At 43.0% G+C, this 72,089-nt stretch overlaps 5 non-coding genes across 5 annotated transcripts; 3 read left to right on the top strand and 2 right to left on the bottom strand.

The window, feature by feature from the left end:
• Positions 1-224: 224 nt before the first annotated feature.
• On the bottom strand, positions 225-296 carry TRNAQ-CUG (transfer RNA glutamine (anticodon CUG)). The gene has a single exon. It is a non-coding gene; the product is annotated as a tRNA-Gln (tRNA).
• Positions 297-26,295: 25,999 nt separating this feature from the next.
• On the bottom strand, positions 26,296-26,369 carry TRNAN-GUU (transfer RNA asparagine (anticodon GUU)). The gene has a single exon. It is a non-coding gene; the product is annotated as a tRNA-Asn (tRNA).
• Positions 26,370-27,107: 738 nt separating this feature from the next.
• Positions 27,108-27,179, top strand: TRNAH-GUG (transfer RNA histidin (anticodon GUG)). Its single transcript has one exon. It is a non-coding gene; the product is annotated as a tRNA-His (tRNA).
• Positions 27,180-30,806: 3,627 nt separating this feature from the next.
• Positions 30,807-30,878, top strand: TRNAE-UUC (transfer RNA glutamic acid (anticodon UUC)). The gene has a single exon. It is a non-coding gene; the product is annotated as a tRNA-Glu (tRNA).
• Positions 30,879-36,958: 6,080 nt separating this feature from the next.
• Positions 36,959-37,029, top strand: TRNAG-CCC (transfer RNA glycine (anticodon CCC)). The gene has a single exon. It is a non-coding gene; the product is annotated as a tRNA-Gly (tRNA).
• The last annotated feature ends 35,060 nt before the right edge of the window (positions 37,030-72,089 follow it).

Below are 72,089 nucleotides of genomic sequence, written 5' to 3'. Positions count from 1 at the left end.
AGAGCTGCGCGGGGCCAGCGGGGGCACCGCAGGCTGGGAGGGACCCCGCCACGCCGGCCCTGTCCGTGTGGACGCGCCCGCACAGAACCCGGTGTCCGGGACCCCGACTCCCGCGGAGGAGGCGGGAGAGAGCGGGGGACGCGGCGGCAGGAGCGGGAGGGGGGAGGGACCGGGAGCAGCCGTTTGAAGAGTAAAAAGTGGCCGTCATCCTGAAGGGAAGGGCAAGGTCCCACCGAGATTTGAACTCGGATCGCTGGATTCAGAGTCCAGAGTGCTCACCATTACACCATGGAACCCCCGCGGGAGCCGCGCCTTCCGCGCTCGCCAGAGCGGGCGGGTGAGTCCTCCCCGGGCGCCCGCGGCTCCCGCGCACACTCCCAAGGCTTCCCTTCCCGGGACAGTGGAGCTGCGTGCGTGGCCGACCGCCTCGCTTTCTCTCTGCGCCCCCCTCCTTTGATTGACTTCTCCTCACTTCACTCGCACCTCGGAAAAGGAGGTGAGATCCACTCTTGGGCTTCGGGCCCGGGAAGAGGAGCCCTTGACGCCTCCCTCCTAAGCCGCCTATTCCGCCTCAGTTTACCAGAGTCTCCTGTCCTGAGGTGACATTTCTGCAAACAGTAGCCTTGCTTTCCTCTTCGTTGCCTTCTCACTTTTCCCATGGCCCAGAGAGGGCAGACGGTTGTCAGGGCGGGACTTGGGACTTCCTGGGTCCCTTGGCCGCGCAGCACCCAGCACGTCCCAAAGCCGCCACCGCCTCCTCCACGTCATATATACGACGGTGTGTCCGCAGTGGAGCGGGGTGGGGAGGCGGGGGAGCTTTCCTTTTCTTCTTCATGCACCTCTGGGGGTTTTGTTGTGGTCGTTGTAATTCTTTCTTACAACAAACGCATAGTTGTTACATTCACGATACAAAGTTATCAACCGTGTTTAACGTTTATATCAAACACTCCGACCAACCAGACCATACTCGCCTGCGGTGTCTCAAAATCAACCGCCCACCGTGGAGGCCACGAGGCAGGGCCCTGACAATTATACAGCCACAGACTCTCTTCTGAGAGCTTGGCCAAGTCAATTCCATTCCACCTTCTCAATATATCACGACCCGGAAACTGCACGGATTTAAAACATGTACACTAACAGGGCACCCAAGAGCACTCCTCACTGGGTCATAGGGGATGTGGACCCAAGTTGTCTTAACAGTACATACAGTATTTATGTACACAAAATACCACCACACTACATATTTACATGTGTAAGAAATGTAAATTCATATTATATCTCAAAATCATAATCTGTGTATTCCATTTTCCCCTTTATTTCTTCATTGTGTCCCAAAGCCGTCTCTTCCCTGATCCAATACACGGAACAGAAAAATTAGCATTAACAGGAAAAGAAAGAAAAGAAGCTGCTGGCCCAGTGTTGCTGGAAGGTGTATTTTGTCCCAAGCGACTGGGTGAGAGTTGAATCAAGGAGAAAGGAGGCAAAGGAGCTACTCTTCTTATGGAGAGGAAGTTGTTCTTCTCCTCAAAGTGTGAGGGGATGCCAAAATGTCCTCCTGGAAAACCAAGAAGTTGAGCAGCAACAAAAAACACAGAGCACTCCTCCAGGAGAACTTGAAGGTCAGTCAAGGTTTATGACTGCAAGGAACAGAAATGGACTCTGGCCGACGGTAAGCAGAAAAAGAATCTGTTTTCTGTTTGAAAGGATGTTCAGAGATCACACAGAATGAAGGGCCAGGAAACCCAGAGAACCGAGAACCGGGCTCAGACAAGGGGCAGGGAGAGAATCAAATGAGGGTAGAACCATGACGGGTGGAGAGACTGTCCTTGAGGGGCGAAAGCATCTCTCCTAAGTTTACATCAAGTCCTCCAGCTTCACTTTTTAAGGCTTCAGGAAAAGGGCAGGTTTAGTTTTCAATGATTGCAAATGGAAATGATGGAAAAAAATGGAAAACATTATTTTGGAGATTTGTTATTTCAGATATTTCAGGAGACTAGACGAATTCAGGATCCAGTCCAGATTACAGCTATAAAACAACAATTTCAAAGATGATTAATGGAGCCAGAATCTAATATTCATGAATGTGTATTTTAGTCTGTATTGAAACATAATTTTTCTCTCTAAAATTACCCTCCATTTTACCAAGCTCAGCCAAATGAAGAATAACTGGGTTGTAAAATAAGTTTAGTTTTAATAAATTTGGCCCAATTATTTACATAAGTACAGCAAGAATAGCAATTGATCCTATCGGCTCTTTTAAATCTGTTTGGCTGGAACTTCTTATAAGGAATCTCAGATTGAAGTTTAAAGGCTTCTCAAGGCTAAGAAAGCCAGACCAAGCACTTGTCATCAGATTCCGTGTGCAGTACTTACAGGTTTGGGTGAATTCCCCTCTTCACATGGTCCCCAAAATATTGAGGTTCCTTGTACCTGCCAGAGGGAGTGACATTCTTTACTTGACCTTCCCAGGTTTCTGGGAACCCATAAGCAAGGGACCAGGCCAATATTTCCAAGTGTCTTTATGCCAGGAAGTCAATCTTTGTTTCTCAAAAGCTGTTTGGTCATATCTGAGCCCCTATGTTTTCTCAAATATGACGTTCCAGTCAAAGCCTTGGAATTATAACCAGTGTTTCCAATTGTGTCCTGTTATAAGAAGGACAGGTTCTTATTGAACTTATGCAAATAATTATAAAGCCACGAAAAGAAGAATACTTAGTCATCAGGAGTTTTTAAATTCTGGAGGGATCAGATAGGGAGAAAAAGACAAACATTTCAGTTTTGCTTACAAATGTATAATCTCATCAAATTGCTATAAGTTTTACTTAGCATAAGAGAAAAGACGAAAAGATTTCCTTAAAGCTGAGAAAACAAAATGCAAATCATTTTTAAAAATTAGCACGATTTTAAACACAAAGTCATAAAGTTATAATTATCCCTATCAGTTTACTTAGTTTTATGTAACCAATGCTTGATTTTCTGGCGGCAGTTTCATAAGGCCATCAGTTTTCCCATTAGAGTTCTGCAATGTTTTACCCAGTTTAGTTTTATTATCTGAAACTTTATCAGAAACCTGTGTTCTAGAGTAAGCCCCAGAATCCTTTCCGTGAATTTCTTTAAAGATGAAACGTATTTGTAAAAACATCAGAGTAAAATAACAACTGTCTGTAAATAATAAAAGACTTAAAAATGGCAATTGACAAAGAAACTTGGCTATTTTTGGTGACACATGACATTCCGAGACAACAACCAGAATTATGGCTGACAGTCAGGACAGGTCAGAATTTTAGTAACTTTATACAATTTTTAAAACATTTGCATCAATGACATTTACCCATGTAATATCATAGGTCCCTATGAAACGATGTTTACTTATCCCTTTAACCACAGTGACAGTTAAAGAATTTTAGGTGAATGCAGAGAATGAAATATTTGTAAGAACAACCCTAGTGTCTGTGATTAAGGACCCGACAAAAGCAACATAGGAAATTTATTTTGATGAAACATAAAATCTTTATCCTTTTGCATCTATTTAGTTTACCCGTTCTCAACAGTTATATTTACATCGTCTACAAAAACCTCATGAGACATTAAACAAAGTCAGCTGTTACTCTAAGTTATTACTCTTGTTGACAAATTTTGTAACAGAGAGAACATGAGCTCATTTGATGAGTAAACCCAGGCTGTATGTCTGCATTACATCCACGGCTGATAACTCTGAGAACATGTCTATTTTAAATCAAACCAGCAAACTTAAACAGGCTTTTATTTACCAAAGTTCACTTTATATCCTGTTAAATAGCTTTGTCTTTTAGAAGGTTCTGTATGTTAATTAAAGACCGTGTTCCGTTATAAGAGATTTTGAATCCTCTCTTTGAAGGGTGACCCCTCAGGTGGACTCATCTGAAGCAGAGGTTCCCCAGAGTGGCCATTATAATTCCAAATTATCTCAAAAGTTTACCTATTTTCAGTTGTTTAGTTTCAGATCGGCATTTTGGGGGAGTTGAAGTGGCAAATCTCAGTGAGAGAAGAGAAAGAAGCAGCAGGCTTGGCTTCTGCCCTGGCATGTTTAATCATTTAATTATTTTTCTCTTAAAGAGGCAGTAAAATATTTCTTATTTTCTCCAGAAGCATCAAAAGATTAAAATAGGCTTCCTGTTGTAGCTGGCTTGTTCCGATTGCATGTATCTGTTTGAGTAAACTGAAAGTGCCTCATTTTGGCCATTGTAAAGTGAGATCTCCTCTACATGTTCGATTCGCAGAGCCTGAAGGGTGGGTTTATGAGCTCTTGCAATATCAGGCAAGGGACACGTTCCCCAGCGACACATAATGTTTATTCCCACAACAGAATCTATAATACAATCCAGCAAAACAGATGTAATTGTTTTACAGAAGGTCTATTTACATATACCAACTTTGACAAACCTTTATCTTAAATTTTTCAACTCTTGTACCCCTAATTATAACTTATATTAGAATTTCATTCACCAGTTTTGGTATGACAATATTATGTAGGGAATGCATTCTCAGCTAGGCATAATATTTATTCCCTAAAAACATCCAGGCAAAGTTGACATAACCTCCTCATATCATATTAGGGTAAACACTTTAATCTTTATACTTGTACCAACCTGAGCAGCCTAATTGTTGCCCCAAACAAGTGTTGATAGGTTTCTCGCTGTGATTTCTGCCTACTGACTTTTAAAAATTTTTTCAAACTGGAATAAATAGAACAGGTTTGTCTGATATTCTTTAAGGTTGGGGGCCAATAGGGGGTCCCTTTAGCCCATCCAACCTTAGGCAGTGTTTTAGTAAAAGCTTCCTTTTGACTGTATTTGTGTCTCTTCTATTCACCCTACTCTTTCTTTTTAATGACTAAAGATTGCCATCCTGTTGGAGTGAGTTCTGTCACTCTTCCCTTCTTCACTTCTCTTTGTTAACTTGATGTTCCCATCTGCATCTGTGAGACCACAAGAAGAAGCTGAGACCCCAAGTTTGATTACGTTTTTAGAGATTAGTCGTTGTATTTTCCTTTTAATTTGGCCTTTCCATAGGTACCAATAAAACAGCGCTTTATGAAGAGAGCTCTCTAAAAGTTTTCTAACTTAAGGATCCATTGTTTGGCCATTTTCTCTCCAGAATTTAAAGAATATTGTGGTCAAGCAGTGTCACGAAAGAATATCACTCCTTTCAGACATTGGCTTATAACTATAATTAGACCATCTACTCAGAATTAACCCCAATGAGCTCTGCTTGGCGACAGACAGCATGTTTCCCATTCCAATACACAGAGACGGACAAACACTCAGATCCAGACACAGGAAAACCAGACACCAGTGAACCAGTTCCCAGATGGAGGGTAGAAAGTCCTACAACTGTTCCCACTCCAAATGCGCGCCCAGACGGCCCCTCCGTGAATGGAAAGGACCCGAGATGGCCCTTCCATGAATGGAGGGGACCCCAAAAGAGGGGAAGGAAGTTCATGGGCATCTCTGAGGCAACTTACTCTACTTCAGAGTCCATCGACTTCCCACAAGGAAGAAGAAGCAAACAAACCAATCTAGAACCTGTTTCCTTGCCATAAGAAAATGGGCCTAGGGTCAGTGGCTCCGAGGCAGATGGAAAGTACTGGGGGCAGTCCCTAGGGCAAATGACCTAGGTGGCTGCAGGACTGCTTCCCAGGAAATCCCAGTTGGCCTGGGGCCATGGACCCATGGGCAAGAGCCTTCTGGTTGGCTCATCAGATTTTACCACCTACAAACATAGGTTCTTTACCCGCCACACAAGAGGGGCCCAATAAAAACTGGAGCACCAGGCTTATGGCAAGGAAAGGGTTTTTATTTCGGGTGACATGAGCCAGGAGATGAGAGCGAGCCCTCACATTTGTCTCATTTCATCTCATCTCACCGAAAGAGGGGAGGAGAGGGGCTTTTAAAGTTTTGTGAGGATTGTGGCTGCTTGTAGATGGTGGGGGGACTCAGTAGCCTTGCTGGTCGGAACTTTCCCACCAGCCTGCATTCGGCCTGGGGACACTGTTTGCAGGGAGGAGGAGGAGATGATAGGGAACCCAGGTGGTTTGTCTCCATGGTGGATAGAGTATTCTGGAGCCAGGGAGTAAGCGGGGAAAGAGTGCTTTGGTTTTAGCCCCACATATGCTGGGTTTAAGGTAGGGGAACTGATATCAGGCTGGCATCAGCAGGTCACCATACATGTGCCAGAATTCTGCTACAATAGCTCCTTGGGGATATTCTCACAGAAATCTCCATTAAAAATCTTATAATCTATGGTTCGACTCTTTGCATGTTTAAATGGTCTCTTCTGTGCCACCTTAGGAAATGTGATGTCCTAATCCAAGATCAGGCTCAAGAGCTGGCCCAGTTACGGCAAACGATAGAGAAAGGCAGAGAAGTCTCTGTGCTCCTCAAGCAGCACCTCAGGAACCTCCTCACCCACGCTGACCCTACCAACTTCCAGGGTCAGGGCTTTCAAGAGCAACTGGCTGAGGGATGCAGGCCCGTGGAGCGCCTTGCCCGAAAGCTCAGCCCAGGTAAGGCGGTCATAGGCCCTGACTGCACTGAGCTGCTCCAAGAGATTCCACTCACAAGGATTTTTTTTTTAACCGGTGGTTCTGGTTTCCACGTCCCATTTGGGGCCATCACAGGACCAGCACTGTCGGGGTGGCAACAGAGAGGAAAAATGCACTGGGTACAGGCCACAGTGATCCAACTAGATGTTTCTTTCCTGATGGACGGTGAATCACATTAATTGATTTTTGAGTGTTGAACCCCTTTTTCATAGCTGGAATCAATCTCACTTGGTTGTGGTGTATAATTCTTTTTATACTTTCTTGGATTCAATTTGTCAAATCTTGATGATTTTTGCACCTATGTTCGTGAGACTTATTGGCCTGTAGTTTTCCTTTTCATAACATCTTTGTCTGGTTTTTGTATTAGGAGAATGCTGACTTCATAGAATGTGTTAGGATGTATTCCCTCGGTTTCTATTTTCTGCAAGAGATTGTAGACAACTGGCCTAATTTCTTCCTTAAATATTTGATAGCATTCACCCATGAATTTATCTGGGCCTGGTGCTTTCTGTTTTGGAAGATTCTTTGTTGTTTCAATTTCTGTAGTAGATATAAGCCTATTCAGATGATCTGTTTCTCCTTGTGGGAATTTTGGTAGATTGTGTGTTTCAAGTAATGGATCCATTTCAAACTTCAGGGCACAGATTCGTTCCTAACATTCCTTGATTATCCATTTGATGTCCATGGGATCAGTAGTGCCAGTCCCTCTTCCACTTCTCATATGAGTAATCTGTATCTTCTGTCTTTTTTCTCATTTCTTCTCAGCATAGTGACTGCCCTAGAGAATGTTCCATGTGAGCTTGAGAAGAATCTGTGTTCTTCCCTTGTTTGATGAAGAATTGTAGAAGTGTCGATTCTATCGAGTTGATTGATGGTGCTGTTTATTTCAACTATATCCTTCCTGATTTTCTGCCTGCTGGATCTCTCTGTTTCTGACAGAGGGGTGTTGAAATCTCCAACTGTAATACTGGATTCATCTACTTCTCCTTGCAGGTCTCAGTTTTTGCCTCAGTTATTTTCGTACTCTTCTCCTAGGTATCATGGAATTACTCCAATTTTTAGCAGTGAGGGTCGTTCAAGGACCTCGTGTTGCTAAATTATTCCCTTTTGTTTCCCTCACCAGTAAGCATTGTTAATAGGTATAATTGCCTCTGTTTCCACCTTAAATAATGTTACTTACCACAATTAGTTCCTTTAGAATGCCCGGTAGATTGATGGAATTTTTCTCTTTTGTGAATATACTTTCTCAAAAACAAATCAGAATACTTTCTCTTCCTCTGGAGAGAATATACAAGTATTTCAATTGATAAAATTTTAAATTCATGTATTCAAGTGAATTAAATATACCAGACAATAGCTCTAAAAGTGGGTAAATTCTTGTAATTCTAGAAACCAGAGGGGCTTAATTGTTTCACTTACAATTTTTGGTAAATATTTTTAGATATGATCTATGATTCCATGTATACCAACATATGATTCCAACATTCCTATGTTCCAACTTGTGTCAGCTTACCTTATAGTTTCAAGATATATAGTTAACTTTAAACATTTGATTAATATTAAATTCATTTAATTAATGATCAATCTTTGCCTGCAAATTCTCTCTCTCTCTCTCTCTCCTCTTTGCACTAAAGTCCTGATATATTGACTGACAACAAAAGTATCATTTTACTTGGGGAGTGCTGCTGTTTGCTGAGTTCCCATAGATTTCCATACTTTGTGGGTATGTGGCTGGCACTGTGGATGTTCTTATGGGTTCTCTTGACTCTCTGCAAAAGTCCAATAGAGCGGTTTGTTGTTTTCAGTGTTCTGACATTTCAAAATCGTATACCTTGGTGTTGTGCACTACACAGCTTCTCCAATTACCACCTTCATTTCCTATTTGACATGGATTTTTTGCATGGTACTTTCTTTTTATCACAGCAACCACCAAAATCCGGCTTTGCAAAGAAATGATATCATTGAAAAATATGTAGTGTAATCTACTGTTGGTGAATTTTACTGTATGTAACTCTCACCTCAGTAAACCTGCCCCCCAAAAATGTCAGTCCAACATTTGGACTGACCATTCCAAATGTTGACAGGCTGGGGAGCCCTGGAAACTCTCATTCATTTCTGGTAAGAGTATAAATAAGTTCAACAATGTTGGAAAAATTTTTGGAAGTATCAACTAAGGGTCATACGTACACAGTTATGTGCTGTGGCCCAGAAATTCTACTTTTAGCTCTATACCTTAGTCCTGTGCCGTCCAATATGGTAGCTTGCCAGAGTCTAGCTCTAGTAGAGTCCAGGTTTCTTGAGGGATGGACGGTGTCAGCGAATGAGAGGCAGTGAGACTGGAAGTGACGTTTCCAAGTCTGATTTATTCGAAGCATTCAAGCACTTATATAGGGTCCAGGTCACGCGTTTATGATTTCATGGAATTGTCTCAGTACATAATTTTGGCAAACAAAATGGGTACATAAGCATATCTTGTTGTAATATTAGCACAGTATGTCCATGAGAAGCAAGCAAACTTTGTTAATTATAGATATTGACCTTTTCTATATGTCTACTAGGTGTCTAGATGTCTAAGACTGATTGCAAAATGGGGTGTAACATCTAGACTCAGTTCCCCACGGGTCGAATGGCCCTGAGCCTCTATCTTTATTCCTATAATAACGAAAGCAGGAGTATTGCAAAGTATAAGGGGACCAAGTATATACAGGCCCCCAGCTCCGTCTGATCGAAAACCACACAGGCACAGTGTTTGGGGTTTCTCTTTTACCATTAACTATTTTATAGGGTTCCCAATCCTCATCATAATCCCAGTTCCTCTGTGTCAATATATTATGACATTTTTCTGCAACTTTATCAGCATCATGAGTCGCCTTAGGAAGGGATAGTTTTTGTATGTCTCTGCTCCTGGGTGGGTGCCACCATTTACCTCCTGTCCTAACAGGCCTAGGATAATCTCTACCTCCTAGAAGGACCTGAGGAGGGAGGTTCTCTTTTGAGGCTGTTTACTGGAAGGCTTCCTCCTTGAGGGCTGTCCAAGCTCCCTTTTCCGCCTCTCCAGGAGGGGTCACAACGTTTTTTCCCTTCAGGCTGCTGTTCCCCTGAACCCTCCCTAGAAGGCCAGGTTACACCAGCTTCTTTCCCCTGCGTGGAGAGATTTTCCCCAAGATATCCCCATGTACAGAAAAAGAACAGCAGGAGCAATATTGCTAAGATTAGTAGCATGAGTAGGATCAGGAGCGGCCGACCGCCATCTTCTGAGGGTCCGCCGTGCGTTCCCTCATCTCTCTCCCGGACCGTTGCCCTTGGCTAGAGGCTTAGCAGACTGCTGGGAGGCTCCCGGCAGTAGCTGCATGTAGCCATTGAACAATTCAAATGTTGCTAGTGTCACATGTTGCAATGGTAATATTTTTGGCATATAGTAGGTCTCATGAAATATTAGTAAAATTGATTTCCCCTCTTTCAGTTTACTTTTTAAAATGTATCTACTAGAAATTTAAAATTCCGGTGACTGGTATATTTCCATTAGAATGGGCTGCCCTAGAGAAATGTGTATGTCCACCAAAAGACATATAAAAGAATGTTCATACCGATTCAAAATATCCTAAACTGGAAATAACCCATGTGCCCAACAACAGCAGAATAAATAAATATGTTGAGATATATTCATACAAGGAACACACACAGAAACAAAGAACTACATGAAAAGCACAGATAAATTTCAAAGATGTAACGTTGAATGAAAGAAGTCAGACTCGTGCCCCTCTCCCACAAAAAAGCCAGTACATACTTTATGATTCCATTTATATCAAAATAAAAGGGAGGAAAAACTAACATTTATTGATAGAAGTCAGCAGGTGGTGAGAGTGGAGATGACTCTGTGAGCTCTTGCGTGGAAAGAGTCATGAGGAAGCTTTCTGGGGTGTGGAAATGTTCTGCACCTCAGTCTGGGTGCTACATCAGTAGTTATTCAGGTTGATCTACATTGGTAAAGGTTTTTGAACTGTACATTTTTCTTCCTTTATATTTATTATTCCTCAGTAAAGAAAGTTGAAAGCTCCTTGGTTATTGCTAAAGTGATGTTGATACTTATTCTTCTGGTTTGGCCTAGGCTGGGATGCAAAGTAAGTTCAAAATATTTACTGTGACATTTTTGCTGTCCTCAGGTTTTTGACTTTCCTTGTTTACCAAAGAAAAGAAAAATACAATTCCCCATTCCCAAGCTGTCCCTGGTGTTTTCTTTCTCCTCACTTTTTGTCTCTTTTCTAAATCCTGTTTTATTCTTTGTTTAATGACATCATTCTAATAACTGTTTCCCATTTTTATGAGTAAATGTGTGAGATAAGTCATTCAAAGTCTCTCATTTACTACTACCATTTAAATATAATTTTCGTATTGACATCTGTATACACATCATAGCTAGCTTTGAAATATGTTCAGGAAATATGAAATATTTCCATGAAAAATTTAGCACTTGCATCATTGGAAGACGGGTCCTTCCTAGTCTTTAAGTAAAGCCAGTTAGCCATTGGTGTACACATAACGAACCCGTTGTAATTCCCTCTGTGTCTAAACCTCTTTCCTCCTCCATTCTGGTCCTTGTGTCTCACCCTCTGCTTCTGGTGGATCTGGGAAACCTGTTGTGCTTTTGCTTTGTTCCAGGATGCTCTGTTGCTCTCAGGAGGCACTTGGGAATTAAGGATAATGGCATCCGGATCCAAGCCCCTGAGTTGCCAAGTCTTCCCTGGGCTCGGCCGTTCGGCTCCCATTGAGGGTCAAGATCTCTCCATCATCGTTCAAGTCCTACCTCAAAACTTTTTCCTCACTTGTTCTCTAAGGCCATTGTTTCTCTGACTTCCATGCTTATTACTGCTGTTTTCTCTGTGCAATAGAGAAATCTGCCTTGTGAAAATTCATTAAAATGCTGTTCTTGAGAATCAAACACAATATCCTGGGCATGGGACAAAAGTTCTACCACTGTCGCACAATTGCTGACGTGACAGTCTTACTCCTACATCACTTAAATCACACAAAGTTTGCATAGCTCTTTGTGGTCTCCCAACAACCAGAGCCTGGATTCACTCACTTGCCCTGTGTCTTCAAAAACAGAAACTCCTCAGTGTACAACATTTGGGCCAACACAGTGCTACAGCAATATCAGTCAAACTTGAGAGGGAAGGCATGAAGCTACTATTTGGGTAGAGCTCTGCGACCAGCCAAAACAGCCGAGACCCCATCTGTGAGAGAACATGACTGGCTGAGGCTCTCAATCCCTTGGTGGAGGTGTGGGGATTTATTGAGGAGGCAAAGGCAGCGGGAGAGACGGCCCCAGGGCTGAGCTGACATTCAACTGTATCTAAGCAGGTGGAGAAAGCCATTCAGAATTGTTATTAAGTGTGAGATCTTATTAAATTTGTTTATTGCTACAAGGAAATAAAGCAGATGATTTTATGGCATAATGGATATTCTCTAACCTGTGCTGTCCTATACTGTAGCCACTAGCTACATTGGCTATTCAAATTCAGATTAGTTAAAATTAAGTGAAAAACAAATAAATAAAAAACTCAGGTTCTCAGCACTAGCCACATTTCAAGCACTCAGTTGCCACCTGTGTCTAGTGGACACCATCTTAGGCAATGCAGATCTAGCTCATTCATCTAGCCAGTTACACACGAGATATTTTGCTTCAAGTTCCTGACTTCTTGCTCAGCATGAGATTCATTTTAGTCTATTTATTTCATCCCCAGTGCCAGCAGCTCTTGGGTCTGTACTGATCTCTAGGTGGTCCCTGAGCTTTGATTGAGAGGAGGACTCTAGTGTGGGTAAAGAACCATTGCATGCCCTTGCTTTTTGGGGGCAGTGATAAACAGGGCATAACAAGGGTTTTCTGACATTGATTACTCCAGCCCCAGCATTGCTCTAGTCTACTCTAAAGGCTGCTAATGCCGACCCCTCAAGGGAATGCTTGTGGAAGCTTATGAGGTCTGCTTATTAACTCTGTTATTAACCATAACAACGCTGGGGCTTTTTTCCCCTTTGTCTAATTTTACAGTGGCATCCTACTAGTGGCAATTCATACTGGCATTTTTGTTGTGGTAAGGATATATAATTAATTTTAAAAATAAGTTTTCCACATAAAAGATATAAATCAATGCAAGGAAAATATTAGGTAATCAATGACACAGGCACATGGATATGGCTAAATGTGAAAGTGCTACGTTCATTAATTAACTTTGCAAAACATGATTTTGGCTCATTTTTATAGCACATTGCCCCCACCCCCCACCCCCTTGTCACTCCAGTAGTGATCCCTCTTGCTCTAAGTCAAGAAGGTAGGAGTGCTCAGCTGTCCTCTCTGCACTTTGAACACAAAGGCACTGTCACCTTCTCCCATGAGCCCCTCTCAGGAACTCCCTTGTTCAGACCATTAAGAAGAATGCAGGCCTTGGCATTGGCCTTAGAGATGACTTTATGGATTTGACATCTAAAGCAAAGGCAACAAAAGTAAAAATAAACAGATGGGACTACATCAAACTAAAAAGCTTCTGCACAGCAAAGGAAACCATCAACAAAATGAAAAGGCAACATAGTGAATGGGAGAAAATATTTGCAATTCTCATCTCTGCTAAGGGGCTAATATCCAAAATATATAAAGAACTCATACACTTCAACAACACGAAGACAAACAATTTGATTAAAAAATGGGCAGAGGATCTGAAGCGACGTTTTTTCCAAAGAAGACGGATGGAGGGCCAACTGGTGTGTGAAAAGACAATTGACATCACTAAGGATCAGGGAAATGCAAATTAAAATCACAATGAGCTATCACTTCCCACCTGTTAGAATGGCTATCCTGAAAAAGACAAGAAATATCAACTGTTGGTGAGGATGTGGAGGGAAGGGAACCCTTATGCACTGTTGGTGGGAATGTGAATTGGTGTAGCCACTATGGGAAACAGTATGGAGGTTCCTCAAAAAAGTAAAACTGGAGCTATTGTATGATACTTGTGGGTATTTATCTGAAGAAGATGAAAACACTAAGTCAAAAAGATATATGCAACCCCGTATTCATTGAGACCTTATTTGAAATAGCCAAGATAGGGAAACCTAAGTGTCCATCTACAGATGAAGGATAAACAAAATGTGGTGTATATATATATAAATATATATATATAATAGAATATTATTCAGCCATAAATAGGCATGAAATATTTCCATTTGGATGGACAACATGGATGGACTTTGAGGGCATTGTGCTAACTGAAGTAACTCAAAGACAAATACCACATGATTTCACTTATCTGTGAAATCTGAAAATAAAAACTAAAAACAAACCAAAACTGAAAAGCAAGCTCTTAGATACAGAAAACAGATTTGTGGTTGCCAAAGGTGAGGGGTGGAGGTGAGTCAAATGTTGAAGGGTGTCAAAAGGAACAAACTCCTAGTTAGAAAATAAATGTCATCAAGATATAATGTACAGCATGGTGACTATAGTTAATAGTACTGTATTGCATATTTGAAAGTAGCTAAAAGAGTAGATCCTAAAAGTTCTCATGACAAGAAAAAAAATTCTTTAGCTATGTACAGACGCAGCTGTTAACTAGACTTATTGTGGTGATCATTTTGCAATATATACAAATATCAATTCATTATGTCGTACACCTGAAATTAATATATTATTGTTTGTCAAGTACACCTCAATAAAAAAAAATTGCAATTAAAAAAAAAGGTTCAAGGCTTATAAACACTTCTGGTTAGGAGATGTGATTGCATCATCCCTGGAGCCTGGAGTCTGTTTCTGGGGAAGACTAAATGGTTTTCTTTGCTCTTTCTCCTCTTCTTCTCTATCTCGCTAATTAGTTCTGAGTATTTTCTAGGCCTTACTTTTAATCTTCTTTTTCTCTTAAAATCTTGGAGGTTGAGCAAGAAGGAGGGAATGTCAAACTTAGTGAAGTCTTCTCCATTTTCACTGAGCATTGATGGCATAGAGGAAGGGCTTTGGAGGTACACTGCCTGGATCTGAGTGCTAGCTCTCACTGTCACAGGGCTGGGACCCTTGGGAAGTTAGCTCAGCCTGTCAGTGCCTCAGTGTCTTCCTCTGCAACAAGGGATCTTAAGACTTCACTGTCTCAGTGTCGTTATGAGGACTAAATAAATTATTACACAGTAAAGCACTGAGGAATCATGCTGGTCACACAGTAAAGCTCTGGAAAAGCTGTTATTATTATTATTATTATTATTATGTGTTTTCTTTCCATTTCTAACTGCACCACTGCTGACTTTCAACATTCCCCAGAATAAATTAGGACCATATTAGCAAACAACTTCTGGAAAACTGGTTGCTTGATGAGTTCAATGGTGATTTAACTGACAGTGAAGACACTGCTGCTGGTTTGGATCCAGCGTCATCAAATTCTTGGACCCTAGACAGATATGACGATGGCTTAGCTCGCAGTAGACTATCTTTTGCGCCTTCTTCTAGTAAGAGCATTTTTTTTGTTTTGTTTTGAGGAAGTTTAGCCCTGAGCTAACGTCCATGCCCATCTTCCTTCACTTTATATGTGGGACGCTTACCACAGCATGGCTTGCCAAGTGGTGCCATGTCTGCACCCGGGATCCGAACCGGTGAACCCCTGGCTGCCAAAACGGAATGTGCGAACTTAACTGCTGTGCCACTGGGCTGGCCCCTAGCAAGAGCTTTTAATGTCCAGTCATACTTACCCCAAGTATTATAAGAAACATCCAAGTATGTCCAATAACCCCATCTTTTTGTTGTTGGGTTTTTTAGAGGGGAGAGGTGTTTTCTTTTTAAGAAATCAAAGGAGGAAATATAATTTTTCTGGAAGTATAGAAGATTTCTTCTGTCAGTTATGATGGAGTATTTGTAGCAAACCAGCATTCATCCTGAAGACAACTAGATAAAGTATGGATTAAAGGAATTCTGTTTGAAGCCTTTGGAGAAATACCAATGCAGCTAGGACCCACAGGATCAGCTCCAGAGAGAGAGAGGAGCTCATTGGAATGAAAGTACTTCTCTCCATTTTCCCCTCAGGGCATTTGCCAGTTCTTGGCAAGGAACAAGAGACTGAGAACCTGGGGAGAGGGTACCTGCTAAGAGTCAGAGAAAACAGCAGCACATTGTCATCTCATGGATCTGGAGAGAAAAGAAGAAAAAAAGAGACATGTGGAGCTGTCCAAGTATTCAGACTTGAGGAGTCAAGAACCTGGAGTGGGTTGTAAGTGAGCTGGATGCTTGGTACAGGATTTGCCCTGAAAACATTTGCAAATTAAGCAACGTGCATATAAGAGGGTACAAACGCAAGAAAAGTGTGGCAAATAAGAGTGGAATTTTCAGCAATATCATGGTGCTCAGAGGATAAAAATTGAAGTTCAGGACTCATCAAAGAGGAGGGGTCAAGGAAACACCCCAAGGTCTCAGGTAAGAGCCTTGGCAGTATAACAATACAGCAGTGTGAGCAACTAGCTGCAGACTGACAGCTTCCTATGAGTGCAAACAAGCTGCAAATTGGCTTATTCAAGGACTGGATTGGACTGAGGTGATCTGCCCTTCTGCTGTCTGCTGGGGGAGAGGGTAAATAATCTTCAGAGAAAGCTGATGTCATTCAACCTATCCATCATTTTTCACACAGGTTCAACATTCAATGACAATACTCTAGGACTGTAAAGAAACAGAAGCAAGAGAAAGAAAGCAAACCATGGAAATTGATTCACAGGTGATTGAGGTATCGAAGTTAGCACATAGAAATATAAAATGATACACTTTAGCTCTTCAGAAAATAGACAACATGATAAAAATTGTCACCAGGGAAAGAGAATCTATTTTAAAAATCAGTGGAAATTATAGATAGAAAATATGTAATACTCATCATTTTAAAAAGTCAGTAGTTCCGTATATTAGCAGTTTGGACCCGCTTGAAAAGAGACAATAAGCCTGAAAATATGTACGTAGCAAGAAACTCTCCATAGAGTTGAGGCATAGAGAGCTAAAAGGAGTAAAAATTAAGAAAAGAGGGAAAAAAGGGTGCAGGTATGTCATAAAGGTCTAACAGAAATGCAGCTAAAGTCTCAGAGGTTAGAGTGGCCAGAAAATGGGACAAAAACAATATTGAGAGATATTATGGACAATTAAGGAAAAAACAGGATGATCTATCAAACCACCTGTGCAAGAAGATCTATGGACTCCAAGCAACATAAGGACAAGACAACCACACCTCAAACTGCTGAACACCAAAGATAGATGAAAAATTCATAGCAGCACCCAGAGGGGGGCAATTCCTATTACACCGTTATAAGATTGGGAGCTAAATTCTCAGCAAAAAACAAGGAAAAGAAGACATTATTGAAGGGCTAAGGCAATATAATTTCCAACACACCACGAGCTACTAATCTCTGACTGAATAGCTTGCAAAGGAAAGTGAAGTGAAGACCTGACCACATAAGCAGCAGACCCTAACCAAAGGAAAAGCAAAAGGTCTCTCTTAAGGCGGCAGTTAAATGATCCCCAGGGAAACGTGGAAAAGGAAGGAAGGAATGAAGAGCAATGGATAGGTTAAATATGTGGTTAAGTCAAATAAACATTACTATGCAAATAATATCGTCTATGTGATTTAAAATAGGTGTTGAAGTAAAGTTAAGGCCAATTACTCAAAAATCAGGAGGAGAGTAAATGGAATTAAGGTGTTTCAAAATGCTAGCACTGTCTAGGAGATGTTAAATGTTCTAATTTATATCAGTCTTTTGCACAGACTTTACAGAATACACAAAAGTGAAAAAATATATATGTATATCAGAGTAAAACTGAATTAAAATAATTATTCTTTTTGAGAATTCTCTAGTTTTAAAAATAATTAAATTTATTTTTGATGTTAAAAATGTAAATGTAAGAAGCATACAGTATAACATGATAAATGTATAAACCGTTGTAACTATGAGCCAGACGAATGTATAGAACATTTCCATCAACCCAGGAAATTTCCCTTCAAATTTTCTCAGAGGGAACCACTCTTTTGTTCTGACGCTTCATGGAAGTCGACTTCCGCAGGAGTATCAGAAAGGTACCTTAAAAGAGATATGTTTCAGGAGTTGAAAAGCATTTTTTTTGATAGGCATCTTTGGCTGAACGTACTGTTTGGGGGGATTATGCATGTTATTGCCTGATACGTAGTTTGGTTGTTTTTACTGTGGAGTATTAATCCCTTATATGAGTATACAATGGTTTGTGTATCACTTCTCCTGGCCATGGACATTTGGATTTTGTCCAGTTTTTGCCTAGCATAAATGACATTGCTATGAACAGTTTTGTAGAAGCCTTTTTCAATGTATGCATTCATTTTTCTTGGGAAGTAAATAGAAGTAAGATTACTCGGTAACAGGGTAGGTATATTTTTAAATTCATGAGAAACTCCCAAGTAGTTGGAGGGTGATTGTGCTAAATTACAATCCAATTAATATCACATAGTCATGTCATTCACACTCAGGTAGGGACGGAGAGAGAGAACAACTTTGAAAATCAATTTTTCTCTTTTTGTTTCAGGTTACTGCTTATATTCTCTTCCTCTCTATTTTACTTAGGTCATATTGCTTTTTAACATTGTGTGATTCAGGTGTACATTATTACACGTCAGTTTCTGTATAGACTGCATCATGCTCACTTCAAAAGTGCAGTTTTTATCCATCACCATACATATGTGCCCCTTTACCCCTTTTACTCACCCTCCTTCCCCTTCCCCTCTGGTAACCACTAATCTGTTCCTCTTATCCATATGTTTGCTTATCTTTCACAAATAAGTGAAATCATATGGTGTTTGCCTTTCACTGTCTTGCTTATTTCATTTAACATAATACACTCAAGCTCCGTCTATGCTGTTGCAAATGGCACAATTTTGTCATTTTTTATGGCTGAATAGTATTCTGTTGTATATATGTACACTACATCTTCTTTATCCATTCGTCCCCTAACGGGCACTTTGTTTGCTTCTATATTTTGGCTATTGTGGATAATGCTGCGATGAATATAGGGGTGCATAAATCTCTTTGAATTGTTGATTTCAACATCTTTGCATAAATATCCAGTAGTGGGATAATTGGATCATTGATATTTCTGTTTTTAGGTTTTTGAGAAATCTCCATATTGTTTTCCATGGTGACTGTACCAGTTTGCATTCCCACCAGCAACGTATGAGGGTGCCCTCTTCTCCACATCCTCTCCAACATGTGTTAATTTTAGCCATTCTGACGGGTGTATGATGATATCCCACAGTAGTTTTAATTTATATTTGCCTAATAACTAGTGTTGTTGAACATCTTTTCCCATGCCTGTTGGTCATCTGTATGTCTTCTTTGAAAAAGTGTCTGTTCATATCCTCTACCCATTTTTTGATCAGATTGGTTTTTTTGTTGTTGTGTTGTATGAGTTCTTCATATATTTCAGAAATTAAATCCTTGTCAGATACATGATTTGCAAATATTTTCTTCCAGTTGGTGGGTTATCTTGCCACCAACTTGCAGAAGCTTTCTAGTCTGATGTGGTCCCATTTGTTTATTTTTTCTTTTCTTTCCCTTGCTGAGTAGACATAGTGTTGGAAAAGATGCTGCTAAGACCAATGTCAAAGAGCGTACTGGCTATATTTACTTCTTGAAGTTTTATGGTTTCAGGGCTTACCTTCAAGTCTTTAATCCATTTTGAGTTAATTTTTATATATGCTGTAAGATACTGGTCTACTTTCCTTCCTTTGCATCTGGCAGTCCAGTTTTCCCAACACCATTTATTGAAGAGATGTTACTGTCTCCATTGTATGTTCTTGGCTCCTTTGTCAAAGATTAGCTGTCCACAGATGTGCAGTTTTATTTCTGGGTTTTCAATTCTGTTCCATTGATCTGTGTGTCTGTTTTTGTGCCAGTACCATGCTGCTTTGATTACTATAGCTTTGTAGTATATTTTGAAGTCAGAGATTGCGATGCCTCCAGCTTTCTTCCTTTTTTCTCAGGATTGCTATGGCTGTCCGGGCCTTTTGTTGTTCTGTATAAATTTTAGGATTCTTTGTCCTATTTCCATGAAGAATGTCATTGGGATTCTAATTGGGATTGCATTGAACCTGTAGATTGTTTTAGATAATATAGACATTTTAAATGTGTTTATTCTTCCAATCCATGAGCATGGAATAGCTTTCCATTTTTTTTGTGTCATTTTCGATTACTTTCAATAATGTGTTGCCGTTTTCAGTGTATAGGTCTTTCACCTTCTTGATTAAATTTGTTCCCAGATATTTTATTCTTTTGTTGTTGCAATTGTAAATGGCATTGTATTCTTGACTTCTCTTTCTGCTACTTTCTTATTAATGTATAGAAATTCAAACATTTTTCATAGGTTTATTTTGTACCCTGAAACTTTGCTGTAGTTGTTGATTATTTCTAATAGTTTTCTGTTGGATTCTTTAGGGTTTTCTGTATATAGAATCATATCATCTGCAAGAGCTTTACTCCTTCCTTTCTAATCTAGATACCTTTTATTTCTTTTTCTTGCCTTATTGCTCTGGCCATAACCTCTAGTACTATGTTGAATAAAAGTGGTGAGAGTGGGCACCCTTGACTTATTCTTGTTCTCATAGGGATGGCCTCCAGTTTTTCATCATTAAGGATCATGTTGGCTGTGGGTTTGTCATATATGGCTTTTATGATGTTGAGGTACTTTCCTTCTATGCCCATTTCATTGAGAGTCTTTATCATAAATGCATGTTGGATCTTGTCAAATGCTTTCTCTGCATCTATTGAGATGATCATGTGATTTTTAGTCCTCATTGTGTTAATGTGGTATATTGCACTGATTGATTTGTGGATGTTGGACCATCTCTGCATCCCTCATGTAAATTGCATTTGATCATGGCGTATGATCCTTTTAGCACATTGCTGTATTCCATATGCTAATATTTTGTTGAGGATTTTTGCATCTCTGTTCATCAGCGATATGGGCATGTAATTTTCCTTTTATCTGTTGTCCTTGTCTGGTGTTGGTATCAGGGTGACGTTGACCTCAAAGAATGAGTTAGGTAGTGTCCCATCTTCAATTTTTTGGAATACTTTGAGAAGCTAGGTATTAAATCTTCTTTGAATGTTTGGCAGAATTCTCCAGAGAAACCATCTGGTCCTGGACTTTTGGTTTTTGGGAGGTTTTTGATGATTGTTTCAATCTCTTTGTGATTGGTCGCTCTTGTGATTAGCCTATTCAGATTCTCTATTTCTTCCTGATTCAGTTGTGGGAGGTTGTGTGCTTCTAAGAATTTATCCATTTCTTCTAGGTTATCCAATTTTGGGGCACATAGTTTTTCATAGTATTCTCTTCTAATCCTTTGTATTTCTGTGGTATCCATTGTAATTTCTCCCTTTCATTTTAAATTTTGTTTATGTGAACGTTATCTCTTTTTCTCTTAGTGAGTCTAGCTAAGGGTTTGTCAATTTTGTTCATTTTCTCAAAGAACCAGGTCTTAGTTTCATTGATCCTTTCTATTAAGTTTTTAGTCTCTGTTTCGTTTATTTCTGCTCTAGTTTTCACTATTTCCCTCCTGCTGACTTTGGGTTTTGTTTGCTCTTCTTTTTCTGGTTCACTTAGGTGTAGGTCAAAATAATTTATTTGAGATTTTTTTGTTTGTTTGTTGAGGTAGGTCTGTGTTGCAATTAATTTCTCTCTTAACACCAATTTTGCTGCATCCCATGAGAACTGGTATGTTGTGTTTTCACTTTCCTTTGTCTCTAGGTATGTTTTGATTTCTCCATTGATTCAATCATTGTTCAGTAGCATGTTGTTTTGTCGCTGCCTATTTGTGACTTTCCCAGCTTTTTTCTTGTAGTTCATTTCTAGTTTCATAGCATTGTGGTCAGAAAAGATGCTTGATATGATTTAAATCTTCTTAAATTTATTGAACCTTGCCTTGTTTCCCAACATATGGTCTTATGAGAATGTTCCATGTGCACTTGAGAAGGATGAGTATTCTGCTGTTTTTTGATGGAATGTTCTATGCATATCTATTAAGTTTATCTGGTCTCCTGTTTCATTTAAGACCCCTGTTTCCTTGTTGAATTTCTGTCTGTACAATCTATCCATTGATGTAAGTGGGGTGCTGAGGTGCCCTACTATTATTGTGTTGCTGTCAAGTTCTCACTTTAGTTCTGTTAGTAATTGCTTTATACACTTTGGTGCTCCTGAGTTGGGTGCATATATACTCATAAGTGTTATGTCCTCTTGGTGGAATGTCCCTTTTATCATTATATACTGCCCCTCTTTGTCTCTCATTATCTTCTTTATCTTGAAATCTGCTTTGTCTGATATCAGTATGCTACACCTGCTTTCTTTTGCATACCTTTTATTAGAGTATCATCTCTCATCCCTTCACTCTGAGCCTACGTTTGTCTTTAGAGCTGAGAAGTGTTTGCTGGAGGCAGCATATTGTCGGGTCTTGAAAATCTATTTTTCGAGGTTTTTCTTCTTCACCTTGTTCCAAATACTTAATGGCAGCTCTGAAGGTGGCTGTGGTCACACCAAGTGTCACCACCAGCCTATTCAGGTCTGGCAGCAGAGCCATAGAGAGATATTCCGAGGCAGACCGCCCAAGTCTCAGACTCATGGACGCCTGGTCGGAATAGATGCCCATGAAATGAGGAGGGTCAGGTGATCCCTGCCTCCCCAGTCATGGCTGTGCCACTCTTCAGCTCTATACCACTAAAAATGCTTTCTTGTGTCTGCTCTCCACCCCTCCATTCCATGGCCTAGATTTTATCAGACTCCGTTAGATAGCCGTGGCCACAGGCCTCTGTCAATGGCTTCAGAGCAGCCTAGGCATGACCCAGAGGGACACCTTTTACCCAGAGAGACCCCATTTGCCGAGGGCACAGCAGAGAAACGCTATGGAAAAAGGGCCTGCAAGGAAAGAACATGTAGGACTGGTACATTGGAGCAGAGGGGAGGGCAGGGAGAGCAGGTCCTAGGATTCCTGGGTGAATTCGAAGCACTGGTCATTTGCTGACAACTGAGGGCAGTGAACAATGGGCTGTGAAAAGGGCCACTGAGGTGCAGCCCCACACCCCTGGTGGGGTAACATCTACACTTCTCGGGGACAGGGGGTGCCTGGGGCTCAGGCGCACCCAACCTGCCTGCTCCTGCAGCTTCCAGGAGCTGGGATTAGTGGGGAGACTTCTGCACAAGGGTGCTTAGTTCTGGAAATGGAAACCCTGCGTTTGATCCAGGAACACGAAGCCAAACTGTGGGTCCCCAGGGCCCTGGTTTGGGAGTAGGTACGGAACCCTGAGCCAGGGTCTCTTGGGAGCTGCAGTCTCCTTGCCTGAGGGATCGTTGGTGCTTCCCGGAGTCTTTTTCAGTTAAAAAAGTACATGTCTGGATTGGTTGTGGCAGGACCTAAGGTTTTCATAGATACATCTTTATATCCCGATACTTGTTTCCGTAGTGTAGTGGTTATCACATTCACCTCACAAGTGAAAGGTCCCCAGTTAGAAACAACTTCATCTTCCTGAAGTCTACCTTCATGTTCAAAAAAGTACAAATGGAGGAGACCAGGCATGGAGCTGCAGGCGCAGCTACATTTTCGATTCACAAGAAACATAGGAGAACTTCAATTACAACCTGAAAGCCTACTCAGCACTAGGAAACAGGACTTGTGTGTCTGCTCTGAGTCAGATTGGAGACCAGGACACAGTCAGTTAGTCAAAGGAGGGCACATGACTAGGCTGACTTCAGCTTACATTTAGATCGAGAAATCCCCTAACCTTCTCATCTATGGCCTAAATCTTCTCTACAGGCTGACAGGTATCATGTCTCTAAAAACCAAGAGTTTCTTTCCCACGAAACACACTTGGTTTTCCCATGCACACTTGCAGAACAGGTTGATTTGCATGACGGAGCTAAAGAAAACGAACCAAAGCCTGCACTTGGGGCTTTAGCCAAAGGCACATAGATGGAGACTCATGCTCCACTGATTGAACTGATCTGGGCATGAAAAGGAACCTGTACCCCTTTTCTGTTATCAGGAGAGCCCCTTGAGCCAGTTCAGAGATCAGGGAGCAGACAGACTCCGCTCCTCACCCCCTGAGAGCCAAGTCCGACCTTACTCAGAAGGAAACCAAAGTTGTGCCACACACCATGCTAAAGCTACACTAGAACGGAACACAGCCCAGTTCCCTTGTGCTCAGGCTTCAGAGCCCAAAGCACCTCAAGCATCGCCTGGGCTGAGAGAGGTGAAGGGTGATGAGCAGCAAGATAAGAGCTGGGAGCCTTGCATAGCTGCATTCAGCACTGGGGGGTTGGGAATCACCTCCACTTCTGCTTCCTGTTCTCAGAAATCTAACCTTTACTTTCAGAATTTTCATCTGCAGAGGCCAAATTAGTCCTTCTATGACCCCCCCGGTGGCCTTGGGCTAGGATCTGGTGGTTTCACTACCACTCCCAGATTGATTCCGGACCGACAAAGTCTTTTGGCAACGCCTCCATATGCAGGAGTCTTCCTCTTCATCCCCAGAGGTGTGGTGGGCCTCAAAGTCCAGATGCAGAGAAGAGCCTCTGTGCAGAGGCCAGGCCACAGGGGCAAGGCATCTCTCAGGCCTCGAGAGGTGAGATGTGATGGGCAGCCTGCACTCCTTCTCCCTTCATCTCAGAAGCCTAATGTCTCACTTTCAGACTTTTCACCGAAAGAGTACTTGAGTTTCAATCACTCCTTAAAAAAGTAAGAGAGAAAGAAAGAAACAAAGGAAAGAAAGGAAGGAAGGAAGGAAGGAAGGAAGGAAGGAAGGAAGGAGGAAGGAAGGAGGAAGGAAGGAAGGAAGGAAGGAAGAAAGAAAGAAAGAGAAAGAAAGAAAGAAAGAAAGAAAGAAAGAAAGAAAGAAAGAAAGAAAGAAAGAAAGAAAGAAAGAAAAGAGGGAAAACATCTTTGCCTGGAGATTTTCTAATTAAGAGTGAAATAAAAACACGGTGTTACTATAATGCTACTGCATATTTTTATAGATTATAGGGTGAGTGTATGTTAACAGGTTAAGAGGAGGTGTTGGTACCCTTAGGGGAGTTTGGTGAGCCCTGCCATCACTGTCACTTCAAGAAGTGTAACGCACGTGCAATATCTGCTCCAGGAAGTAAGGTGCTGTCACTGGCAGCATGCTGATTTCCTGAGGTGCTTGTTCAAGAAAAAAAATTTCCTGTTTCTTGGTTTCCTGCCTTCTAGATCTGAAGTCATCCATTTTCCCATTCAGCGCCATGCTTCTCTCGTGGCGATCACTGCTAGCGTCCCTGGGCTGGGGCTGGCGGAAGCACCTGGGAAGGACGTGGACCAGCGGCTGTGCTCCCGTGTACCTGCACCCCTTTTTGATGCCTCCAGATGTGGGGGCCACAGGGACAGACCTTTGGTTTGCTCACAGTGCAGCATCTCTCCAAGAGCAGGAACTGGCACCTGTGAGCACCTAATAAATGCCTGATGATTGAAGGCATTCTAATTTGAGGTTCTGGAAAGCTGAAAAGGAGGAGAAGAAAGTGAATAAGACTGGGGGTAGCCTAGAACGTGAGAGCCAGAAAGAGAGAGAGATAGACATGGATACATGTGGAGAGAGACAGAGACAGAGAGACAAAGAGTGAGAGAGAGAGAGAATGTTCAAGAACCAGATTTAGTGTGTGAGAAATGTGAAGAGGTGTGATATCAGACTGTGGTAAGTGGCAGATGTATGTTATAAATCCTAAAGTATTTGCTGAAATAACAAGGAGTTATCCGAGGGGAAGAAAATGAGGCTCCAGTGTGTCTAATAAACCAACAAAGGAGAGAAAATGAAATCGTATAGAAACCATGTAAACACTATGATAGAGCAACTGCTCTTCCAGGACTCTACTCTAAAATACTAGTACAAGTGGCCCAAGATATGTGTACAAGAATGATGACTGCAGCAGTATTTGTATCCATCAAGTCACAGAACCAACTAATTTAAAAAGTACATGGAAAGGGTTAAATAAATACTAGTACGAACAAACGATGTTCTCCCGAGCTCTTCTGTGAGGATCCGTGATGATCTTATGATCTTGGTTTACATGCTCCTGTTACACACAAAATACAGAGAACAGGCGTGTAGCAGTCGGGGAGACGTCTCTCCACCCTTACTGAGAGGATGTGCAGAGTAGTGATGCAAGAAAATGTTGTATATTGAGGTGTATGGGGAAGGCATTCTAGTTTAAACTTGATTTGGCCTAAATTTTATTTAAACCAAAGAAGCCTGATGTATGGCCTGCCAAACATTCATTGTACATCTGCTTTAATCATTATCCCAAAGTGAAGAATGAGCTCTTGGAAGATAAGAATTGCTGCCTCCCTTCTTCTGATGCCAGTACTGTTTGAAGGTAAATTTTCCTTCGCATGATGTCAGGGTCATGTTGACACGCTGTGTACCTGCTAACCTGTAACAAAACATCTCCTTGAATCCTTGAGGAACGTGCCCCTGTCATGCTTAGTGTGCGCCTCTTTGTTTGGAAATGCTGTATAAGGTTGCCGGAAAGCACTCAGAAGAAGAGCTCTTTTTTCCCTTGAGAAGGATGCACTCCCTGAGCTATAGTCCTCAGCTTGGCTCGAATATAACTTTCTGTTATAGGATGATTATTGATTATTTTCCTCAACAGTAGAAACAACCGGAAGCTCTTTTAGGACAGAAAAGGCGAGATGCGTCCCTGAGTGGGGTTGAACCACCAACCTTTCGGTTAACAGCCGAACGCGCTAACCGACTGCGCCACAGAGACACGCTGCAGCATGGTTTCCTTCCCCTCCGAGAGCAAGCACTATTCAACGCTAGGCGGAGTCATCCGCTTTTTGCAGGATTTGAAGTTGTCCAGGTTCCAAATCCTCGAAAACCGGAGAGGCGGAGTCGACGCAGCCAGTGTTTTTGTCTCCTTGGAAACCCTTGCTTTGGGTGATTCCGAAGGTAAAGTGCAACCGAACGGCCTCGCCTGGCCTTGGTCCACAACCTCCTCAGATGCCAGCGCCACAGAGACGCCTGGGGCCGCGACCCCTCGGGCCTGGGCCGAGTGGGGCCCAAGGGAAGCTGAACGCCCGGTGGGCTCCAGTGGCGGCTCTTCCCGTTTGCTCCGCCTTCACCCGACCATCTGCGCCCCCGGCGCTCCTCTCAATCCACTCGGCTGCGGTCGGTTCGAGGAGGGAGCCGGAAAGAGGGAGAGGAGGGCTCAAAAGCGGCAAATGCAAGGAGGCGACAAAGAGGAGGGGGAGGCCAGGTTGCAGACAAGGAGACTTCCCAAGAGTCCTGTGCAGAGGCGCGGGCGGGATTTGGCAAGATGAGGATTGTTGTTGTTTTTAAAAGCAGGTATCAGAATCGAGAGGATGGGAGGGGAAAACGGAGAGCGGGCAGAAAAGAAAGAAAACGAGTACCTGCACTGTCCAAGAAAAACCAGCGCAGTAATTAGAGGGATATGACGTCAAAATTCATAGAGCAAGGAACAAGGCCGCCCCCGGGGCTGTGGCGTGCCGTGATCGTATAGTGGTTAGTACTCTGCGTTGTGGCCGCAGCAACCTCGGTTCGAATCCGAGTCACGGCACTGTTGTCTGTCATGTCTGGCTTTTTGCTTTTACTTTGTTGAACCCCGCACAGGGTTGCGCCCCTTGCCTCGGGGCCAGGGAGCAGCTCTTTCCGCCGGCCACTAAGCGCGAGGAGGGCAGGAGAAGAGAAGGAAACGCTACAGTGCGCTAACCTTGGTGCGGGTGCGTTCTCCGTTCCCGTGCCTGACCAAAGTACACTGGAGTAAATTATCTTCAGTGGTGCTCCAAAAGGGGAGCGTCGTTGATGCCCTATTGGGGAAAAATGTTGTCTCTCTGTTGCTCAAGATCTAAACGGTCTTAAAGACCAGATAAAATTTTTCATCAGATTAGTGACACCTCTTCCATAGACCTGCCTAGCTGGATAAACCTTGGCTCCTGGCAATCTGTGCTCCCTGAGACTTTTTCAATCCTTGGCTACTGTTCTCCTTAGAGCCATCATATTAAACTCTCTGGTACTTTGCATACTCTCAAGGATTCTAAACGCCTGTTGGCAGCCACTCACAGGTCAAATGGTATCCATCAAAATCGGACAACTGGAAGAACTCAACAATAACCACATAAATGATGATGATGGTGACTAGAGGACTCTCAGCCCCGATGACTCATCTAGCAGAGACAGTGAATATGTGACTCCTGGGCCTGGGGACATTCACAGTGGTAACTGAGAGTAACACTATACTGGATGGTCATGCTCTGGGGGTAAGATCATGACCAAAAGGGGAGAATTGCTCAAATCAATCACAAGTGGAGATCAGACTTGAAAATTATCTGAGCAGACCAAACAGTTTAGTCATACAAGCCGTAGCTAATGTAGCAAATTTTGCAAAACCAGTGGAACTTAAATAGGGCCACTTCTGGTTAATGCCTCTGAAAATCATAAACGAAACTTAAACTGGTCCCCAAAATTGATATGAGGTAACCACTTTAACCAATTCGCTATCACTAGTAAACCTCTAATGGTATAGACCAACACTGTGAAGAATGAACAGCCACTGACCCCTCACTCTATGAGCTGCTTTATAACAATATACCTCTGTGCCTCATTCTGTATTCAGTTTGAGTGCTCCCAGTTCCCAAACTGTCTTTTTGCACACAACGAATTTTTACTTATGACTATTTCAGTGATCCAGTGGTTTTACTTCTGCTAGTTCTGAACTTTGGGCAGGGCCTCAACATTTTCATCTGCCAGATTGGGCCAACAAGAGAACTCCATACTGTTTTTGACATAGAGTCCCATGGAGGGTCCCTAAATTGCTAAGCTGATCCTTGGGTTCCCTGTTGCAGATTGGAGGCTGAAGGAGAGATGACTTTTTTCACATAAGAAAAAAGAGGAGGAAGAGGCAGAGATACAGAGAGGGGGCAAAAATAGACTAGAACCAGAAAACCGATTTTAGGGTCTGGCACTGGATGTCATATTTTGGAGAAAGAGAAGACGCTGATGAGCGTATCCAGGGAAGAATAACTTTAGTGGAAGCAACAGACACTTAAGGCCATTCTATGATGTTTTCCATTTGTTTATGTGTAATTCTTCTCCTTATCTTTGTAGAAAAGGCACAGGTGAGCTCGATATGTTTGTCTTGTGTTTTTGGAATGCACGCTTACACAAAAATGCCTGCCGTGATTCAAATATTCTCCTGTGGACCTTCTAGACTTCTCTTAGGTTCCACCACCTGTACAATAAAAGCAGAATGGGCCCGACATGGGGACTCTACCTGGGAAAGTGCCATTAAAATTAAAGGGGTGTGAGAGGAATGTGACACTCTCCACAAGAGTTGCTTTCCTTGCTTTGAGGTTGTTGCACATGCTTCACACCAGATCGACCCTTTCTTCGAATGAGAGCAATTGGGAAAACAACCAGCTGCATCCACAGAAATCTTGGGTAGGGAAGTTCAAACACTACCAAGTAGCAGACCAGGGATGGCCTATTCACCGGTGTGCAGGTCATCGTCCTCTGCTTTGACCACTTTGGCAAACTGGAGACGGGACTCCACTCACCTTCACCAGTCCTGAGAGATCGCTGTTCCAGAGGAGGTCAACAGCATGGTACCAGTAGATCCCAAAACTTCACAGGATTTTTCTCCTCTTCCCTTTACTCTCTCTTCCACCTGCCCAATAAGGGAGGATCCATCGCCTTTCTCTCCTGTCAGGACGCTTTCTGGCTCCCTCTACAGAACTGAAGCGGGCAGCCGGTTTCCCCTAGGTGTCCCTCCTGGCCTGGTTGTCTCCCAGGACATCACTCCCCAAGGGCGGGACCGGGGGAGCCTGGAAAACTGCATGCGGGTCGTGGAGGTCGGGCATCGAGGGTCCGGCACCACAATCAAAGCCCATTCTTCCACCTGCCCCACGCACCTGCTCCTTGGGGATGCCGGGGGAAGTCGAGTAAAGTGCCCCCTAAAGCTTCTCTGCAGGCTGAACCAAAAGAGGTGTGAAGTTCTAGAAGGGGAAAGAGGAACCTCAAGGAGCCAGACTACCCCCCTGCCTGGCTGGCCATTGTAGACAGGCTCAAAAGAGGCTGATTTCCAGGACAGAGCCAAAGAAAAGTCCAAAGGGCACAAAGACCCATGATCTTGAGAGGAAAAGTCTCAATTCCTAACATCCACTTGGGCCCAGGGGCCCAGAGTTGAATGGATCCCCGCACCTTGATCAGGAGAGTCATCTGCACAAGTTCAGAGACCAGGAACAGGAGGGACTATGCACGTCGTGGTTCTCAATCCGGGCTGACATGCGTCCTTGGTCCACGACCCTCGTCCCGCTAGTTTGTCACCAGGCCTAGTCTGGAGACACTTTTGATTGTCACGCCTGGGGGGAGAGGGGGAAGCTTTCCTCTGCCATCAAATCATCAAAGGCCAAGGATGCCACTAAACATCCTTCAATCCACGGGTGGAGCATTCCCCTGGAAAAAGATGATCGGATCCTAACTGTCAACGGGGCCGAGGTTGAGAAAACCCAGAGCAATCAATGTCCCACACACGTGACAACAAAACAAAACTTCCTGACTAAAGGGATGTGGGGTCTCAGAAAAACTCCGGTGGCGGAGAGAACGCCTAGGCTTTTGGCCTGAGCATATGGAAGGATGGAGCTGGCATCGACTAAGGCGGGAAAACTGCAGGTGCAGCGGGTTGTAGTGGGAAGATCCGGAATCCAGTTCAGCCGCCTGGGACTGAGACTTGCTAGAAAGCGTTTCCCCTCCACCGTCTGTCTCCGTTCCTGCACCCACCTGAGTCCTTTGGGAGGTTGGAAATGCCAAGCTCTCAGGTCTCCGTGCTCGGGCCCCTTCTAACTCTGGGCGCCTCCCCACCCACCTCCTCCCACGAACCTCGTCCACTCCCCGGCCCCCGCGACCTTCTCTCCCCGCAGTGGCGCGTCCCCGGGGCAGTTCAGAGGTGCCGCCGGGACGAGGCGACGAGGCGACTCGCTCCGGCACGGGTGGTCCTGGCGGGCCTCCGGGGCTCTCGGTGCGTCGCCTGCGGGCTCCCTTTTCCAGAGAAAGCAGGGAGGGAAGGGCTTTACGAAAGGATTCCTGGTTTAAGACGCGCGTGACTGGCTCCCAGAGCCCAAGGCGTCCCAGAGCACAGAGCAAACCTCCCTCTGGGCGGAAGCAAGGAAGAGAAGCACCAGTGTCCACTTCCCTGGTGGTCTAGTGGCTAGGATTCGGCGCTTTCACCGCCGCGGCCCGGGTTCGATTCCCGGCCAGGGAATCCTTTTGCACCGTCTGTCTGCACACACGAACCTTTCTTTCCTCTGTTGAGGGGTCCTGCTCTCTGCTCCTCGCACCCAGTCTTCAACTCCTGCAGAGGAAGGGGAACAAGGGTGGGCCCCTTCTCAGGGGACACCGCTCTTGCTTGTCTCCACGTCAGCCACCCGCAGAAGCGCCTTCACAGGGGTGCTAAGCATCTTGCCCAGGTTTACACAGCCCTGCAGACCTTCAAAGCCCTGTGGGGCTGCACCCGAGGTGGCGCGGATCTGGCTGAGCTCTCTGTGACCCAGACGCGGCCAAGCCCAGGCGGCCTGTTGGTGCGGGCCCTGCAAATGGGCCAGTCGGCTGGGATTCCCCTGCCCAGTTCACAGATAAAACGCTTCCAAGGCCTTCGGACGAAAGAGGTGCCCAGAGGTGCTGCCCGCGGGGGTTGAGGGGAAGGTGAACGTGGGGTCAGGTCCTCGAGGGCTGTCCCGTTTGTAGATTAAAAGTGTAGGGAGCTGATTTTGACTGACCCAACAAAGGCAGCAGGTGAAGTACCCATAAAATGGCAAACTCTTACCGCTGCCATAAGCAGAAGACAGGAGTAAAAATCAGCACCAGAATATCAAAACAATGGTACCACAGTCAAATCCCACAGCTATTTCTACAACGGCTGTAGCATGTAAACTGTGTAGACTCCACCAAGCACTCTGCACGTTTTCCACTTTCCCTTCCACACTCTCTCCGAAGGCCTGTGAAAAGTCAGGCCACAGAGGGAGAGAAAATATTTGCAAAACATATCTGATTAAGGACTTGTATCCAAAACATGCAAAGAACACTAAAACTCAAAGATAAGAAAAATTAAAAAACCCAATTAAAAATGGGCAAGAGATTGAACGGACACCTCACCAGAGATGACATACAGATTATACAGATGAACAGATGGCAATCCCGTATATGAAAAGATGCTCAACATCGTATGTCACTAGGGAATTGCAAACTGAAACAACAATGGGCTACCGCTACACACCTCTTAGAATGGTTAAATCCAAAAAACGAACAATACCAAATGCTGGTGAGTTGTGGAGCAATGGAAACCATCATTCGTTGCTCGGGGGACTGCAAAATGGTACAGCCACTTGGGGAGAGAGTTTATTACAAAGCTAAATATACTCTTGCCATATGATCCAGCAACCGGGCTTGCACGTATATACTGAAGTTTGTTGAAACCTTATGCCCATACAGAAATTTGCACAGGAATATTTATAACAGCTTTTTTCATAATTGGCCCTATCTGGAAGTGACCAAGGCATCCTTCAATAGGTGAATGGTTTGAACAAATCATGGATTCATTTTGTGTAATAACAAGAAATGGACTATGATGACAAGGCATGAAAGAAACTTACGTTCATATTGCTAAGTGAAAGATGCCGGTCTGAAAAGACCACACACTATATGATTCCAATTATATGAAATTGTGGAAAAGGCAAAGCTAAAGACACCACGCACTGTATGATTCCAACCATATGACATTTGTGGAAAAGGCAAACGTAAAAAAGATAAGTGGTTTCCAGGATTCAGAGGGGAAGGTGAGAAAAATGATTAGGTGGAGTACAGGGGTTGTTTTAGGGCATCGACAGTATTCTCTGTGACACGGTAATGGTGGATACGTGATGTCACCAATTTGTCAAAACTCATAGAACTGTAAAAGAGAGTGAACCTTAATGTAAAGCATGAACTTTTGTTAAGAATAATGTATTAATATTGGTTCATTGGTTGTAACAAATGTATCACATAAATGCAAGATGTTAATAATAGGGGAAGCCGTGAGCAGGGAGGGAGTGAATATGAGAACTCTGTTTGTTATCTGTTCAGTTTTTTTTTTTTTTTGTAGTCCTAAAATGGTTCTAAACAAAAAGTGTGTTAATTAATAGAAAAACGAAGATCTCCTGACCAGAAGATTTGACTGGCAGAGTGTAAAACAAAAAGGCACGATAGAAACGATTTTCTTGTGGGTGCGACTCTCCATCTGGGCTCATCCTTGTCCTCAACTTTACCAAGACCAGCAAACTAGGGCCTACGTCCATAGGAAGGTGAGAGGCCCCACTACCCAACTCCCCTCATCTCCACAGGAATTTCTCCCCACAAGCCTCCCCCTTCCCTGGGCCCCTGATGCTTCTCCCAGCACAGCTTCTGTCCTTCAGTGACCTCTTTCTTGATTCCAGCTCCATAGTGCCATGTAGCCAAAGGATGGAATAGGACGAAAGATAATAGTAACAAGGGTTTTGGTTTCAAGTATTCCAAACCGCAGAGACCCACCAGACCCACCTGTGGCTTCAAAGACCTGCTCTGGCCAGGTGGTGGCTGTGCTGCAGGATGAGCACTAAAGCACGGGTGATCATTTCAGGGCCTGGGAGCACTGCAGAATCCCTGTTTAGATCAATTCCTTAATATCTTCTGCCCCAGAATTAACTCAAGGTGTATAGTTGCCCTTTTCTTCCCTTTACCACTGCTGCCACTCCCAGAGGGTGGAAACCACCCCTCTTGCCTGTGCAAAAGAGAACCTAGCAGAGAAAGGTACTCACTGGCTGGGAATCAAACCTGAGTCTCCCCCAGGGGAGGCAAGAATTCTGCCATTGAACCACCAAAGCCCTGCCCCTCCCCATTAGATTGGGTCTCATCAGGAAGAGTCTCAGGAAGGACTGGGAAAACACCATTCTAAAAAGAAGTTCATACAGTCCTCTTTGGTAGACATGCAGAACAAACAGAAAAGACACCCAGAGCACAGGCTTGCATAGGCAACACCATAAACCTCTGGCATTCAAATCATAATACTAGAATTCAAATTCAAATCAAATTTCCTCATCGATGATGCATTCTCTTTGCCCTCACATTGCTTGGTGCCTCCCAAACGCTTTCCTCTCAACCATGAGACAAACAGCAGCTCTTTCCCTGAACAGACAGTCCGGATCCAGGGATTGTTGGGGAGGCTCACGTTTGGGGATGTGCCTGAGTTACTCCGGAAGAGCTCAGTGATAACTGAGCTTCTCTCCTCCTGTGCCTCTTTGGAGTCCTTGGAAAAGGCCAGGGATCAAATGGTTCTGCTTTTAAACTCTTACATTTCAGAGGGACCTACCAAAGGGTGAATAAGTGAAAACGTCATTCTAAGATTTCATCCCCTTAACTACACCCTCACTGGCCACTGGAGGAGGCCATGTCAAGGAATAAGAATTCAATTGGATTCTGGGTTTCTGCTAGATGGTTACTCTTCCATACAGTGTACAGCTTTTTTTTTTTTTTTTGTCCTTTACTTTTGCCTGATGTTCATATTTTCACTCTTTGATTCTTTTGTTCATGATTAGCCTGGTACAGGCCAAGCAGTAACCCGTGCACAATCGCCCCAGGGCCCCAGAGCCTCCCTCCTCCGGTGCCTCTTTTGAGTTCCTAGAAAAGCCCAAGGATCAACATGATCAGCTTACAGACTCTGGCGTCTTACAGAGATCTACACAACAGTTCAAGTATAACTTTCTCTCCAAGATTTATTCCCTTCACCACACCACACCATACCCTTCCCCTCTCCTTTCTGGCTCTTGAACTTTTCTAACTTTGAAGCTCCACCCAAGATCCTTTTACTGTCTTACATTTGAGCAAAAGTTTATTCTTGATCACTGTATTCTCTACCCTTTCCAATTGATCTGCTGGAGTTGTTCTACATTGTGGATTAACCATTCTGCTGCCTATCTTGTGAAATTTATTTTCTCGTTTGTCTGTCTGTGACTGTGTGTGTCTGTTTGAGAGAGAGAGAGAATGTTTCCTTATTTGTTTCTCTCTCGCACTCTTTCATTGTTTAACAACCTGAGACTATTGCGTATGTTAGGCAGTGTGCTATGTCTGGAGAATTTTTTATTTTTATACACAAACTTGGTTTCCCAGGAACTATGAATCTTTTTCATACGAAAATATGTCTTTGGAAGACAGAGTCAAGTAAAATGTGACTTCATTAGAGCACAATTCATGCCAAAATAAAAGGAGAACATTTCATACTGAATTCAGACAGTCAGGAAAGTCTTTCCAGAGGAAAAGACTTCTGAACTGAGACCTGAAGGATGAGAATGATTTTGAAGAAGGAAGAAGAAGTTGTGAGAGACCATCCCCTGTAGAGAGAAGCAAGTGCCTGAAAGTGAGAGAGTTCCTGACGTGTCCAGGACTTCACTGTTGCTGGACTTGAGAATTGGCAAGAGACATGCAGATGATGAGGATGAGGGAAGCCTGGGTTCATGTCATGAAGGTATTAAGACTGTTGAGTGGAGGAATCTGGGGACACTATGTTGTTTTAGGCTACAGATATGTCCTGATGTAGGCTGTGGAAGGATCACTCAGGATGCAATGTGGCAAAAGGATTGGAGTACACTAGACTGGCCGCAGGGAGGCTGGCTTTTTATCTGGGTGTATTAATGGGGATAAGAGTTGATGGATGGAAGAGTGCAGTCATAAAGTGGCAGTAAGCCAGTGGTGCAGCCAATAAAGTTAAGCACTATATATTTATTATGGCAGACATAAATTTCTGTGCGGGGGAGATGAGAGAGTGTATACAAACAGAGTAGCAGGATGTGCTTCAGGCAACAGGGTGGTTGGTGGTGAGGGTACATATATTAGGCAGGATTAGGAAAAGATTGGGCGTTGTTTTGGGGATTGATTGAAATACTTGGGACAGTGCACTACAGTTTGGGAGACACTGTGCCTGGTCTAATCCAAGAATATTGAGGTAGAGGGTGGTGGGTGACGACAGGGAATTCACAGGTGCAGTGAGTTTTAGCATTTGTGACTCTGAGACACATACGAGGCATTGACTTGTGAATTAGGAGTTGTGAGTTGGAAGTACAAGTTTGTAGTATAGAAAGAGATGTGGGAATCAGTGTAGATCTGGTTGATGGAGGTGGTATTTGAAAGCATGTTGACCAAAGCTGGTGTGTGTCTTGAGTGTTGGGCAGAGGACGGATAGAGCCAAAGCTCTCCAAGGTCAAAATGACAGTCATTTTCCTTGGTGAGCCCAGGTTTGTGACTCAGCCTCCACCCAGCTCAGTTCTCAGCAAGAGAACAATGATTGCAGGTCTGCAGCTGCTGTCTTCAAAACGTCATGATTTCTAGTCTCAACATGTAGGGGAGCTCTCCCGCTTCCTTTCTTCAGTTTAATTTCCCCAGGAATAATTGGGGAGAGAAACCTCTGCATATTTCAATTTCATCCAAGGACCATTATGTTAACATTTCAACCATTAATATTTTTCGGAAACTTGGTCTGCTCCTTAGACAACCCATACAATAAAGCCTATGCCTCATGTGCATCTCAGAGTCACAAACGCTAAACCTCAGCACAACAGGGAGTCCAATTTAGGAGATTAGAGTCTCCCGAACAACTAAACATTGACTGCAAACTTAACAGTAATTAATCTTTTAATGATTATGATATGACGTGTATCCATCCAAATGCTTTGAACACCTTACAAAGCAGGCAGGTACTGCTGATACAATGATTAGGAGGCTGACTCATTATTCTTGTACGAAAAAAACAGTTACAAAGAACCAATCCCATTGACCAAAATGCATGTCTTCATTATCTCTATTTTGATTCTGGCCCTTTCCTTCTTTTGATTCCAATCTAATTCTGCTTCTGCTTCTCATTTCCTCCCTGGGTTAGACTTTTACTTCCCTCCCCTAGCAAGTTAGATTACTTCCTGGGACCCTCTAAGGCAACAGTTTGAGCTTGACAGTTGGTGGTTCAGGATCCTAAACAAGGGATCTGGATGAATTTCCAATGTTTTTCTGTTACAGGCCTGAAAAGAGCCTTTTTCAGAGTTGTGGTGTGAGCTGACAAAACAGATGTTTTGATACTTTAATTTGAATGTCCCGCCTTTATCCTGTTGCCTGACAGGAGTAAGCCTCTTCCACAAGCCTTTGCTTCCAGTGCCTTTGTGTTTGTGAGCTCTATCCAAAGACAAGTGTGTAAGCCTATTGGGGAACTTTTTGGTTCCCCTGCCTCCCATCCTCCGGTGACTGTCAAGATTCTTTCTGGAGACCCATCGTTGGCCCCAACAGCAGGAAGCATTGGTCGTTCAGTGGTAGAATTCTCACCTCCCACGCGGGTGACCCGGGTTCGATTCCCTGCCAGTGCATCATGCCCAATCTCCTTCTATCCAACCCTGTCTTTTTACGCATTATGCCCAATCTCCTTTTACCCACCCCGTCCTTTTATGACTCCTTCTTGCTTGCCTGTAGCACGGGCGAGTCTGGTCATTTCCTGGTTCTGGCCGCCAGGAGTTGGAAAATGAGAACTGAAATCCCTAGGGCAATTCTGAGCAGAGCACGGTTTTAGGGGTCCGCCTAAACTGGGACTTTGCAGTGCCCTGGGGCTGCGACGTGCTCGCGTATGTGGAGCAGCATTTGGCGTGCAACAGAGTCACCACGTCATTCGCGAGTTCGTACCTTTCAACCCGCAAGTGTTTCTGGAAGTCTGCGATGTTGAATATTTGGACCTAAGACCCTTGTGACTTTCATCCTTTCTCTTTGGAAGAGCGCAGAAACCCAAAGAGCCATCAGGTCACTGATTGGCGGGCTGGACCGTGGGCTGACCGTTGGGCCACGTCTCACCAAGGAGCGAGGAGCAAAAGATGAAGGTCCCGGAAGGCAGTCACCGCAGTGGCAGGGGAGGCGTCAGCGGCCCACGGAAGAGGGAGGATTGTGGGGAGGAACCAGCGTGGACAGGAGGGGAGCTGCGGAGAGGGGGCCTCGCACAGAGGTGCCGAGAGGCCCCTGGCGTCTGTACACCAGACGCCGTGAACCGAGTTTATTAACATCGTCAGCCACCGCGCCTCGGTGTGTCCCCACCGTGGGCCCATCGGTGTTCCGGGAAGGATTCGGCGTACCTGGCAATGTGTGTCAACCGGTGTGAGCCTGAAAATTACACTTTTCAAAAGAGGAAATGAGCGACAGAATCTGGGAACTGTTTATCCTGTTTTGTTTCTCTGCTTGGACGCTCCCTCGAAAGCACTGCGATTTGAGGGTGACTGCGTTAGAGAGACTACCAGTGATTACTTTTCACCCCAAAATCTTGGGAGGATTCCCCTACCTAACTATAGTTTCAAAGAGCAGATCAGTGACATCCGGGCAGTTTTTATTCTCTTTCGTTTTTAGAGATAACCTTGATTTATTCGATTTCAAGTTTCCTTCTGAGATTGTCATTCTACATTTTGTGTAGAAAACGATGGCCCCACTATGTTGGAATCATCAAAGCTGTTTTATACATTTCTTTATTTTTAAACTCTCTCAGAAATCTGAAATTTGAAAGAATAGATTCTGAACCGTGATACACAATTTCTCGTTTTTGACCATTTCTCTGTAAACAAGAATCAGGATTTAGAAGGTGGGGGTCAGGGGGACGAGGAGTTCTGATCTATGTAAAGGAAAATGGTGGATTGCTACCGAATTGGAATAAAGTTTTTAAGGACTGTAATGTCCCCAAATTACCCCTTTACTGTTTGCTGGGGGAAAAAAATCTGTCTTTGAATCCCTTCCTTATACCCAGCTTGCGAGAAGCTTCCTCCATATTCAGGTCATCTTCTCCTCCTTCCCCTCCTTCTCCTTCTCCTCCTAGTCCTCCTCTTTCTCCTCGTCATCCTTGTCCTCCTCCCCTCCCGCCTCCTTTTCCTTTTCCTCTTCTTTCTCCTCTTCCTACCTCTCCTTTTCCTCCTCCTTCAGTGGAGAAAGTGGGGTGGGAATGAAAATCCACAAGACAGGGAACGCAAGAGAATTTTGTTGGAGAGCTTGGAGGAGAGGAAGGAAAGACTAATTGTGGGTTCTGAAACAAGCATCGAGAAAGCAAAGGAGAGTTGGGGATAGCTATGATTTGGCCTGCAGCCTTTTCAGAGTAGTCAGATAATACCCTCTAATGATACACCTAGCATAGTGTGTGTGTGTGTGTGTGTGTGTGTGTGTGTGTGTGTGTGTGTGTGTTTGTGTCTTATATCAAGTATGTACTGATAGGAAACTATCCAAGATATGGATTTTTCCCCTTAAATGTGACATATAAAGAAAGTGTGTGGACCTCTGCTTCAGGCTTTTGTAACATTTGCATGAATTCTGTGTTTGTGAATGTAACATCCATTCACAAAATGACTTAGTATTAAAGGTAAAAAAATTAAAATGGCATTTATAAAACATATGACCTCAAAAGGGACTTGTTCATAGCAGCTTTGTTTCTAATAGTCCCCAAACTGGAAACAATTCAAATGTCCCTCAAGAGGTGCATGAATGTAATTGTGGTACTAGAACACTGATTGCCTGGGACAGGGTTGGTGGGGGGATTGATCTCAAGGGGGCAAGAGGACATTTTGGTGTAATGGAAGTGTTCCTTCTTCTTGAACAGGGTAGTGGTTACAGGGGGGCATCAATTTGACAACAGTCATTGAACTTGAAGTGGATGCGTTGTGTTACTTACAATTTACACTTTAAGAAATATGATTTTATAAGCATAATAAAATCATCCCAAATTTTAATCTTACTTTAATAATAACAATTACTATTATTGGCCTTAGAGGGTTCTTATAGAAAATCCTCTCTCGTCATGAACAATTTGATTGAAAGTTCACCAACTTCTTCATTTTTGTTTTTGTATCTATTCCTTCAGTTAAATTCCGGCACTAATAAATTGAATCACTTTAAATTAAAAAATAGAATCTGTAAGAGCCCAATTTTATAAAAGCATATTTATATATAGACTTCTCTTTCTAGATATACCAAAAATGACTCCATCAATATTTAGCCAATGTTAACAAAAGCTATCTTTGAATTTAAGATTTTTTTAGATTTTACAAATTTTGTTTTTCTGTATCATTTGAATTTTGTATAATAAGCAGGCATAATTTTTTGCAAAAAAATTAGATAAAAAACAGATTTGAAGGAAAATATGTAAAGATGTTAACAGTAGTTAATTCCAGGTGACTGCTTGTTAATTGCAGGTGACTGCTTATCTTCTTCTTTATGTATTTTTCATATTTTTAAATCTAAACAATGAATGGTCCAGAAGGAAAAGAACAGAATAGATATGGAAGAGGGGTAGGGTAGGTGAGAGGACAATGCAAAGGGGAGGAAAAAATGCAGATGTGGCAGGAATTGTGTCTAAGTTGAAGACTTGAGGGAGCAGCTGCTAGGATACCAAGGCTGTTTGGGAGGCAGATGGGTCATGAGGACCTTTGGGACAGCCGTATGCCTGTTACGTGGTTCCTACTCGGTGTTTTTTTTTTCTTTTTCCAAAAGAAACTTACAGGCTTAAGTTTCTTGTCAAACTCTTTTCCCGTTTGTGTTTCTCTTTTGTTAGGAGCGGTATAAACACAGTGGTTCTGAGCATATCTTCTGGAGCCAGGTTGCCTTCAGCTCAAATTCCTGCTTTCAGATACTACTCAGTGGACTGAGTGACTGGACAGGTTGCTTAACCTTTCCGTGTCTCAGATTTCTCATATGTAACATGAGGACGATAAGAGGATCTAGGCCTGTTGTAAGGATTAAATGAGTAAACCACATGTAACACTTGTGGGACATGCCTGGCACATGGCACTCTGCATATATACAGTCATTGAGCGTTACCTCTTGTATTTTGGGTGCTACACTGCGTCAAGACTGGGTGGGAGGAAACCGATCTTATTTAAGTCACATCAGTGATACTTTTCCGTGACTGTGGACCCTCTCAGGGAGAGTTAAGTAATCCTCTGTGGCCAGGCAGAATTTCCTGGGCGAGGAGGATCTTGGAGTTTATTAGTTCATCTGTTCAGCTCACTAAAAAGGGAAAATTGATCCAATTACTTACTGTGACACTGCCCCCAATACAAAATTCATAGTTTTACAGTGGAAGACATTTCTACACAGGACACAAAACCCAGAATCTTTAGAGCAACACATATGATTACGTGAAAATTTAAATTCAAAATACCAACGATGTACCTTAAAAAGATCATAGGTAGAAAGAAATTATTATTATTATTATTGTTTTAAGATTTTATTCTTTTCCTTTTGTCCCCAAAGCCCCCCAATACATAGTTGTATATTCTCCGTTGTGGGTCCTTCTAGTTGCGGCATGCTGGACGCCGCCTCAGCGTGGTTTGAAGAGCAGTGCCATGTCCTCGCCCAGGACCCGAACCAACGAAACACTGGGCCGCCTGCAGCGGAGCGCGAGAACTCAACCACTCGGCCACGGCGCCACCCCCAGAAACGATTATTTTTTTAATTGGTATACATTTTATCAAAGTTACAAATGCCCAAAAACTTTTTATGGAAAACAGTTGCCCGCTGATCCCCTCTCGCATTTCTTCTCTCCCAGGATAACCACTTCCAACTCCTGTAACCAACTATTTGGCTGTTCATCCCCTCGTCTCTAAATAAATTCGGTTATTGCTGGATTTTCAGGTTGTCCACCCAGGCCCCGCAGACCGGCCCACAAAGGGAAGAGGAGTTTGTGCGTTTCCCTACCCGCCGGTCATCTCCGAGGGAGCCAACGAGGACTCTCCCTCGGCTTCCGCTCACTCGCGAACCGATGTAGCCCACCTCCTCGAACTAGGGAAGGAAACTTGGCAGGAACAAAGGCCAGGCAGGCAGCTGGGTGATTTCTGGCAGATCTGGGTTCGCCGGCGGATCAGTGAAAGGTGGGAGCTCCCCAGAACCAAGAGCAGTGGTCGCCCAAACCCAGCGACCGAAACCGCTGCCGGGCTCGCCCAGCTCCTCTCCCAGCTCCTCTCCCTTCCATTCCCTGTTTTCCCGCTTCTTCTTGGTCATTCTCTGCCCTTGCCTGTCTCTCTCCATTTCTCGGCTCTTTTCTCTGGCCCCACGTCTCTTCCTCTTCGAGTCCTCCAAAGGGGAGCCTCCAGAAGACAGCTAGCTTTTTCTGTCCTTCGTCATCGCTGAACATTCTGAAATAGGAGACTCGGAGAGGAGGAGGACGCCGTCCGCAGCGCAGGAGGCCCGCGGTCGCCCCGCCCCGCGCGTGCCCACGGGGCGGGAGAGCTGGGGCGCGTCTCTGCCCGCTGCCGGCCTCGGGCGTCTTCTCCGCGGAGCCAGGGGGCGGCAGGACGCACGGGGAGCCCGCGGTCCCGGAGGAGCCCGGGCCGGGGCGGCCGGCGCTTGGGGACCCCTGGTCTCCACCGACGCCGGGCTCCGCGGCCCGGAGTCCTGGTTCCGGCGCAGCTGGGGGCGGAGGGAGGAGACCCCCGGGGGTCGGGCTCCGAAGTCGAGTGTGACAGCGGCCTTGAGCGTCCCGCGGGGACTTAGGAGCTGGACGTTCTGACCGCAGCCTGAGCGCGTCAGACTTAGAACAAATGAAAACTCTGAATGAAACGGGCCGTGAAAAGACAGCCCCTCCAGGCCGGGTCTCGAAGCGTCGACCCCGAAACCCAGACACCCTGGCCGAGGGCCGCGCCGGCCGCCGCCTCCCTCCCCGCGTCTCCCGCGGACCCCTCTCTCTCCGCAGGAGCCCGCGGGTCCTAAAACAAGACGGGCCGCGCGGGGGCCCCTCGTGGTGCGAGACGGAGCGTACGCCGCCTCTGCCTTTGCCCCCGAGGCCCGAGGGTGACCCTGCCGAGGGGCTGGCCCTGGCTCGGTCGCCGGGATCCTGGGCGGCGGGGCCGGGGCCTCCGAGGCGCATCGATGGGCAGAGCTGCGCGGGGCCAGCGGGGACACCGCAGGCTGGGAGGGACCCCGCCACGCCTGCCGTGTCCGTGTGGATGCGCCCCGCGGAGAACCCGGTGTCCGGGACCCCGACTCCCGCGGAGGAGGCGGGAGATCGCGGGGGACGCGGCGGCAGGAGCGGGAGGGGGGAGGGACCGGGAGCAGCGCGGGCCGAGGAGCTTCCTTTCCGGGGCCCCGCACCTTCCTCTGCGACAGCGGGACGCGAGGGCGACACCGCACGCGGTTTGAAGAGTAAAAAGTGGCCGTCATCCTGAAGGGAAGGGCAAGGTCCCACCGAGATTTGAACTCGGATCGCTGGATTCAGAGGCCGCAGTGCTCACCAGTACACCATGGAACCTGCGCGGGAGCCGCGCCTTCCGCGCTCGCCAGAGCGGGCGGGTGAGTCCTCCCCGGGTGCCCGCGGCTCCTGCGGATACTCCCAAGGCTTCCCTTCCTGGGACAGTGGAGCTGCGTGCGTGGCCTCGCTCTCTCTCTGCGACCCCCCCCCCCCCCCTTTGATTGACTTCTCCTCACTTCACTTGCACCTTGGAAAATGAGGTGCAATACACTCTTGGGCTTCGGGCCAGGGGAGAGCCCTTGATGCCTCCCTCATAAGCCACCTATTCTGCCTCAGTTTACCAGAGTCTCCTGTCCTGAGGTGAGATTTCTGCAAACAATAGCCTTATTTTCCTTTTCGTTGCCTTCTCACTTTTCCCATTGACCAGAGAGGGCAGATGGTTGTCAGGGCGGGACTTGGGACTTCCTGGGTCCCTTGGCCACACAGCACCCATCACATCCCAAAGCCACCACCGCCTCCTACACGTAATATAACTGATGGTGTGTCAGCGGTGGAGCGAGATGGGGAGGCAGGAGAACTTTCCTTTTCTTCCAGATACACCGCTGGGGGTTTTGTTCTTGTCGTTGTAACTCTTCCTTACAACAAATGTATGTTTGTTAGATTTACCATACAAAGTAATCAACCTTGTTTAACGTCTATACCCACCACTCAGACCAGCCAGACTATACTCACCTGGGGCGACTCAATATCAACCCCACGTCATGGAGGCCACAAGGCAGGGCTCTGAGAATTATACAGTCACAGTCTGTTTCCGAGAGCTTGCCCAAGTCAATTGTATTCCAACTTCTCAATGTATCATGACCCGGAAACTGCACAGATTTAAAAAAAAAGTGCACACGTATCACGGTACCCAATAGCTCTCATTGATGGATCATAGGGGATGTGGACACGGGTGGTCTTAACAGTACACACAGTATTTATGTACACAAAATACCACCACACTATTTACATGTGTAATAGATATAATTCATATTTTATCTCAAAATCATAATCTGTATTTCATTTTCCCCTTTATTTCTTCATTGTATCCCTAAACCATCTCTTCCCTTGTCCAATACCGAGAACAGAAAAATTAGCATTAACAGGGGGGAAAAAGCTGCTTGCTAAAAAACGGAGTCAGAAAGATCCCCAGTGTTGCTGGAAGAGGTATTTTGTCCCAAGAGACTGGATGAGGGTTGAATCAAGGAGGAAGGTGTCAAAGGGGCTGCTCTTGTTATGGAGAGAGGTTGTTCTCCCCAAAGTTTGAGAGGATGCTGAAACGTTCTACTGGAAAACCAAGAAGCTGAGTGGTAGCAAACAACACAAAGCACCCCTCTAGGAGAACTTTGATCAGTCAAGGTTTATGACTGCAAGGAACGGAAATGGACTCTGGAGACATAAGAAGAAAGGAATCTGTTTGAAAGGATGTTGAGACATCACGCAGAACGGCCAGGAAACCCGGAGAACCGGGCTCTGACGAGGGGCAGCGAGAGAATCAAATGAGGTTAGAACTAGGATGGGTGGAGAGACTGTCCTTGAGGGGCGAACGCACCTTGGGTCTGAGAGCCCAAGGTGAGAGGTGAGGATATGGTGGTGGTTGGGGGGTGGGGGGAGGACCTGGAGTGAGGGTGGCCAGTGAACAGCACTACCCTGGGAACGACTCCTCCCCCTCCTCTTTCTGTTCCTCCTTCTGCCTCTTCCCTCTCCCCTCTTCGCCCATTCTATTCCTCCTCACATTCCATTGCACACCCTGTCTCCTCTCCATCTTCCTCGCCCTCTTTCTTCTCATCCCCTTTCCGCAGCCTTCCTGTCGTCCCGCATCTGCTTCTTCCTTCGCGATCGCCCCTCCACACTCCTCCTTCCCTCGCACGGAATGAATGCCATCAGAACATCGCGATGGGTTTCCACAGTCTGAGAGGAAGGTGAGGGAATAGTTTTCATCCACGCGAGAAGCACAAATGCGTTTCTCTGTGGTCAGGACTCATTGCGGGTCTTTGCGAGGCTGAGTGAGGTGGCCCCAAAGTGGGGCGACTGAGCGACCACAACCGGTTCCTTGGAGTCTGGGCAGCACAAGCCTTAGGAGACCCAGGACGACCCTGAGGCGTCAGTGACTAAGTAAACGTAAGGAACCTCTGTTCCAGCACCAGTCGCATTTGACCGGGCATCAGCTGGAATCTTCCCTTCTAGCAACTCAGGTAAGAAAAAGGCCCTGGTTCCCGGGCGGGACCACCTGGCCCCCTGGTGGCCACCTCGGGAGCGGCGCACGGGGATCCGCACAGAAGCTGCAGGCACCAGGAATGCCAGACAAGGTCAGTTCCAAAGAGAACCAAACATGCACACATAAAAACATCATGTCGTAGGAAGGAAAGTAGGAGGAAGCAGGAAGGAAAGGATATTTCAGGGAGAGCATTCTCCCACCCCGATCTATTTCCTATTCCTTCAAAAAAAATCATTGAGATTGATTGAGAATAGGTGCGCTATGGACTTCGCATAGTACAAATGTATTATTTGATAAGTTTTGACATGTGTATACACTAGTGAAACCATCACCACCATGAATATAGGGAGCATATCTGTCACCCGCAGAAGCTACCATGTGCTCCTTTGTAGTCCCTTCCTCTTCTTCTCCTCAGGTGACCACTGATCTGCTTTCTGTCACTATAGGTTAGGTTGGAATATTAATTGTGTTTTATATATGGAACGATACGTTATGTACTTCTTTATTTGGTTTATTTCACTGAGCAAAATTATTGTGAAATTCATTCATGTTGTTGCATGTGTCAACAGTTCATTCCTTTTATTGTTTTATTTTTATTGCGGTAATATTGGTCTATAACCTCACATAACTTTCAGGTGTACATCATTATATATTATGATTTCCCCGTAGATCACAACATGCTCACCACCTAAAGACTAATTACAATCCATCAAGTTCATTCCTTTTAATTGCTAGAATTCCAGCGTATGGCTATACCACAATTTGTTTATCTGTTAACTTGTTGGGCATTTGGGTTGTTTTCTGTTTCAAGCTATTAAAAATAAAGCTGCTATAAATATTCGTGTATAAGTCTTAGTATGGACATGTGTTTTCTTTCCTCCATCTAGAAGTGGAATGGCTGGAGTCCAGCCATTATGTCAGGTGTATGATTTACTTTAAAAATATCTGCCAAACTGTTTCCCAAGTTGGTTATGCCATGAGCAGGGTATAGAAGTTGTAGTTCCTCAGCAGTGTCGTCAGCACTTAGTGTGGCTGATCCTTGAACTGTCAGCCATTCTAGTAGGTTTGTAGCAGTGTTTCACTGTGGTTTTAACTTTCAGTTCCCTAGTGACTAATGATGTTGAGTGTCTTTATATGTGCTTATTCAACACACGTATATCTACTTTGTGAAGTGTTTGTTCAAATCTTTTGCCCATATTTAAACATTGTGGGCTTTTTTTAACTTATAGAGTTTTAAGGGGATTTTTTCTTTTCTTTTTTTCCTGAGGAAGATTCTCCCAGATCTAACATCTGTGCCAATCTTCCCCTATTTTGTATGTGAGCCGCCACATCATGGCCACTGACGAGTGCTGTAAGTCCAGGCCTGGGAACTGAACCCCGGCCAATGAAGCGGGGCCCACCAAACTTAACCACTAGGCTGTGGGGCCAGCCCAAGAGTTTTTTAAAAATATATTTTAGATACAAGCTTTTTTTTATCAGATATAGGCTTTGAAAATCTTTTCTCCCAGTCTGTGGCTTGTCCTTTCATTCTGTTAACAATGTCTCTCAAAGAAGAGAAGTTTTTAGTTGTTTAAAATGTTATTGAGGTCACAATGGTTTGTAACATTGTGAAATTTCAGGTATATATTATTATTTATCACTATTCTGTATAGACTGCATCATGCTCACCACCAATAGTCTAATTTTTATCCGTCACCATATATATGTACCCCGTTACCCCTTTTGCCAACCCCTCAACCCCATTCCCCTCTGGTAACCATTAATCTATTCTCTTTGCCCACGTGTTTGTTTATCTTCCACATATGAATGAAATCATGTGGCGTTTGTCTTTCTATGTCTGGCTGATTTCGCTTAACATAATACCCTCCAGGTCCATCCGTGTCATTGCAAATGGGGTGATTTTGTCTTTTTTAATAGTTGAGTAGTATTCCATTGTATATATATATACCACATCTTCTTTATCCATTCGTCCATTGATGGGTACTTGCATTGCTTCCACGTCTTGGCTATTGCGAATAATGCTGCAGTGAACATAGGGGTGCATGGGTCTCTTTGAATTGTTGATTTCAAGCTCTTTGGATAAATACTCACTAGTGGGATAGCTGGATTGCACGGTATTTCTATTTTTAATTCTTTGAGAAATCTCAATACTGTTTTACACTATGGCTGCACCAGTTTGCAGTCCCACCAGCTGTGTATGAGGGTGCCCTTTTCTCCACATCCTCTCCAACTGTTGTTATTTTTTGTCTTGGTAATTGTAGCCATCCTGACGGGGGTGAGGTGATATCTCATTGTAGCTTTGATTTACATTTCACTAATAATTAGTGATGTCGAACATCTTTTCATGTGCCTGTTGGCCATCTGTATATCATCTTTGGAAAAAGGTTTGTTCATATCCTCTTTCCATTTTTTTGATCAGGTTGTTTGTTTTTTTGTTGTTGAGTTGTATGAGTTCTTTATATATCCTGAAGATTAACCCCTTGTCAGATATATGATTTGAAAATGTTTTCTCCCAGTTTGTGGGTTATCTTTTCCTTTTGCTCGTGGTTTCCTTTGCCTTGCAGAAGCTCTTTAGTCTGATGTAGTCCCATTTGTGTATTTTTTCTTTCTTTCCCAAGGCTGAGTAGACATGGTATTGGAAAAGATGCTGCTAAAACCTATGTCAAAGAGTGGACTGCCCATATTTTCTTCTAGGAGTTTTTATGGTTTCAGGTCTCACCTTCAAGTCTTTAATCCATTTTGAGTTAATTTCTGTATATGGTGTAAGATTATCTACTTATTATCTACTTTCATTCTTTTGCATGTGGCTGTCCAGTTTTCCCAACCCCATTTATTGAAGAGACTTTGCTTTGTCCATCGTACGTTCTTGGCTCCTTTGTCAAAGATTCGCTGTCCATAGATGTTTGGTTTTATTTCTGGGTTTCCATTCTATTCCATCGATCTGTGTGTCTGTTTTTGTGCCAGTGTCATGCTGTTTTGATTACTATAGCTTTGTAGTATATTTTGAAGTCAGAGATTGTGATGCCTCCAGCTTTGTTCTTTTTTCTCAGGATTGCTTTGGCTATTCAGCATCTTTTCTTGTTCCATATAAATCCTAGTTTCTTTTTTCTATTTCCATGAAGAATGTCATTGGGATTCTAATTGGGATTGCATTGAATCTGTAGATGGCTTTAGGTAATGTGGACATTTTTACTGTGTTTATTCTTCCAATCCATGAGCATGGAATATCTTTCCATTTCTTTTTGTCTTCTTCGATTTCTTTCAGTATTGCCTTACAGTTTTCAGTGTATAAGACTTTCACCTTCCTGGTTAAATTTATTCCCAGATATTTTATTCTTTTTGTTGCAGTTGTAAATGGGATTGTATTGTTGACTTCTCTTTCTGCTACTTCATTATTAATGTATAGAAATGCAACTGTTTTTTGTAGGTTTATTTTGTACCCCGGAACTTTGCTGTAGTTGTTGATTATTTCTAATAGTTTTCTGTTGGATTCATTAGGGTTTTCTATATACAGAAACATGTCATCTGCAAACAGTGAGAGTTTTACTTCTTCCTTTCTAATTTGGATGCCTTTTATTTCTTTTTCTTGCCTAATTTCTCTGGCCCAAACCTCTAGTATTATGTTGAATAAGAGTGGCAAGGGTAGGCACCCTTGTCTTGTTCCTGTTCTCAGAAGGATGGCTTTTAGTTTTTCACCATTAAGTATGATGTTGGCTGTGGGTGTGTCATATATGGCCTTTTTATGTGGAGGAAGGTTCCTTCTATACCCATTTTGTTGAGAGTCTTTATCATAAGTGGATGTTGGATCTTGTCAAATGCTGGCTCTGCATCTGTGGAGATGATCACGTGTTTTTTATTCCTTATTGTGTTAACGTGGTGTACCACATTGATTGATTTGTGGATGTTGAACCATCCCTGTGTCCCTGGTATAAATCCCACTTGATCGTGGTGTATGATCCTTTTAGCGTTTTGCTGTATTTGATTTGCTAATATTTTGTGGATGATTTTTGCATCTATGTTCATCAGTGATATGGGCATGTAATTTTCCTTTTTTCTGTTGTCCTTCTTTAGTGTTGATATCAGGGTGATATTGACCTCACAGAATGAGGTAGGAAGCATCCCATCTTCAATTTTTTGAAATAGTTTGAGAAGCTCGGTATTAAATCTTCTCTGAATGTTTGGGAAAATTCTCCAGAGAAGCCATCTGGTCCTGGACTTTTGTTTTCTGGGATGTTTTTGATGACTGTTTCAGTCTCTTTACTTGTCATTTGTCTATTCAGATTCTCTGCTTCTTGATTCAGTTGTGGGATGTTGTATGATTCTAAGAATTTATCCATTTCTTCTAGGTTATCCAATTTTTGGCGTATAGTTTTTCATAGTATTTTCTTCTAATCCTTTGTAATTTCTCCTCTTTCATTTTACATTTTATTTATGTGAGCATTCTCTCTTTTTTTCTTAGTGAGTCTGGCTAAGGGTTTGTCAGTTTTATTTATCTTCTCAAAGAACCAGTTCTTAGTTTCGTTGATTCTTTCTACTGATTTTTCGTTCGTTCATTTGTTTCTATTTCATTTATTTCTGCTCTGAATTTTGTGCTTTCCCCCCTTCTGCTGCCTTCGGTCTTTGCATATTCTCCTTTTCTACTTCTAAGTGTAGTTTAAAGTTACTTAGTTGAGATTTTTCTTGTTTGTTGAGATAGGCCTGTATTGCTATGAATTTCCCTCTTAGAACCACTTTTGCTGCGTCTGATAAGAGTCGATTTGATGCATTTTCATTTTCATTTGTCTCCAGATATCTTTTGGTTTCTCCTGTGATTTCTTCATTGCTCCAATGGTTGTTCAGTAGCATGTTGTTTGCTCTCCATATATTTGTGACTTTCCCAGCTTTTTTCTTGTAGTTAATTTCTAGTTTCATAGCATTATGGTCAGAAAAGATGCTTGATATGATTTCAATCTTCTTAAATGTATTGAACCCTGCCTTGCTTCCCAACATGTGGTCTATCTTTGAGAGTTTTCCATGTGCACTTGAGAAGAATGTGTATTCTGCTGTTTTTGGGTGGAATGTTCTTACATATATATTCTAGTTTTTCATTTAATTCCATGAATTCCGTGTTGTTGACTTTCTGTCTGGATGCTCTAGCCATTAATTTAAGTGGGGCGCTGAGGTCCCCTGCTGTTGTGGTGTTACTGTTAATTTCTCCCTTTAGGTCCATTAATAGTTGCTTTATGTACTTTGATGATCCTGTGGTAGGTGCATATGTATTCATAAGTGTTATGTCCTCTTGGTAGAATGTCCCTTTTATCATTATATACTGCCCCTCTTTGTGTCTCATTGTCTTTTTTATCTTGAAGTCTGCTCTGTCTAAAATAAGTGTGGCAACACCTGCTTTCTTTTGTTTGCCAGTTGCTTGCAGTATGGTCTTCCCTCCTTTCACTCTGAGCCAGTGTTTGTCTTTAGAGCTGAGATGTGTTTCCTGGAGGCAGCATACTTTTGGGTCTCCTTTTTTAATCCATCCTGCCACTCTCAGTCTTTTGATTGGAGAATTCAATACATTTCCATTTACAGTTATGGTTGATATATGAGGGCTTATTACTGACATTTTATCTCTAGATTTCCAGTTGTTCTATATTTCGCTTGTTTCTGTGCTCATGTATTTCTCAATGCTATTTCAGTTTGGTGATTTTCTATGATGGTTTTCTCTTTGTTTATCATTTGTATCACTGTTCTGATTTTTTGTTTAGTGGTTACCATGAGGTTTGTAAAAAAGGTCTCGTAGATGAGATAGTCCATTTTCTGATAGCCTGTTATGACCATTAGCCTGATCAGTTTCCATCTCTTTCCTCTTCTCTGTCTAGGTTATTGTTGTCACAAATTATTCCATTTTCTCTTGTGAATTTGTGATTAAAATGAAGGGTTATTTTGAATGCTTTCCTTCCCTTTGTCTTTAGTGTTATAATTAAGTGTTTGCTAACGTGTTCTGACAGAGACCTGCAATTTTCTAATTTTGTCTGTCAATTTATCTCCTTGCTCAAGGCTTTATAAACCTTTTCATTTTCTTTTCAGGTATGAGGGCATTCTTGATCATCTCTTGTAGGGGGGCTCTTGTGGCAATAAACTCCCACAGCTTTTGTTTATCTGGGAAAGTTTTTATTTCTCCAACGTTTCTGAAGGATACTTTCGCTGGCTAGAGTATTCTTGATTGAAAGTTTTTGTGTTTCAGTGTTTTGAATATGTCATTCCACTCTCTGCTGGCCTGTAAGATTTCTGCTGAGAAGTCTGCTGAAAGTCTGATAGGGTTCCTTTGTAGACTATTCTCTTCTGCCTTGCAGCACTGAATATTTTTTCTTTGTCATTGACTTTTGCCCATTTTATTAGTATATGCCCTGGAGAAGGTCTTTTTGCACTGATGTAGTTAGGAGTTATATTGGCTTCATTTACTTGTACTTCCAGGTCCTTCTCCAGGTTTGGGAAGGTCTCAGCTGTTACTTCTTTGAACAAGCTCTCTGCTCCTTTCTCCCTTGATTTTCCCTCTGGAATACCTATAATCTTTATGTTGCATTTCCTAATTGAGTCGGATATTTCTTGGAGAATTTCTTTGTTTCATTTTTTTAGTCTTAGTTCTCTCTCCTCCTCCACCTGAAGCATTTCTATATTTCTGTCCTCTAAATTGCTAATTCTTTCCATAATGTCAGCTCTGTTTTTTAAGGATTCTAGACTGCCTTTTATCTCATTCATTGTGTTCTTCATCTCCAAGATTTCCTTTTGCTTTTTTTTTGGAGTTTCAATCTCTTTTGTGACAAACTCCTTGTGCTCATTATTTTTATTCCTGAGTTCATTGAATTGTCTTTCTGAGTTTTCTTGTAACTTTTTGAGTTTCTTTATGATAGATATTTTGAATTCTCTGTCATTTAGGTTGTAAATTTCTGTGTCTTCAGAATTGGTTTCTGCCTTGTCATTTTCCTTCTGATCTGGAGCATTAATGTATTTCTTCATGGTGTCTGATGGACTTTTGCCCGTGCGTAGTAGTAGTGTCTGGTTGCAGACTCCACCAGTCACCATGGCGGAGGTGGGGAGGAGTGTCAGGAGCTGTGTTTTCTAAATGTGCTGCATCTGCTGGAAGTAGGGTCCATCTGCTGGAAGTTGTGCTGGTAAGGCTCGTCTACATTTGTGGGCTGCCTATGCTTGCCAGGTCCCACTTGCAGACACAGGAGCACTGGTGTGGGTCTGCTGTCCTGATCCACCAGCCGAGCTGGTGCCCCAGGTGAGAGGGGATTGGATGGGCATTTCTTTCATATGCACCCACTCTGCACTCACTGGCAGACATCTGGGCTGCTGGGCTTTTGGGGAGTGTCCACGTGGTGGCCTAGCTGCCTTGGTGTGCAGCTAATGGGCTCCAATGGGCTGAGATGTAACTCTGAAAGTGAAAGTGTTCCTGTGGTGGCCTGCCTGCTCCCACATCTTCTCCCAGAGTTGCATGCCGGATGCTGTCTGAAGTCCTGTGCCACAGATTGCTGCTACTGTAGAGGGTGAGGAGATCCACTTACCTCCATCCACTGCATCCTGGGATCCAGCACACCTAGCTTCAGATGTATGGCTGTGTGGATCTCTCAGATGTCCTATTCTGCTGTATGGGTGTCCTCCAGAAGTCTTTAGTTTTGATGAAATGCAATTTACTGATTTGTTCACTTATGGATCACGTTGGTGCAGGAGTTAAGAAAGACTTATCACCTATGCTTTCTTCTAGAACTTTTTTAATGTTAGCATTTATATTTTTAAGTTTATGATCCATCTTGAGTTAATTTTTCTATTTATTGTGAGATACGAATCAAAGTTAGTTTTATAGGTAGATAATTGTTTCAGCACCATTTGCTGTAAAGACTACCCTTTCTCTACTGACTTGCCTTTGCACCTTTCTCATACATCAGTTGTCCATATATGTGTGGGTCTACTTCTGGACACTCTATTCTTTTCCATTGATCCATTTGTCTATTTTGATGTAAATGTCACATTTTCTTGATCATCATATCTTTATAAGTCTTGAAATGAGGGAGTGTTAGCCTTGAAACTTTGTTCTCACTTGTCCAAGTTGTTTTCCTAAGTCCTTTGCATTTCCCTATGAATTTTAGAATCAATTTGTCTATTTTTACAAAAAACTTTGCTGGAATTTTGATTGGGATTTCATTGAATCCATAGATCAGTTTGAGGAGAATTGACACCTTAACAATATGGAGTCTTTTCTTTTCAGCAAAAGGGAAGCTTTATTGAGGCCTCAGGGCCATGGGGCTCAGGCAGGAGGCCACCCTTCAGGCAAAGGAAAAGCCAGAGGAGGCGCCTTATATGACCTTCTTTGGGCACAGTTTGTTGGTGTGGCTGTACTTTTCTTGTGGCAGTTGACAGAGTGCGGGTGCAGGTGAGCATAACACTTGTAGCAGAGCATCTTGTCATAGCTGTATTTCTAGGTGAGCTGGCAGAGGGAAGGCTAGATGAAGTGACCCCACAGGTGAAGCACCAAGTGTAGGATGGACTCCTTCTGCATATTGCAATCTGAAAGATTGTGGCCATCTTCCAGCTGTTTGCCCAGAAAAATCAGATGCTGCTGGTCAGGCAGGAGGCCTCCCTTATCTTGGATTTTTAGCTTTCATATTCAATAATATTGAGTCTTCTGAACCATGAGCAAAGGATTTCTCCCCATTTATTTAAGTCATCTTTAATTTCCCTTGGCAATCCTTTGTAGTTTTCAGCACGTAGGCTATTCATCTATATTCGTTCTGTTGTAACTGGGTTTTAGAAAAATTCCGTTTTTGTGATTGTTTGTTGTTAGCATATAGAAGTACAATGAATTTTCATATATTGATTGTGTATCCTGGAACCTTGCAAAAACAAGTTACTAGCTGTAGTAGATTTTTGCTTTGCACATTCCATTGGGTGGTCTGCATAGAGGGCCAGGTTGTCTGTGAATAAAGGCAATTTGACTTCTTCCTTTCCAGCCTAGATGCCTTTTGTTTCTTTTTCCTGCCTGGCTGCATTGGACAGAACTTCCAGCAAAATGCTGACTAAAAGTAGTGAGAGCATACATCCCTGTCTTCTTCCTAATCTCAGATAGAAATTATTTACCATTAACGAAAATATTAACTGTAGGTTTTTCATAGATGTCCCTTATCAGGTTGAGGCATTTCCCTTCTCGTCCTAGTTTGCTGAAAGCTTTCCTTAGGAAGGCTGTAATCTGTCAACTGCTTCTTCTGTATTTGTTAAGATGATTATATGTGAAATATATTTAATACATGTATCATATATATCCTATATTTGTAGCGTTTTTAGTACGGCAATATGTCAGCCAATGAAATGGATTGATTTTTAAATATTAAAACAATCTTGCATTCTTGAGACAAACCCCACTTAGGCATGAGGGATTATCCTTTTTATATATTGTTGGATTCAATCTGTTAAGGTTTTGTTTAGAATTTTTTTCATCTATGTTTACGAGGGATATTGGTCTGTAGGTTTCTCTTTTTGTAATATCTTTGTCTGCTTTGGGTGTCAGCAGAATGCTGGCCTCAAAGAATGAATTGGGAAGTATTTTTCCCTCTGGAAAATACTTTTGGAAGAGCTTGCACAGGATCATTATTATTTATTCCCTGAATGTTTGGTAGATTTCACCAGTGAAATAATCTGGGCCTGGAGTTTTCTTTGTGGGAAGGCTTTTAACAGCAAATTTAATTTCTTTAATAAATACAGGACTATTTTTGTTTTCTATTTCTTCTTGAGTGAGCTTTGGTAGTTTACGCCTATCGACAAATTTATCTATTTCATGTTGTTGGTTTTATTGGCATAAAGCTGTTTACGATATCCGAGTATTATTCTTTTAAGGTCTATAGCATCTCTGTCCAATATACGTATAATATGAGCCACACTTAATTTTTCTGGTAGCTACACCAAAATCCTTTAAAAACCCAGATGAAACTAACTAATGATACAACTTATTTAACCTAGTACATCTAAAATATTACAATTTTAGCATGCAATCAGTATAAAAATTATCAATGAGATATTTCACATTTTTTTCCATGCTAACTCTTCAAATTTGGTCTGTATTTTACAGGTGCAGCACATTTCAAGTCAGATTAACCACAATTCAAGTGCTTATTAGTCACATGTGGCTGGTGGTTACTGTGTTGGATGATGCAGGTCTGTAGGAGCTCCACTAATTTAACCTCTTTCATTCCTGGTATTGATTACTTGTACTGTTTCTGTTTTTTTCTAGACAAGTCTAGCTGGATGTTGATCAATGTCATCGATCTCTTCAAAGAATAGGCTTTTAGTTTTATCTCTATCGCTTTTCTATGTTCTCGTTCAATTTTTCTGCTCACATGTTATTATTTTATTATGCTTGCCTTAGATTTATTTTGCTCTTCTTTCCCAGCCTCCTAAAGTAGACACCTAGATCCTTGATTGGAGACCTTTCTTGCCTCCCACCCCCCCAGACCAACATAAGCACTTTATTCTTTAATTTTCTGCTAAGGCTGCTAGGGAATTTATCAGATAAATTGGGCTAGTTTCTACTTGGTTTTCATTCACTTCAAAATATTTTAAAATTTTCCCTGTAAAGCACAAGGGAAATTCTTCTTTGGCCATAGTTATTTAAGAATGTGTTGTTTAATTTACACATATTTTAAGATTTTCTAAAACCCTTTCATCATTGGTTTCTAGTTATTTCTTTGTTGTCAGAGAACATACTTGGCATGATTCCAATCGTTTAAAATTTTTGAGATTTTTTTTGACAGCTTAGAGTATGGTCTATTTGGGTAAATGGTTCATGTTCAAAATGTATTCTGTTGTAGCTGATAGAGCATTCCACAAATCAGGTTGGTTGACAGTGTTGTTCAGGTCTTCTATATGCTTGTCGACTTTTTTGATTACTTGTTCTATTCATTACCGAGATAGGAGCATTGATGTCTCCAATCACAATTTTGGGCTTACCTATTTATCCTTTATGTTCGACTAATTTTTTGTTTTATATAATCTGAGGCTCTGTTATTGGGCACGTGCCTGATTAGAATGGTTGTGTGTTCCTGAAAAATGATCCCTGTATCATGAAGTAATGTGCAGGGTAAGAATTTTATAACAGAATGCTTCCATTTTCTCCCTCTCATCCTTTTTGCTCTTGTTGTCATCATACATTTCATTTTTACATGCAGTATAAACCCCACATTATACTTTAAAAGTTTTTGCTTTATCCAGTCAATTACTTTTTTCTTTTAAAGGTATGCTTATTTTTTTTGGTGAGGGTGATTGGCCCTAAGGTAACATCTATTGCCAATCTTCCTCTTTTATTTATTTGTTTATTTATTTATCTATCTACCCAAAGCCCCAGTACCTAGTTGTATATCCTAATTGTAGGTCCTTCAAGTTCTTCTATGTGAGACACCATCTCAGCATGGCTTGATGAGTGGTGCTAGGTCTGTGCCCAGGATCTAAACTGGTGAACTCTGGGCCGCCGTAGCGGTGTGCATGAACTTTACCTCTATGCCTCCAGGCCAGCCCTTTTAATTACTTTAAGGAGATTAAAATTAAGAAGGAAATGCCTTTTTTGTTTCCGCATATTAGTACCATCTCTGTGCTCATCATTTCCTTAAGTAAATCCACACTTCTCTCCAGTATCTTGTTCCTTCTGGCTGATGAACTTCTGATAGCATTTCTCATAGGGAAAGTCTGATGGAAGTGGATTCTTTCAGGCTATGTTTGTCTGAAAAGTCTTCATTTCATCCTCGTTTTTGAAAGATATGTTCACTGGGTACAGACTACTGGGCCGACATGAATTTTCTGTTCAGTGTTTTCTCAATATTGCTCCAATGTCTTCTTGTTTGCATAGTTTTAGGTGAGAAGTCTGTAGTCTATCTCATTTTGGTTCAGCTACATGTTTCTTTTTCTCTAACTGTCTTCATGATTTTCTATTTTCCTTTGGCGCCCAGCAGCTTTATTAGGACATCTCTCATGTGCTTTCCTTTTATTTTCGTGCATTGGGTTTTTTGTGCTTTCTTGATGTGTGGATTTTTTCTGGTCTTTCATTAATTCAAGAGAATTCTTCAAATATTTCTTATTCCCCATTCTCCCTTCTCTTTCTGGAACTCCAATTATACAAACATGGAACCATATAATGTTAGTCAACACCTTTGAAACTCTCTATTTTTTTTTGGTCAATAATTCTTTTCCCTTGCATCTTAGTTTGGTCAGTTTTATTGATCTATCTTCAAGGTAACAGACTCTTTCCTCTACTGTGTCTATTTTGTGGGTAAGTCCAGTGAAGAAGTTCTTCATCTCCAAAGTTACCAGCATGGCCGGCCTGGTGGCGTAGTGGTTAAGTTGGCACACTCCTCTTTGGCAGCCTGGAGTTGACAGGTTGGGATTCTGGGCACAGACTAAGCCCTGCTCATCACACCAGGCTGTGGTGGCATCCCACATCAAATAGAGAAGATTGGCACAGATGTTAGCTGAGCAACAATATTCCTCAAACAAAAAGAGGAAGATTGGTAATAGACGTTAGTTCAGGGCCAACCTGCCTCACAAAAAATAAAAATGAAAAATCAAGCAGTTGCTGCCCTAGTTAGCTGCTGTGCATCACAGGCTTCTAGTTCCTTCTTCAGTGTATGGCTTTTACTGTGGGCTTAGTGTGAGACCTGAGGTGCTGCAGGGCTTTTTCTCAGCATTTCTGCTCCACTCAGCTCTAATTCGCCTGCATCATAGAGGGGTCTCTTGCTGCACTCTAGCCTCTCCTCTAGAAGTAGATTAGACTGCTTTTGCTCATTTCTCAGTCCAAGGCTCATGGAGGAAAGGTGACATTTCAGTTCTCCTGTTTTAGCCTCAGTCTTAGGCAGGCACTGTGTACCAAACCTCAGGCCACGTGTGCCTCAACACTACTGTTTCTGTGAGCTCTCTCTTGTGGTAACGGACCACCACCTTTGAATGATGGGAAGACTTGGGCAAGAACAAGTCTCCTGCCACTTATCCGGTGGTGGACAGCTTTTTCTTCTAGCCCTGCCCCAACAGCAGCTGACTTATACCTGGGACCAAGGGTTGGAGTTTCTTGCTCCAGCATCAGTGGTAGATGACTTTCATTGCATATGAGGGAAGTGACTAGGTTTTGCACCTCTACCACAGTGGTGGCTGATCTTGATCTGCATGCCTGCACCACTGAGGCAACCTCAAGAGACTCTCTTGCCCTGCCTGACTTGTTTTTCTGTGTGAACCATTGGTGGAGGCCTGAGGAAAAGACTTAGCAAATGGGGAAAAACCTACCTAGTATCTGAACCTCTCAGAGATTGTAAACTGTCATGATAGCCCACATTTGCTCTTTAAGAAATGGTTAAAATTTCAGTTATTTTCTCCTTAACATCTTAGATGGCTGCCATCGTTCACTTCCATTATCTTCCAAAGATGAAACCGTTCACGTGTATGTCCCTCCTTGGAGGGGTTTATCATGCTTTGGACTTCAGTTTACCCTGTGGCCTTGCAACCTCAGCTCTCTGGTGGGCTCAAAATGGGTATGATTTTGTAGATCGTCCAGCTTTATTCTTGTTGTTAGAATAGAAACAACTTTCTTTTACAGTTTCCCACATCTTAAGCACATGTGAAATTATACTCCCATTTTATAGAATCCTTATCTTTTCATCTACTTTGGGACTAATTTCTGCTCGGCACACCACATAAATCCCTTTACCTGATGACAGCTTCTTAGGAGGCCATTAGATGGGGATAATGAGCACCTTGGAGATCCCTGCCAACTAGCCTAGCCCTATACACTTAGTGCTGCAGAAGAACCTTGGTACAGGTCAATTGACATTTACAATTGTCATCCAAAGCTCTAGTTGAGTTTTTGTAATGGGGCTCTTTCTCCTTCATTACCGTACTAATCTTTGTACAAGTTGGCGATTGGGGTTATATTTGCTGAGATTTTTCCAGAGGCAGTTAAGATTTGCTGGGATTCCAGTTTCTGGTCAAATGTGGGCAGCAGAGTGAAGAGGACCTTCTCGGCATGGAGAAAAGAGAAAGAAACGTAATATTACACGGACACTCCACATCTTTATCATCCTCAGAACAGTAGCCTCAATGAAAATGGAACTGGGTAATTGAAATACTTATTTCTCCAAGCACGTGATGGTGAAAATTGGAAAAATTGGTTTTGTTGTTTAAATGATTGTGTACTCAGATTGAGCCTGAAGGTACATAAGGTGCAGACTCCACTGAAAAAGTTGCAAAGCTCTGAAGGTGCAGAGAGAGTGCAATTGTCCAACTTCACATCTTTCCCGCCTTCCAAATTTTTTTCATTTTGCCTGATCTCGTGGTCCCAGGTCCAGCCTTAAATATACGTGTAACTACGGGAGGCAATATCAGTGCAAAAGCCACAAAGTTCATACCCTTAAATTTGATAATGCTTCCTCCCAAAGGTGTTGTAACTTCCTATCATGTAGAAATTAGGTTGACACGGCCCAAGTATATTAGTATACTTGGGCTGCCATGACAACACACCACAGATTGGGTGGCTTAAACAACAGACGTTTCTGTCTCACTGTTCTGGAGTCCGGAAGTCCAAGATCAGGGTGCTGGTAGAATTGGTTTCTGGTGAGCCCTCTCTGGCATTTGGAGAATGCTGCCTTCTCACTGTATCCTCGCGGAGACTTTTCTCTGTGCATGGAGAGAGAGCTCTGAAACCTATGGACCTTTTTGTCCAGGACAGACAAATTAAATTCTCAGTGATTTAGGAATACTGCTTAAAATCTCGTGAAGGAGCAGGAGTGAATCTTGCCCAGCCCTCTACTTGGTCCTTGAGGATAGTCGTGGAATGGCAGACTTTGAGCCAAAGAAAAGGCATAGAGGATGCCCAACCCAATGATCCTGGGGTTAAGACTGTCAAACCCTAAAGTGTGAGTGAACCCAGGGATCTAGGTGAATTAATCTCTTCGCCTTTCACAGAATTGGTTACCCAAGTTCAGAGAGCAGGAAAAAGAGATTGTACAGATCAGAGTCAGCACCTGAGGGTCCAGGAAGACAGGAATGTCTGACCAATTGGATGTAGAGTGTGAGAAAAAGAATGGCAGTCAAGGAACGCTCTAAGAGTTTTTGGCCTGAGCATATGGAAAGGTGTAGTCGGCATCAAGTAAGGTGGGAAAGTTGCAGGTGCCGCAAGTGGTAGGGAGAAAGTCAAGAATCAAGTTGAGGGCCCCGGGAGCCTTGCTTGAAAGGACCCTCCCTCCAGACATCTCCGTTCCTCATCTGCCTGAATCTTCTTGGAGGTTGGAGATGCCTCCATCTCAGCACTTGGCCCCTTGTTGTCCTGGACGTCTCCCCTCCCACCTCCTCCAGGCAACTTGGTTGCCCCCCAGTGGGTGACCTTCCCTCCGCACTTGGAGGCCTCACAAAGACGCGTCTCTAGGGCAGGTCAGAAGTGCTGTGGGGACGAGGCAACTCACTCCAGGACTGGAACTGGTGGACCTGGTGGACCTCTCAGCGCATCACTGTCCTGCAATGAACGGGGTCTTTCGTGTGGGGCTCCCTTTTGGAGAAAGCAGGGAGAGATCAGCCTGTGTGGAGTGAAGAGAGAGTGGCACCAGGGAGGCCAGGCCAGCAGGGTAGTGCCAAGTTCTCGATGCAAAAGACTCAGGTTTTAGGGTTAATTTTGAATTTTGTAATTAAAAACTATTTGGAAATATGTTTTCTTTCTTGTTATATGAAGACTTACATAGTATCCTTGATTTTGCCTCTTGGCCCACACACCTGCACTATTCACTATCTGGCCCTTACAAACAAGTTTGCTGAACTCTGCACTAAGCAATGCCAAACACTTCCCAGAAGGGACACCAAGGAGTCACTTTCAATCACTTCTGCATCTTGGACGATTCTCCTGACAACCAATAAATTCCCTTTCTTGGCTTGAGATGATTAGTATTTGGTTTGTTGTCATTTGCAGTAAAATGTTAATATATACTAAGTAAGTTAAATATGTAGTTAAAATATTTAAAGATTAGACACAATTAAAGGGCAAAATTGAGATAGAAAATCGTGCTGAATCTGAGCTGGGAAAGAGCTTTTGTGATCTGGTGTGATCATCTACCTCTTCAGAGAATTCACCAGCATTCTTGATAAAATGCTGACAAAGTACAATAAGTTTAAGAGTTCCATCTGGAAACCCTGCTCAGCTGATTATTAATTTTGGATGGAACAAAATAACCTTGAAGCATTTTCGTAAGAAATGTTGTTGTCTTTTCCCAGACATTCTTCTTCTCTATTTGGCTTAATGATGATTAGCAATGAATCTTTTCATAGTTTCTATCTATCAAGACAGAAATATTTGAATTGGCTTAGGTATAAAATTCTGCTCTTGAGATAGGCTTGAAATAAACATTTGACACATGACTGTAAACAAATTGTAGGTGAGATTTTTTTTAAGGAAAAATATTTGACTATATGAAAATTAAGAATGAGTCTATGCGCATGTAAAACGGGACACCCAATTACAGGGAAAGTACAAAATCGGAGAAAGTACGTGTAGCATGTAAAAGAAAAACTGATTCATACCTAGAATAAGTTTTTCAAACACCAACAAATCAATAAAACCCAAAAGGTTATATCCGCCCAAACTGAATTTTAGGAGTTAGAGACGCTGGGTGATTTGATCTGTAAGTATTTTGTTTTCTTGCATACGCAGGGGCTGCAGGTGCCAGAAGAGTCCCACATTGCTTTGCTGCTCCTCTAGTGATGTTATTCCTTAAAGGCAAGCACATTAAGGGCTAATTTATAGTTGGGGAAAGCAGTGATATCATAGATTCCATTGCACAATTTGCACTGACAGATGGTACCTCAAAACCTCCACTAAAAAAACCTCTTCCACATCTCTCGAAAGGTAGGAAAGATACTCCACTTTCTCCTGTGTGCTCAAGTGTACTGATTGCAGCAAGTTCCAAGGACTCAAGAGAGTGAGAGAAAAAGAATCCCAAGACTTATTGTCCAAAAGAAAATATGACACTTCCCTTTCTTTTAGCAGGGTATGGGGATTGGTCAACGTTTCTGGAAATAACCCTCGGAAAATTATGGAGTGAGGGTGAAAATGAGCTCCTCTGTGAGAATCCCTCCTTTCGCGTCCATTCAGACTTTTGGGGGTTACTCTGTGTGCATGTTTTACAATTTGGTATCTGGTAATAATCTCTATAGGACAGCAAATGAGTGTGTCTTGTGAAAAAGACATGGTCTCCCGTGAAGAGGGTGTAATACACCACTATGAATGGAAGCGATTACTCTCACCTGCTGAGAAAACAAAGGAGAGGAAACTATCCAGTAGTCGTGATGAAAAAACATCCTGCAACTTAAAGACATACAGTCTCTCACTGAAAGGCTGATGGTGTGCCCAACCAAAGGAAGAGAAAGGAGCCATAGTAAGATACATCAGATATGAGTGTCAGAACTCCAGGCGTGAAGAAATGATCCTAACAGCCTCTAGTGAAAAAAAGTCTCAATAAAAAAGGTCAGGTCTCAGAATGTCATTGAAATACTTGATAACATTAGTGCTAGGAGAAAAAATTTGTAAGTTACAGTTTTACCAAGAGCAAAACTTTCAAATTTGTGAGGGTGTATTACAGATGTCTACTTAGAGTAAAATGAGAGCAAAAACCAAGAAAAAGGAAGACACGACGTCTAAGAAACAGGAGATTCAAAATAATAGAAGAGGGAAAGGAAGCCTCAGGATGACAGGTATGCAGTTAGCCTAAAGAAGAATTAGAGACGTGAGCAGGATGGAGAACCCCGTGTGAGGGGTCTCGAAAAACGTTAAAATAAAACTGAGGATTCATGTGATACTTTTTGCCAGTTTGGAAAATACAAACGATCTAGGAATTCCAAACAGAAGTGTAAAGAGCTTAAAACTCATCATTACCACCCTCACAACAAGAAAAGAGCTGAACAAACTGACAATCAACAACTCTTCTTAGTTCCATCAGAGAACTGAGGTCACAGGGCAAGAAAACACCCACAAAACTGGAGAGACAGGGAAATACAGAGAATCACAAAGTGCCTGGATCAGAAACCATATCACTAGAGCCAGCAGCATTTAAGGTATTGACACTTAAAGGGGAATTGACTGCTTGCTGGAGCTGAGTGGGACTGGCTTGGGAGGAAAAAACTCCTGGAGGCCCAGCTTATGGAGGCTCCCAAACTTTTGGGAGTGTTATCTCCAGGAGTCTCAACAGATTGTCAGAGTGAGGATCAGAGAACAATTCCCTCATGCTTCTGGAGGGGGAGGGGAAAAGTAACCATTTACAAATATGCCCAGTGCATTCTGTCCTTCTTAAAAGGCTGCCCTCAAGGAAAAGTAGTTTGCCAGAGCCTAACCAATGTGGAGGAAAGGAAATACCCAGTTCCAGTCCCTCCTAGCCATTCCATTTGACATAAGGGGGAAAAAAGCTGAGAAGCACTTGTGAAGGTCACAGTCTAAGGGCATAGGCCCACTAAAAGATCGAGACCTCATATAGGACTACAGCACACTTCCCCTCTCTAACACCTTACCACCATATCACTAGGGCTCCTGTATAGTAACAGGGGACTGCAGTGTAAAGAATGACAAGACTCAGACTCTATTAAAGCAGTCTCTAGAAAAACCCAAAACAACCAGGAAGGCAAAAACAAGGACGCTAGAGGAAATTTTTGTCTCTGACACCTACAGCTACAGCAGACAGTACACAGCCTAACTCCTAGCTGGATAAACATAATACCTCACACTGAAGATCTATATAACTCAGTTCCTTTTACCCAATACATCACGTCTAGTTTTCAACAAAAAACTTGAGGGGCATGCTAAAATGCAAAGAAAACAAAACCCAGTATGAGGAGTCAAGGCAAGCATGAGAACCAGACTCAGATATGACAGAAACTTGGAATTATCAGACCAAGAATTGAAAATAACTATGCTGAATATGATACAAGCTCTGAGGGAAAAAGTGGAAAACATAAAAGAACAGATGGGCAATGTGAGCAGAGAGATGAAAACTCTAAGAAAGAGTCAAAAGGAAATGATAGAAATCAGAAACAGAAAAGAAGAATGCCTTTGATGGGCTAATCAGTAGTGTGGATATGGAGAAAGAGAGAATCAACGACCTTGAAGAGACATCAATAGAAACTCCCCAAAACGAAAAGAAAGGAGAAAAAATGAATGAAAAATATAGAACAGACTATCCAAGAACTGTGGGTCAATTAAAAAGTGTAACAGCAACAGTTGTTAGCCCAGGTGCCAATCTTTAAAAAAAAAAAAAAAAAAAAAGTGTAACATACATGAAATGAGAATACCAGAAAGTGAAGGAAGAAAGGAAGGAAGGAAGGAAGGAAGGATCGAAGGAAGAATGGAAGGAAGGAAGGAAGGAAGGAAGCATGGAAGGAAGGAAGGAAAAAAGAAAGAGTCTTAGGATTCTCCAGAGAAACAGATCCAATTGGGCCTATCTATCTATCTACGTAATAAAGAACTGACTTATACAATTGTGGAGGCTGGGAAGTCCAAAACATGCCACGGAGGCTAGCAGGCTGCAGAGTCAGGACGGCTGATGGTGCAGATCAAGTCTGAAGGCAATGTGCTGGAGAATTCCCTCTTACTAGGGGAGGTCAGTCTTTTTGTTCTATTCAGACCTTCAGCTGATTTGATGATGCCTACTCACATTATGGAGGGCAACCTGCTTCACCCAAAGTTCCCTCATTTAAATGTTAATCTCATCCAAAAAATACGTTCAGAGGAACATCCAGAAAAATGTTTGAGCAAATATCTGGGCACCATGGCCCAGTCAAGTTGACACACGGAAGTAACCATCACAAGTCTACCCCTTGTCAATCTGACACCCATACGCATCTCCTAACACCATACTTAATGTCCAAATAAAGACAATAAGAAGGTCATACTTCTGCCTAACATGATACAAGTATCCTGCATACAACTGAAATGCACGAACTATTTTTCCCAGAAAAGGATGAATAGTTCCTGGGTGATATTACTCATCTTCTTGATATCCTATAACTTAAACAGTGTGATAGAAAGTTAGCAAAACTTAAATACTATGATAAAAAGTCAATACATCTTGTGTTGCATGATAAGAAAATAAGAGAGGAAGAAAACAGAGATATTTTATAAAGAAGAAATTCTCATGACAATGGGTCAAAGAAAAAGTCTCAAGAGAAATCAATTATTTTGAGCTCAGTGAAAATGAAGGTGCCACTTATAAAAATGTGTGGGATGCAGTAAAAGTAATGCATAGAGGGAAATTCATGGCATTGAATGCATATGTTAGCAAAGGAGAAAGGTCTAATGTCAATAATCTAAGCTTCCGCTTTAGAAAACTCAGGGGAGAAAAAAGGAAATAGTACAAATTAAATCCAAAGTAAGCATAGAAAAAAATAATAAAACCAAGAGCAGAAATCAACAAAATTGAAAACGGGAAATTGATAGAGAAAAACTAATGAAACTAAAAGCTAGTTCTTTCAAATGACCAATAAAATTGATTGAACTCTAGCCAGGCTAGGCGAGAAATAAAGAAAGAAGACACAAATTACTGACAGCAGAAATGAGAGAAAGACCTCAGTACTGATCCCATGGACAGTAAACAATAATAAAGGAATAATATGAACAACTGTCTGCTCACCAATTTGATAACTTAGATGAAATGGACCAAATCCTGGAAAGACACAATTTATCACAATTCACACAAGGAAAAACTGATCATCTAAATAACCCTATATCTATTAAATAAGTTGGATCAACAACTAATAACCTTCTGAAACAAAGCACCAGACTTAGATGGTTTCTCTAGTGAATTCTACCAAACATTTAAGGAAGAAATGATACCGATTCTCTGCAATCTCTTCCAGGATATAGAAGCCAAGAGAACACTCCTTGATTATTCTGTGAGGCAAACTTTACCTTAATACCAAAAGCAGACAAATGACCCAGGATGCTGAACTAGTCTGGGCTGCTGACCAGCTCCCCAAAATCCACCCTGGAAGAATTATAGAAGGAAGAAGAACATGACTTACAGGAATTATGAAAAACTATAAACCTCTGTAGAGATTGAAGGCTATTTTGAACTAGTGTGTACAGAAGGTTGATGCTCAGAGGTGGCAGAGAGAGGACAACATGGAGAAGAGCATTTTAAGTTCTGCTCTTGCATCTCCCTCCAATGGCTCTGGGTCCATCATTTGTCGTCTGTTTGAGGAAGAAATTAGCAGCGGTACCTACTCAACCCACCAATGTGGCAGCTGCCATTTGATACCTGGGACCCACATAAGCTTGGCTGCAGAAATTACTTGATGAAAACAGTATAGTGAGACCAGATGATGCCTGGGCTTTCATTTTCCAGAGTCTTCTCCTCCAAACCTCCAGAGCTAAGGATTGTCACGGCCTCCCCCAAGTGCTGCTTACCCTGAAGCATAAAAATGATCCCCTAAACAGAAGATTTCCCTGGTGAAGTATAAGACAAACAGGGGTGATAAAAGTGGTTTTCTTGTATGTGCTGCTCTCCACTTGGGCGTCTTCATTAATTTTACCCAGACCAGCAAAGCCTGAGGCTTAACTCGACAGGAAGGCCTGAGGCCGGTCTACAAAGTTCCCCTCATCTCCCTGTTGATTCCTCCCCACAAGTCGCTCCCTTCCCCGGGCCCCTCACTCCTCCCTCTCCACAGGGGTGTCTGCCAGGCCTTGTGGCTTCTCTCCTTTCAGGAATTTCATTTCTTGATCCCCACTCCACAGTGAGATGTGGCTCAGCGGTCTGTCCAAAATCCAGCACACGGATCAGCAACCAGATGACTCTTTTGGATTCCAGGGATCCACCAGGAGAGGGAACAAAGTAACACTGAACAAAATCTCAGGGACCCATCAGACACAGCTGGGGCTTCAAAGACGTCGTCTCTTCAAAGTGCCTGTTCACACAAATTCCCTGATGTCTTCTACTTGGAAATAACCTGAGGGGTTTGAGTTCCTATTGCCCCCCATTAATGTCAGGGCTGCTCCTGGAGGTCAGAACATTGAAATCACCTAACTTGCCTGAGCAAGAGAGCGTTCAAAGGAAGATATTGTGCACACTGCATTGTGCCAAGAATTGAATCTGAGTCTTCCACATGGGAAGCGAGAGGACTACCGTTGAAACACCAACGCTTCCCAACAGCTTGGCAACCAGCTCAAATTAGAAAAAGACACTGGAAGGACTTGGAAAAAGCAGTACCAAAATAGATTTTTCTCAGTGTTCATTTTGGAAGACATAGTCAACAAGCAAAAAAGCCACCCAGAGCAAAGACTCCCATAGGAAATTTATGTCAGGCAACACTATAAAGTTTTGGCAAATAACGGATTTGAAAAAACCTAAGTTCAAAGTGGCTCTTTACAAGTGGATGAAGGATCTCTGCAGAAAACCTTCAGAAATTCATTCATTTTCTTGTCTCTGGTCCGTATCTGGCATGGACTGATGGAAAGTTCGTTTCCTCACCTGCTGACACATTCTCTTTGCCCTCTCATTGCCTGTGTCTCCCAAGCCCTTTCCTCTCAACCTTGCCAGGAACACCAGTTCTTTTCCCCCAAACAGGCATCCAAGACCCAGCGACAGTTCAGGAGGCTGGACTAGTGGGGATGTGTCTGAGTTACTCCGGAAGATCTGGGTGATAATTGAATCTCTCTCCTCCTAAGCCTCCTTTGAGTCCCTGGAAAAGGCCAAGGATTGAATCTTGCTTTTAAATTCTTAGGCCTCTCAGAGACCTATACAAGAGTGAGTAAATGAAAATTTCACTCCAAGATTTCTTCCCCTCACCACACCCTCTGCAGCTACCCAAGGAGGCTGGTTCAGGGGAAAACAATTAGATTAGATTCGAGGTAAATGCAGGATTTTACTCCTCTGCTTTAAAGCTTTCTTTTGCTGTTTACCTTTGTCTGATATTCACGTTTCCACTCTTTTATTCTTTTGTTTACAATTAGCCTGGTGTAGATTTGTACTGCTCTTACTATTTAACACTTTTCTGCCTAATAAACTGCTATAGCTGGAATTTACTTTTTTAATTTTATAATTTAATTATTTTGTTGGGGTCATATTGGCTTATAACATTGTGTAAATTTCAGGTGTGCATTATTATATTTCAGCTTCTGTACAGACTGCATCGTTCTCACCATCAATAGTCTAGTTTTTATCTGTCACCATACACATGCGCCCCTTTACCCCTTTCACCCTCTCTCCACCCTTTTCCCCTCTAGTAACCACCAATCGGTTCTCCTTACCAGCGTGTTTGTTTATCTTCCACATATGGGTGAAATCATACGGTGTTTGTCTTTCTCTGTCTGGTTTATTGCCTTTAGCATAATACTCTCAATGTCCGTCCACGTTGTTTTGAACTTTCTTCCCGCCTTTGTTAATTAGACCGGTCTGCTCGGGTAAATTGTCTGTTTGTCTGCAATGTTTTTGTAATTCCATCTCACTGATCAGTTAATCTATTTTCTTAGATCCCAGGTGCAAAGGATGATGATGATTATGCACCTTAGTTCAGAACACACTATGGTGGCTGCTCTGAGCAAGGCCCTTACTGTCTTTTGTTATTTTCTCTGTTTATCCAACCCCCATTCCCTTTTCCACTTCCAGGAGCGCACACTCTAAGGAGTTTAGTATATGTTCTTCTACCCCTTCTTCTCTCTGCATATTTAAAAAAGGGGATGTCTTTGAAAAATATACAGGGCTCTTGTAGGGGGATTAAAAATAACTTTAAGTGTGGGTTGGCTCACTCAAAATCCATTCCATCCTCCTCCTAGTTGAAGGGGTTGGAAAAGTAAAAGTTATACTTCTCAGATTCCCTTGCAGGTTGGGTTCTGGATAGAAATGAGATGCACACAAGAGAGCTGGCAGAAGTGAGCAGAGGACACTTCCCCACTGCTGTTGCTGGGGGAAAATAAGGTTATGGAGCCATGAGTGTTCAGAGACACTTTTGGTTGGCAGTCACGTTCTAGTTTGTAGTCACCAGTTTGGTAGGTGTGAGAGGTAGTGGTAGCGGCAGAGTTGGAGCTTCTTGACTCCTGGATGGCAGTTAGGAAGGAAAGCCACTGGATTCCATATACCAATGCTTCCACTTGTTCTCCAGCCCAGGGGTTGGTGGGGAGACAGGGACCAGGGAGGGAAGCACCAGAGCAGAGCAGGAAAATATTGTGAATGTTTTTACATAAAAAACACAAAGCAGGGTTCTGGGAGGTCATATTGTTGGCGGGTAGACTATGATTCTCTAGTGTTTAGTATTCTCAAGCCTGCTGTGTTCCGGAGATGAATCTGAGATGAGCCATAGATTTAAAAGTGGAAGTTAAATATCTAAAGCTTCCAGAATTAAGTGGAGGATAATATATTCATGATCCTGGGGTAAGAGAGATTTCTCAGAGAACACAAGGCCTTAACGATAAAAGAAGAAAAATATATAGATAAGCTGGATTTCATAAAAGTAAAAAAATACATATGCTCACGAAAAATCATGATAAGAAAGTGAAAAGGCAAGCCAGACTGGGAGAAATTATTTGCAATATATTTATCTTACAAATGACTCAAATTCTGAATATAAAACCTTTTAGATACCAGCAATAAAAAGTCAAGCCATCAATAAAAGGAATCCAGGCTCTTTGGAGAAGTGGCTGATTCTAACTCTGGGGCAGGAAATATCCAAGATGAGCCTGGAGCATCTTGCCGTACCAGAAAGTGTAAACTCCTAAAGAGAAAAACCAAAACCAATCAACCAAAGAAAAACTCCACAGTGATGGGACACAGAAGGGACACAGAAGCCAACTGAAAAAGCTCATGATGGCTGAAACTGGAACAATTTGGGCAATGAATTAAATAAAATAGTATTGGATGGTAACCCCAAAGTGTAAAATAAATAGCCACAAGTCCATACTGATAGAAATAGGTAGATACATAAATAAATAACAAAGGAAAATACGCAAATGTCCCATGCAGAAGTATCTCAAACAATTTATGTAGATACTCTACCCTCCTTAACTGTGGGCAACTCATAGTGACTTCCTTCCCAAGAGACAGTACGGACATGGAATAAAGAGTAACTTTAGAGGAGAGAAACCTGAGAAACACTACCTCAACCAGGTAATCAAAGTTAACATCAACAGTGATTAAGTCATGTTGATAGTACATACCCACAGTACAAAGGGGTGAGAATGGCATTCTGCCTCCCCAAACCCAAAACTCCAGTCTAATCATGAGGAAAACATCAGGCAAATTCCAATTGAGGGACACTCTACAGAATACCTGACCAGTACTCCTGAGAATTTTCGAGGTCATCAGTAACAAGGAAAGTCTGAGAAACTCTGACAGTCTCAAGATGAGCGTCATCGGGAGACATGATAACTAACTAAATGTAGTGGGATACCCTGGATGGGATCCTGGAACACAAAAAGGACATTAGGTAAACACTAAGGAAATCTGAATAAAACGTGGGCTTTAGTTAATAATAATGTATTCATTCATTCTTTATGACAAATGTACCGTTCTAATGTAAGCTGTGAGTAGGGGAAACAGGATGTGAGGTGTATGGAAATTCTCTGTATGATCTTCTCAACTTTTCTGTAAATCTAAATCTGTTCTAATACCATACAAGGTTTATGTAAAAAGTAACACAGAAAAAGTCAAGCCAATTAAAAGTGGACAAAACACTTGAACAGGGTCTCTTCACTAAAGAAGATTTCTTTATGGCCAAAAGGCCTAAGAAAGGACGTCATAACTCATTAGGGACACACAAATTTAAAATACTGTGACCGACCCCGAAGGCCTCCCGGAAGGGTGGGCAAACGCTCATTCTCTGACCTCTGTGTGTCCTTCGCCCACTTTCCAGCCCGCGCATCCGTCCCGGGCCTGGGGAGGGCGGGTGATGAAGGGCAGTCGGGTGAAGGCGAAGCGACGGGCAGAGCCACCCCCAGAGCCCAAGGGGCGTTCGGGTTTCCTTGGGGCCCCCTCGGCTCGGGCCCGAGAGGGTCGCGGCCCTGGGAGACTCCGGGGGTGCTGGCTTCTAAAGCGGGTCCGGGGCGAGATCATTCGGCTGCACTTCCACCTTCGGAATCGCCCGACGCACAGGTTTCAAACGAGACTAACAACACGATTCATCGAGGTAATTTCTCTGGTTTTCTGAGGCCTTGGAATTTGCAGTTTTCCTGCAGGGCGGGCGACACGGCCTAGGGGTTAGTAGGTGCTCACTCCTGGGGGAGCGGGGGAGGTCAGGAAAACATGATCTCCTGCGTCTTTGCGGCACACTCGTTTAGCGCGTTCAGCTGTTAACTGAAAGGTTAGTGGTTCGAGCCCACCCAGGGTCTTCAGAGCACTAACTCAGCCCAACATGTTTCCTGTTCTTCATCACCTGCAGATTTCCTCGCGTAAAATTGACCCTCCTGTATTCTGGATCCTATGTATCTCGCGTCTAATACCTGTCAAGAGCCATCCCGCCCCTGCAACCGGGTTCTCATGCAACATCTGCTAGGGTGTCAGGCTCCTATACCTGTACAACAGGAATTCCTGAAACTGAGACCTAAGAACCCGGGTCCTGGTGTGGTGGGATAAAATCTTTATTCTGCCATTTATAGGCTTGGATGAGTAAGTTAAACTTTTGGCCCTTCAATGTGCGTGTGTGTGTGTGTGTGTGAGTGTGCATGTGTGTTTAATGTTCTAATTAATTTATTAGAATTTATAATTTATTAATTAGAATTTATAAATTAGAATTAATTTAATGTGCTTGCATTCATTTTTCAAAATGCTTACTTTGGGAAGATTGAGTTTCTCAAGTGTGCTTACTTTTTCTTTATTAAGACAATATTTTAGAGCCTTTCAGGTTCATGGCAAAATTGGGGTAAGGTACAGAGAATTTTCCATATGCTCCCCCTCTGACCCCCCCATATGCACAGCCTCCCTCATTATCAACATTCCCTAACAGAGTGGTAC

This window comes from Equus caballus, chromosome 5, assembly GCF_041296265.1.
Source record: "Equus caballus isolate H_3958 breed thoroughbred chromosome 5, TB-T2T, whole genome shotgun sequence".
NCBI lineage: Eukaryota > Metazoa > Chordata > Mammalia > Perissodactyla > Equidae > Equus > Equus caballus.
This window is presented reverse-complemented; position numbering and strand designations above follow the sequence as displayed.